We start from the raw sequence: 72089 nt of genomic DNA on the forward strand, positions 1-72089 counted from the left end.
GTGAAAACTCTGGTAAAAAAATTTACTAGAAAATTAAAAAAAGGCTAGTGATACATTAAAAATGTATAAAAACTTTTCCATTTATTTATTTTTTTTAAATAAAGAAGTTATAGTGCAAAGAAAAAAATGGCTCTTGAAAACTCTCTATATTTAGCCTTTCATTGTGTCAATCGTTCTGAAACATTGCCTGAATTGCAGCTTCCACAGTTCGTCAGCCTTCTCAAATACTAGAAATATTTTTTTTCTTCTTGATCAACTCCGGAACATACAGACATGGCTTGTCAACGAAAACTCTCTGGCTGAAAACCTGCCTGCCTGATTTTTTTCTAAAATCAGAAGCTCTCTAAGATTTTTGAAAAAGTCACCGGATCAACTCAACAAAAAAAAATCATTGAGCCGGTTAGGGTAGTATAGCCCGGATAAAATGTTAAGGTTATTAAAACAAAACCACTTACCCGTTTTTTCATAAGCTACAATGTATAACATTTTAAAATGTTCCAAATGTCTGCCATGAAATTCTTTCGAAAAATTGGGGATGACTTTCGTGGTCTTCAGAAAAAAAAAACTCAAATTCAAAGTGTCCCTTAAAATTGAAGGTTTTTTTTATCAAAAAAAACTTAGATATACCTATTGCAGAAGGAAAATTGAAAAAAAAAATTTGATTGAATTGATATATATGAATCCTAATACTTGTGAAGCTCATATCCAAACGATAAAAATGTTTTGTTCAACAGACCACAGCTGTTAATTTAAAACATTCCTAAATAGCTACAAACCACAAGATTTTGCCTCCAGTATTTTATTGGAAATTCAGAATTTAACGAAAACGAATAAATTATAACAATAGAAAAGCTATTCCATTACAAAAGTTTCAAAATTAAACAATCTGAATTAATAATACCAGCAGAAGCTACGACTGAATTATTAACCATCTTTCTGTGATAGTTGTATAAACAACAAACAACAATCTGATAATTTTTATGTTTACTTACGAAGAATGAAGTTCATACCTGTCTTGAAGAAATTTACGCCAGAAAGATTATGCACCAAAACTCAAAGAATATCTTAGAATAACTTTATAAAAATTAAATATTTTTAGAACGTATACCGGTAAAAATAAGAAAATAAAAGGACTAAAATGAATTATTTGATCTAAACTGAAACAACTTTGAAGCAAAACAAAAAAGCAATCTAGAAGAAAGTTAGAAATTAACGTCAGAGAACCCCCCTCGATGACGCAAAACGAAAACCAGTCCGAAGAGCTTACATTTTTGAAGAAATGAAGGGTCACGAAAGCGGAAACATCCACTATGGCAGATTCTTATGACATTCAGACATCCTAACTGTTTCGTGCCATTGAATTCCTGGAAGTTTTTAATATGCCAATAAATTTATCAGCCACCTACTTCTTGTGTATTAATTTTCAATTAAGTTTCGAATAGACCGAAATGGAAGTGGAAAAGAATTGTGTCAACAAATGTTATGGCATTCCCCCATCTCTCATCGGAGCTTTGACGTCACTCTCAAGTCAGGCGCCGCCAAATCAGCGTCACTTTGGAAGATTTCGGATCCCAATGATGTGATATGGCCCTATTTATGGCGGTCGTCGAACTCACTTAACGAAGAAGCAAAATTATCAGCCATTCAGAAACAAAACTAGTTCCGAGCGCAATTTGGAATCTTGGGGAGCCCTAAACACGACACAAGACAAGACACGCGTTGAACAGGGCCTATAAATTTGTTGATCTGGTTGTATGAATTTACGTCCAAATGAAGATGAAATGAAATCTCATAATCTTTATTAATTATCCATTATCAATCGGCTTTATGTTTTGTTCTTCTTGTTGTTCTGAAAAAATAGCTTCCGCTTACCAAACCTGTAACTGAACCAACGCAAATGTGTATTAATAAGGAAAACGTTGAACTGTATCAAATAATAATGGGAGCATTTTTTTAGATCGGTTACAAGGACGTGAAATTGAAATTTTTTTTAAGGGAACGTCCAAATTATTGAAGGCTCAAAGTCTGGTTCTGAGGTTAGACATGCAAATAATGTAGATTCGTCGGTTAACATAATAAAAAATGACCTCCAACCTGTTCGTTCATTTTGAGTTGCATAATTCGGGTTGGGTCAATGGGTCATAGCCTTAATGATGAAGACTACAGCATGAATTGTTGTATAGAGAAAATGGAATCGTTTCATGAAAGTACTCATATTTTCCCGAAATTTCAATAATATATTTGCATAAAAAGACAAGCTATTCAAATCAAGTGCCACTTAACGACATGTTGAGAGGCTCTCGTCCAGAAAGTCAATCATGCCGCGCCGAGCCTGAAAGATGTCTCTATTTTATGAATAAATAATTACCATCTCAAGGGTGTTTTCGATTGCTTTGACAACCGAAAATTGTGTGCCGTTATTTATGAATGATTCGTTTCAGCTTGAGCCAAAAGACTTGGAATTTATGTTTTGAGGAAGAGTCTTTTGAATGCTTGCAACCATATTGACTTATTTTACAACATGTCGCCGTTATGCCACTTCATTTGCGTTTTAAAGTTTTATGTCAATACAGTTCAAGAAAACTGGTTCTCAATGCATGCGTGTAATGAGAACAACGGTAACTTTTAAATTCTTTTTTTATCAATAGTAAGAGCAATTAAAGATGAAGAAACTATTTATTACACTGCTAAACTATTACAAGTTAAATAACACCGCTGAACTAGTTTAAAGACATTTGTAGTCTTGAAAAGGCCTACACTTTTCAAAATAAAAACAAAATTGAAACATGAAAGTCTACATAGACACAATGTCTGACTTAACGTGAATAGAACTCCGAAATTTGCCTTACTGAAAAATTTCAACACTGTCAAACAAAAAGGGATAACTTTACTCTATAGGAAGAGAGATCAGCTCAAACGATGGACTGAGCACTTCGAACAACTCTTCCGAGTCACGAATAGCGATGGCCAACAGAACCCGCAGCTTGAAGCGCCAACAGTAATTCACATAAATGGCGTAAACTCGGAAGCGCTGGAATCCAAAAGGTCATCGGAGAAGAGGCAGACCCAGAAACTTGTGGCGGCGAAGCCTAGCCGCTGAAGTCCGAACTGTCGACGAGAATCTTGACTAGGACCAGGTGAAGACGCTGGCTCCGGATCGTCAATAGTGGAGGTCTTTTACCACGGCCCTATGCACCGGAGGATCGGCGCGGGATCATTAAGTAAGTAAGTAAAATTACTCTATAGGACTTTGTTGATACTTACGGTTTAGGCGGATCCACATTGCTGCCGATTGCAGCAGAACCAAAATATTGTTTGTTTTGGTTCCTTTTGCTATTTCCAATTCGAAATCGAAAACAATAGATCAATAGAATGCTGATGACAGGTGATGATGATAAACGCGGTACAAATGTTTACATCATTAGACGGTTAGGCGAGAATTCTCGAATTGGGTTTGTGGTAACACAACAGTATTGCCAGATATTTTGGGTAAGAATATCCAAGTACTCATTTAGAAATGAGTACTTTCCCGGTGAGGGAATATAAGAAGTGGAAAGTGACAATTAGCTATCGCTAATGAATAAAGTTGTATTCTACTGACCTCACAGACGGAACATGAATAAAGATAACGTGGGATGAATCATCCACCAGGATGAAAATCCCTGAAAAAAAAAAAATAAAGATAACTCTATTCCACCACTGAAACCTGCGTTTTCAACAGGTTATGGGCCCAGATACATTTGGATACGAAAATTACGAGTTAGTTCGAGAGGGGTACTCTCAAGTGTTTAACTTGCGGATAGCAAGAGGAGCAGCCAGTAGCCAGAGGACCACCAAGAAGAGGGCCACCAGCCATAAGGACCAGCCTGCGCCGAGACGACCCAGTTCAGAGGGATCAGCCGGAGAACTATCAGGCAGCGAGATGTCCCAGACCAGCCAGGAGGTGCCGCCAGCGGTCGAGCCCGGGAAGGTTCGCGGATCGAGAGGGTTACTCTCGATGCCGTCACGAGCCCCGCTGCGGTTAGCATGCGTGAGCTCACGTCTGACGGCCGGAAGGAGTCTCTGGACCCGCAACCGGGCAGCGCGAAGGTCCGAAGGTACATCACGAGGAACACCCTGGAGGAGTTGGCTGGAGTTGCTAGCCGAGAGGATTACTCTCGTGCTCTGGTTGTGCATGACTGTTAGCATGATCGAGCATAGCTGGAAGCAGTTGATTGATTTTTGGCAGAGGTTGTGTGGGCTACGGTTAGTCGCCAGCGACTTACTTGACAATGCTGTCAAACCCAGCCAATGCTCGAAGTAATCGAGAAAAGGTGTTGTTGGCTAAAAGAGGTTTTCTTTCTGGGGTTACCAGAAAACAGCCTGCCAAAAATATTCACCACTCGCAAGCTGAGGCTATCAACCACCAGAAGCAACGTAAGGTTTGATTCGTTGTCGATTCTGGTGCCACGCACTACATGATTCGAGATTGTTGTTGTCAGAGCTCTGGCAGAGCCATACATCATCACCATCATCTATCCAGAAACTTGCTGAGAGCCCACCTGAACCTGAATTCACATTTGAGCGGTTAGCCAATGTGCAAGATCAATAATCAACATTCGAGCAGCTAGACGATGCTCATGCACCTGAAAACACATTCGAGTGGTCAGCCGATGTGCCAACAACAGAAAACACATCTGAGCGATTAGCCGATGTCCTGCTGATCCTGATCACACTGCGGTTAACAGTGTGGTTGTTGACGATCACGGCGAGAGCGACTACGATAGCACCGAGGAATTCCCGGACGACGACGATGGTAACCAAAATTCCGTCACCCCTGAACCAGCCCTGAGACGAAGTCAGCCAACAAGAGGAACTACACAGCGCTTCGTGGTTAACGTAGCCGCTGTTGTTGATGAAGAGCTATCTCAGAACATCACTGAGCTGAAGTGCCGGGACGATTGGGAATCCTGGAAGGTCGCCATCGACGAGGAGATGACAGCCCTGAAGGAGAACAAGACTTGGGAAGCGGTTAGGAATAGGAAACCTATCCTGTCCAAATGGGTGTTTACCGTGAAGGACGATGGTCGCTACAAGGCTCGATTGGTCGCGAAAGGATGTTCCAAAAGACCAGGATTGGACTACTGGGAAACCTATTCACCGGTTGCCAAGATGGAGAGCCCTGATTGCCGGAAAAGACGTTTAAGAGGTTATCTGGATCAAAACCGAGGTTGCCAGATGAAGGATCTCCTGTAAGTCAAGACATTCTTGGGGATGACCATCAAGCGAGACTTCCCGAATAGCATCATCGAGATTTCGCAATCAGGATACGTCGAGAAGGCTCTGCAACGATTCGGTATGGCCGATTGTAAACCCGTAAGCACACCGCTTGACACAAACGTTCGCTTGACGAAGCTGAACGATGGTGAGGTTATCACCGGACAACCATTCAAAGAATTGATAGGTTGTCTACAATATCTGGAGACATGTCCGAGGCCAGATATCTGTGCTGCGGTTAGCGCACTGAGCAAGTACCAGGTCAGCCCAGCGGATAGGTACTGGCAAGGCCAGAAGCGTATTCTGCGATACCTTCGAGGTACGACCGATACAGCGTTGGTATTCCGCAGAAACGCGAAATTGGAACCACTCATCGGATATGCTGATGCAGGTTTTGCCAACGACTCCGATGATCGAAGATCTGTATCAGGTTACGCTTACATGATCTTCGGGAATCTAGTTTTGTGGTCAACGAAACGTCAGCAGACGGTCAGTCTGTCGTCGACCGAAGCTGAGATAGGAGCCATGCAGTCAAGGAAGGTTTGTGGTTAACAAACTTCCTTGGTGAATTGGGTGTGGTTAGCACACCTTTCTCGTTAATGGAAGACAACATCTCTTACATTCAGTATCTGGAAGAGGCGCGAACTCATCAGCGGATGAAGCATATGAATGTGAAGTATGCTTTCATCATACTTAATACATCACACGGTTAGGCGAGAATACTCGAATTGGGTTTGTGGTGACACAACAGTGTTGTCAGATATTCTTGGTAAGAATATCAAAGTACTCATTGAGAAATGAGTACTTTCCTGGTTAGGCAATATAAGAAGTGGAAAGTGACAATTAGCTATCGCTAATTAATATAGTTGTATTCTACTGACCTCACAGACGAAACATGAATAAAGGTAAATCTATTCCACCACTGAAACCTGTGTCTTCAACAGACTTAATAAACCGTTCAAGTATTTAATTTATCGATTGGATCTAAGTTAGTATTTCTTCAATTTAAAAAAAAAATCATTCATTACTTCAAATTCTAGTGTCTATAAGTTTTACCAAATTTCTATGGACACATACAAAAACATCCATCATTTTTATGGGTATTCGGCATTTGTTTTGAAAGTAAATTGACAAAACACGAAGTGGTAACGAAATAGTTCATAATATATTCTTCTATTTTTTATCTGGTTTTAAAACCTTTTACTCGAAGGAAATAAGCTTAAAATATGTTGATGATATTTTCTTAGTTTTCGTTGAACTTGATTGATACACGGTGTACTCGGAGCACAAGTTTTATTGAAATATCGGTTTAAAAAAATAATCGTTACCTCGAGCTCATAACTATCGATGATTTAATAGATTTAAGTTTTCATAATTGCTTTTGCTATGTTTATGGCCTATTAAAGGATGTCCTCGTCTAACGACCGTGCAATGAACATTTCATTTTTGGTTTATTGTCAGTCTTTTTTTATGAATGATTGTTGTTCTGTGTTCCAGTCTCATCGCTTCAACTTTCGACCGTTAGCGTTTTCGGGCGCCCAGAACTGCTTGAGCATGTCGGCCAACTTCTCGCCGACCATAATTGCGACCGCATTGGTATGGGAAGCCGGAATCACGGGCAATATGGAAGCATCGGCCACCCGGAGACCTTGGATGCCATGCACCTGCAGCTGCGGGTTCACTACCGCAAAACGATCCGATCGTGGCCCCATCTTGCACGTTCCAGCCTGCAATAAACGGTGACAGAAAATAATCATAAAACTGTGGTCGAAATTGGAGAATGGTGGATAGTTTTTTTTTAATTATTGGCAGCTCTCGGATTTAATTGGAAATTTAGAAACTACAAATGAAAAAATGCATCCTAATTTCACCATCCAAATTATAAACTATTCCGTTAGGTGGGTAAAGATTGAGGGAATAATATTAGAATCGTTTGAATGTTTTTTTCGTGTCAATCCAAAGTATGTTTTGAATAAAAGAAACGTCAACTTAGAACGGAAGTAGACTAGTCGTAATCACGCCATCGGCAGAAACACGCTAATGGATGTTGTAGTTAGTACGAGGTATGGTACCAGCATTATTCAAGTGGTCACTATCTTCCTTTTACAATGCATCAGTGTAATTTACTAAGAAACACCTCCAGGTTACGGTGCGCCGCGGCGTGCCGGTAAACAATTTGAAAGAACTTAAGATTATATATTCACGTCAACAGATGACTCAAAAATAACTTCCTGATATCGTTGTTTCGAGAAATGTCGAGTTCATTCGAATCGCGCGGGGGGCTTCGACAAGGCGATGGACTATTTTGCATGATGTTCAACGTGGTGCTAGAAGGTGCTATTCGACGAGCGGTGGGCGAAATGCGGGGCACGATTTACAACAGATCCAGTCAACTTATCTGCTTTGCCGATGACGTTGATATAGTCGGCAGATCATCTGCGGCGGTGGAGGAGATCTATCGCAAACTGAAATGCGAAGCAGGAAGGATTGGGTTGAGTTTCCGTCCAATGGCATTTAATGCCCCTACCGAAACAAATGCATTAGGGCAACTCACGAACGCGATTAAAGAGTTGCGATCTGATATTCAACAGCTGGCCCCGAAACCCGTTCGCACCCCCTTGTGGAACAAATCGACACCCACATCTGAGCTCAGGCGTCCATTAAAGCGCACTCGGGTTCCCGATGCTGTTACAGCAGAGCCTTGCCAACTTGGCTCAAAGCTATCATCAGGGAATATTGCTTCAATTCCTCTATGCGACGATGAAAATCCCAAACTATATTGGATTTACTTATCTCGCATCAAACCTGACGTATCAGAAGATGCTGTTAAAGCAATGGTTCATGCCAACCTTGGAGTGGAAGACGTAAATGTGGTTAAGTTAGTCCCCAGAGGCAGTGACGTCACATCGTTTCGATTCATTTCCTTCAAAGTGGGCATTTCTCCAGATTTGAAAAAGAGAGCGTTGGATCCAGAATCTTGGCCAAAGGGTTTGTTCTTCCGAGAGTTCGTAGACTACAGCTCTCGTCAATTTCGTGGAATGCAATGATAATAAAAATTACCAGCATCGTCAACCTACCATCAATTACCACTGGATATCGGGACGCACTTCGCATGCCACTTTGGGAGCCCTTTTCTCTGACCACCAACGACCGCATGTTCCTGTTTCAAGTCGTCCCGTTTTCCGGTCAGGTGGTTCAGAGGAAGGCTCCCAATTGCCATGCTACGGCAAGTATTTATTCCATTCGAGCACTTCACCCAGTAACACAAACATGCTTTCTAGCTCCATTACATACACGTTGGATCAGTGGCATTCTCCTCTTACACACAACATAGCCGAAAAACCGTCGATTGGTCGCGCAGTTTCCAGCCAGCGTCAACAGTCGTCCCGGCCCTGTGTTCGAAGAAGGCAACGAGGCTCTCCAGCCTGTGTCGTCAGGCAAGTATCCTTCTTTTAATTTTGATTCGTCCAGTGACTGCCCTACCCCTTCCAGACCTCTCGTATTCGATTATCGCTTGCATGCAAGGAAGACTGTAAAAGGACCTCTCGATGAATTGGATGTTCGCTCAACTGAAAATTTTGCTGTTATTTCGCCGATTGGATTACCGGGATGCAACGAACCAAGCACAAGGGAGGCCCCAGAGCCCTTCGTCACAGTCGCGCAGTTTCCAGCCAGCGTCAACAGTCGTCCCGGCCCTGTGTTCGATGTAGGCAATGGGGCTCTCCAGCCTGTGCAGTCAGGCAAGTACCCTTCTTCAGCTTCCGTTGCGTTCAGTGACTGCCCCTCAACTTCCAGAACTCGTCCCAACGATCATCGGAACACATCACGACAAATAATTGACGCATCTAATTCATCTAATGGTCTGCGGCTGTACTACCAGAACGTGCGTGGTTTGAAATCCAAAATCGCTGAATGCTTCGTTGCTTCATCAGAGCTCGGTTTCGAAATCTACTCGTTCACCGAAACTTGGCTCGATTCATCCGTACCGTCAAGTCAGCTATTCAGTTCTGACTATAACGTATTTCGTTGTGACAGAAGTAGTGCCAATAGTCGTCGTAGTAGAGGTGGTGGGGTCCTCATAGCGGTTTCAAGCACGCTTAGCTCATCAATCGTAGCTTTTAATACTAATAGCATAGAAAGTTTGTGGGTGAGAGTGTCAAATGATCACGGCTCATTTTTGATCGGAACAGCTTATGTACCGCCGGAAAAAAGTTACGATTGCACAATTATCGATTTGCATGTTGATGCATTATCAGATGCTAGACTACAACACCCTGAATGTAATGTAATTCTTCTTGGTGACTTTAACCAATCGCAATTGTTCTGGATTCCGGGTCAGAGCAACAACATGGTGTTGGAATCTTCTTCCACGATAAATTCTGCTAGTGCTACACTATTGGATGGAACGACATTGAATGGAGTTAGTCAACGAAACGGGATACGAAACTCTCAAAACCGAACGCTGGATTTGGTTTTCTCAGATGATTCGATTTCGATCAGTCCCATTATCGAAGCCAGTGATTTCATTGTGCCGATAGACGTGTATCACCCTCCTTTGGAATTTGAAATTTTCTTCCCGAATCCTATCACTTTTGTTGAAGATTTCGATGTATCAGCCCGTGATTTTAATCGGGCGGATTTTTATACTATGAACCGTGTTCTATCTGAAGCTGACTGGTCTGAAATCCAAAGTTGTACTGACGTTGATGTGGCTGTTTGTATATTTAAAGCAATCCTGGATGACGCTATTGATAAATCCGTACCCCTGGTGCGGCCTCCTCTTCGAACTCCTTGGACTAATGCTCACTTGAAGCGGTTGAAACAGACACGATCGAAATTGCTACGGAAGTTTAGTAACTCCAGGTGCCCATTCGTGAAAATCAAATTGAACGCGGCTACTAAATGCTACCGGATATACAACCGACTTTGCTATCGTCGTTATGTGCATCGTACTCAGACTGAACTTCGTCGCAATCCAAAAAAGTTCTGGAAATTTGTAAACTCCAAACGAAAAGAGTCTGGGCTTCCAGCTGTACTCCAATTAAATGATCGTATTGCCATGACAGCTGACGAAAAATGCGACCTTTTTGCGACGCACTTCGCCAGTGTTTTCTCAGTCGAATCGCCAACCGCTAGTCAATTGAACGCCGCAGTAACACGATTGCCCATCGATGTGCTGGATCTGGATGTTTTTGCTGTAAGCGAGGAAATGGTGTTAGAGGCAATAATTAATCTGAAAAACTCCACGACAGCCGGACAGGATGGCATACCGGCGTGCGTACTGAAAAAGTGTTGCTCATTACTGGTGAAACCTCTGACAAGCATTTTCACCCAGTCTCTTGAACAGCAAAAATTTCCCACCATCTGGAAAAAATCGTTAATGAGCCCAGTGTACAAAAAAGGTGACAAAAAAGATGTTCTTAACTACCGTGGTGTCACATCGCTAGCTGCCTGCTCGAAAGTATTTGAGAGGATTGTCAACGATGTCATGTTTTCGGCTTGCCGGAACTGGATCTCTGAGAACCAGCATGGATTTTTTCCTAAACGCTCTGTAACTTCAAACCTGATGGTTTTTACATCCTTTTGCATATCAAACATGGATGCCGGCAAACAAATCGACGCGATATATACCGACATTTCCGCGGCATTTGATTCTGTAAACCACGATATTCTTCTGAAAAAATTGCATCGATTGGGATTTTCCGAACGATTGTGTGCGTGGATCAGAAGCTACCTAAGAGATCGTCGATTGGCTGTGAAAATTGGTTCAGCTGAATCTTCTGACTTCATTCCAAAGTCTGGGGTACCCCAAGGCAGCAATTTGGGTCCTTTGTTGTTTACGCTGTTTTGTAATGATATCAACTTGTTGCTCATTGGATGTGGAGTTCTCCTGTACGCGGACGACTTAAAAATATTTTTAGTTATAAACAGTAAAGCTGACTGTTATGAATTACAACGCTTCTTGGACACAGTTGTAAACTGGTGCGCCAATAATTTACTAGTTTTGAGCGTTACGAAGTGCTGTATTATCACGTTTGGGCGTAGGAAAAATCCATTCATTCATAATTACGATATTCTGGGCGAGCAGTTGCATCGTGTTGAGGAGATAAAGGATCTTGGCGTTTTGTTGGACAGTCAAATGACTTTTAAGCGGCATTACTCTGTGGTACTCGAGAAAGCTAACCGAATGCTTGGATTTATTATACGTTTGAGTAAAGAATTCACTGATCCTCTCTGCTTGCGAGCTCTGTATTGTTGCCTGGTGCGATCAACATTGGAATCTGCGAACCTAGTATGGTGGCCTTTTGAAGCTTCATGGACAGCGCGTTTTGAAGCAATTCAACGTCGGTTCGTTCGTTATGCTCTTCGTGAACTACCTTGGGAGAATCCTTTAAACCTACCACCATATGCTCATCGTTGTGCTCTCCTTGGACTTCATACGCTGTCGGATCGTCGTTCCATCGGTCAATCGCTGTTTGTGGCAAAGATTCTTCGGAACGAAATTGACTGCTCCTGGCTACTATCTCGCTGTAATATTTATGCTCCAGAAAGAACCCTACGTAATAGAAACTTGCTCTCCCTGGAACCTAGAAGCACGCGATATGGCAGTAACGACCCTCTCCGTTCCGCAAAAATATGCTTTCTACGTTATTATACTGTCTTCGACTTCAATGTTTCCATTTCAACTTTCAAACGCCGTATTGAATCTGACTTAAGAGACCAACTAAGAAATTAGGAAAAGTATCATGTAATGTACAAATAATATTAAGTAGATCATTAAGACACCCAAATATGTCAGATGATTTTGTATCAAATAAACAATAAACAACAACAATAAACAATACGTCCAAGACGAAGTACACGCTGGCCTGGGAATCTGAGACCAACCGAATAAGCTTGCCCAGCAATAACAAGGTCACAGTCGACGGCGACGAGTTGAAGATAGTCGAAGACTTTGTCTTCGCGATATGTCGGCTCACTGGTCAGCGGAAGTCACGCCTACTATGGACTCCACAAGCAACTGCGGTCGGGAAAACTTAGCCGTCGCACGAAGTGTAAGCTGTATATGACGCTCATTAGACCGGTTGTTCTCTACGGGCACGAGACATGGATATTGCTCCAGGAGGGCCTGAGTATACTCAGAGTATTTGAGCGACGAGTGTTAAGAACCATCTTTTTCGGCGTGCAGGAGAACGGAGTGTGGAGGCGAAGGATGAACCACGAGCTCGCGCAACTCTACGGCGCGCCCAGTATCAAAAAGGTGGTGAAGGTAAACTTTTCTACATCAGTCAACAGTGTTGTGGGTTTAATATACAGTGCAATAGAGATCTGTTCACATAGGAAAGGTTATATTTATTTGTACCCCCTGTCGTGCTGAACTCGATGGGCGAAGCATTCGTTGCTATATTGACGATTTTGCATTGAAAAAAGATAATCCCGCTTCAAATAGCGATTACTCCGGTAATATCCTCGATAAGCTAACGCTCCAGCTCGAGTTATCATCGAAAAAGGTCGATGATATAGCTTCAAACTTCAAAGTAAAATCCTCCAAAGACGATACACTCGTTTCTACCACTGAAAGGGACACCACAAGCGCATCCATCACCGAACTATGAGCGTTGCCGTGGCGATGACGGACTTTCAGTAGTGTCGTCTACAATGACTGGGACTAAGTACGCCGATCTTAGTGGTCCACCCCGACACCTCAGTACTGGCTTTATTACGGATGAGAATGTCAGCAAAATAGTTTCCCGCTGCCTGGATTAAACTTCCCGGTAGACGTCAAACGATTGCTCCCGAAAGGTGTGGATGACTCCACTAGAAATATCGTTTCATTTAAAATCGGATTAATTCATGAATCAGCCAAAAACCTTCAACCGACAACCATTGATTCCTACCCCATCGGTTCAAGTTATCCAGTCAGCTGCGGAAGCCTTCACGCCGAATATAACCAGCACTGTTCCGTCTACGACCACGAACCCAGAATCTTGGGAGTCAGTGGGATTCGACCAGCTCCAGCTTTGGAAGATGCATCCGAACTCTTTGCCAAATACTTTCACAGCATGTATCTTTTGAACAACGCAGAAATGAGATAAGAACGCCAATTACCAGTAGAAATCTTACCGAATTCACCATAGCGGCATCTGATGTACGACAAAAAATTCTAACGTTCGACGAATCGAAAAGTCTTGGCCCTGATAGGATACCAAACTCATTCTTAAAAAAAAATGTGTGAGTGGAATCGAAGAGCCCCTACAATTCATCTTGACTTCATCGATTCGTGCCAGTTTATTTCCGAAGTTTTGGAAAATCTCGCATGTTATACCGATACACCAGAACGATTCCAGGCTCACCGTAGAAAACTATCGTGGTGTTGCAATTTTCTCTGCAATACCCAAACTTTTTGAGAGTATTGTATACGATAAGATTTACCCGTGGATTGAAACGAAGACTTCGGGCGTTCAACATGGTTTTCTCAAGAAACGTGCAACCGTAACGAATCTAACAGAGTTAGTATCGAGAATCTCACAGTGGATGATGCAAGGTCCAAATCCTTTGACGTAATCAATATAAACGCTCTACTGTCGGTATTATGCAAGAATGGAATAACCGGATCCTGTCTTCAATGGATTCGCTCGTACCTGATCGAAAGAACGCAATATGTCAAACTGGGGAACGTGAGATCTAGTACTTCCTCGGTCAACAGTGGTATTTCTTAAGGCAGTCACTTGGGACCCCTTCATTTCATCGCTGTTATGAACGAATTTCCTGAAGTGCTGACTGATGTGTTCGCGCTGGTTTATGCCGATGATTTAAAAATGTTTTTGCCTAATCGTCAACCGAAGAATTGCGTGACTCTACCAAACGCCTTGCACAGGCTCACAGAATGTTGCAGTAGATTCGGTCTAAAGATCAATTCCTCGAAATGCAACGTGATGACATTTTCTCGGAAAATAAGCAGTATCACTTCCCGAATAGACTTGCACCATGAAAAAACCATGAAGTTTATAATCACAATACCATGAATGTGATGGTTTACACCATGACTTTTATGATCCGCAATACCGTGAAAATACATTGAAGTTCATAGTTTACGACCATAAATTTCATCGTTTTGACGAAAATAACCATGAAAAAGGGGTATTGTTATGCAGCGTGACCATGAAAAAATTGCGATTTCCCATACATTAGAAAGCTAAAAAATATAAAGTTCATGGTGATAACAGCTTCCATTTTTTCATGGTAAAACCATGAAAATCCGTTTATTTCCATTGTTTGCCCGGTGAAATAAAAATCTTTGCTCATGGCGGTATTTTTTTAAATTGTTTTTGGTTGTCATCATTTTTATAGTTTAATTTTATTAAAGTTAAAATGTTTCATTGGCTTTCCAATTATTTATTTTCTGAATTAAAAAACACTACACTGATGTACTAACTTAAACCTTTTTTTTAATTTGTTGTCCGTGACGGCGGTACTGCGGTCCTCATAATTCTCAGGGGAATGGCTACCTTCTAGCTCCAGGCACCGGTTGTACGAGTGCTCCTAGAAATCGGTTTGTGCTCCTAGAAATCGTCCCAGTCAGCCATAGTAAGAGGGTCACGTACAACGGCCAACGGCGAATATCTTCTCTCCTTAGGTTCTGAAAAGAATAAGGGATTTTCAATTAGATTATAAGTTTAATATGGTTACCAAAATTACTCACCATAGTCACCAGCGTTTTTGCCACCGTCTTCCGGTTCAATCAGGCCTAATTTCTATCCAGCACAAGTCAAAACTTGTCGGGATAAGCTGGATTGTCCGAAAATAAATGATTCAAGTCTGGTCAAAATGTCGACAATTTTCACATTGACAATAATAAACCATACACGCTTATCTTGAAGTCCCAGCTATCTAGGTAATACTTACAGTGAAATATTATGTTTTAACCATATATTTCATAGTGATCGCCATATTGACGGTAATTTCACAATAAAACACAAATTTTACTTTTTGAGGGGATTGAGATTTCACATTGTTTTTCATTGTTAAGGCGAAAACCATTGTGATTACAATGTAGAACCATGGTCTTGGTCTATTCGGGCTATGAATACCGCTTAGAAAACGATTTCATCATTGCTCTGCAAAGCTCAGTCAAAGACTTAGGAGTGGAGTTGGACGCGGAGTTAACTTTTTCAAAATACATCGAAAAAGTTGTAGCCAAGGCAAATTCTATATTCGGAATGGTTAGTAGAATCTGTCACGAGCTGGATTATCCCTACACGATTGTCCCACAGTTTTTCAAACAGAAGTCTATGCGATAAATTGTTGTGTGGAACTATGTTTGAAGATAATGTATAGACACGCTAATATCTGCATGTTCTCAGACAGTCAAGCAGCAATATGAGCTCTGAAAGCCCCAATGTGCAATTTAAACCTAGATTGTATTAATTCTTTGAATCAAGTATTAATCCAAAATCAAGTGAACCTATACTGGGTTCCAGGCCACTGTGGTATAAAAGGAAATGAAAAAGCAGATGAATTCGCTAGGAAAGGAACTGAAAGGCACATGACTGGCCCTGAACCTTTCTGTGGAGTATTTACTTGTGCTCTTACAAGTAAATTAAAAAAAATGGGAGAATTCAAAGATCAAATTCAAATGGCTTGTAGCCATCGGTGCTAGACAATCTAAAAGATTCATAAAGCCCGATTCCATGAAATCTTGTGAACTTCTAAGTCTATCGAAAAGGGATCTTATTTAAAACAATTACAGACCTTTTTGCAGGGCACTGTCTAGTTCATGCAACTGTCCATGAAGTAGAAACTGCAGAGCACTTAATGTGTGACTGTGGATATCTTATGACACATCGACTGAAAGTTCTTGGTGAGCGAATCTTAACGCCCGATGATATTTGGAAGAGTAGTAAGGGGGTGGGATTCATAAGAAACACCATCCCAAACTGGAATAATGTCTCGATTCCGACTACAACTGCCATCTCTATCAATGGTGACAGTATTACGTGATCAGACAAATAATAAATTGGGTTATTCCACAATAGATCACAAAAAGTTGGTCGGAGTGGATATTCTGATACAAAAAAAAGAAACAGAAAATGCCGGAGTATCGAGTCTTGTGCATGCTGGAAGGTTCGGACGCTAGAAACCCGAAGAAAATCAATCTACGCACATTTTGTAGAGAATTTAATCTGTGGAAGATATTATTCGCCGTATTTATTATCTTGTATATCTCCGTACGAAGGTCGCAGCAGTTTACGAAGCGTAATGCCGTTTCAACTAGCTAATCGCATCCAGAATTTTGCCGGAAACGAAACAATGAACCGAATGATGGCATTTTAAACGTCGATATTATTCAACTAAGCATGACCAGAGAGCAAATAAAAAGTAGAATTGTACTCTTTCACAAATTAAGATAAAGGGCTGAAGCCTAGGATCTAATCAATAAAACAAAAGTAAAACAAAATGACGACGAGACCATAGCTTTCTGCCGATTGTTTTACGACGGTTCATCGATTCCGTATAGTGCTTTTTGGGTTTCTCTACTGGGACGCAACGAATTTGGCACTTGGGAGGCCTAAAGCCCCTCGACTCAGTCGCGCCGTTACCAACCAGCGTCACCAGCCGTCCCAGCCCTGAGTTCAATTCTGGCTATTATGTCCTCCAGCCTACTTATCCAGGCACTCCTTCCTTTTCAAGAACTTTATCTCTGTGTGATAATATTTCACCCGTACACAAACGCTACGCGATCTATCATTCATGCCCGCCTGCTAGTTCCTAGTTCCTCCCCTGAGGCCTTCGACTCAGTCGCGCTGTTACCTGCCTGCGTCTTCAGCCGTCCTGGCCCTGAGTTCGTTGGTGGCGAGGGGATTCTCCAGCTTGCGCTTTCAGGCAAATAAGCTGTTATCGGCTGTTCTTCTCCACGTGATGGAATTTGCATTTCCAGGGATCTTCGTTCTTATTCTACACCCGGCACATCTGGGCCTATCTGGCGTTTACTACCAGAACGTCGTCGTGTCTGGTTGACTACTTCCTTGCCACGTCATGTTCCTGCTAAGAAATCATCGACTTTACAGAAACATGGCTAAACGACCGCACCTTATCCAGTCAAATTATCGGCCCAGACCATGTAGTGTTCCATTGCGATCGAAGCCCCCTGAATAGCAAAAAAATAACTGAAGGCGGAGTTTTACTTGCTGTCAAGTCCAGACTCACGACTCTACTGATCGAAGACCGTTTCTCGAACGATTTGGAACTTCTTTGGGCCCGCATTGACCTTGGTGACCGGAAACTGTACTTATGCGTGGTGTGCGTGCCTCCTGATCGCTCTAGTGACCTGGTTGTAGCTGAGTCTTTCTCATGCTGTCTCTCCAAAATAAGCTTAATCTGCTCTCCCGAAGATAATATACTTGTTATCGGTGATTTCAACATGCCTGGCTTGAATTGGTGCCCTTCCCACGGTGCCTTTTTGTTCCCAGATCTTATGCGCTCCTGTTTCTCGGCTCCTTCCAACATCTTCCTGGCCTCTTTGAGCACCGCGACTCTTCGCCAGATCAACAGCTTCAAAAACGAAAACGACCGTATGCTAGACCTTTGCTTCATAAACGAAGGCTTCAGGAATCCGACTATAGATTTTGCTTCCGATCCTCTCGTCAAAGTTGTTTCTCATCATCCAGCTTTAGTGGTCTCACACGATGTCACTAAAATTAACGCCCCCATAGAGGAAATTACGTCCTTCTACCAGGACTTCAAAAACGTCGATTGCGAAGCTATCTCCCTCGTCCTAGGTTCCATCGAATAGGAGCACGAGCTCGATCTTTCAAATCCCAATGCTGCCGCTGCGACTTAATCGAACTACTTAATCGATCATCATGTTCCGAAACGTAACTTACCTTTCAACCCACGAGCTCCCTGGGCCACTAATCAACTGCGACGATAGGCGATGGAATAACAAAATTTGACAGCGAGCTTGGGTGAGGCGAAATGTAAACAATGGCTGGTAAATGGTGGATAATGTGCAACACGAGACCCCATAGTGGTCATATCACCTCTTATTCACAACTCCTATCTCTACCTCCCCGTGGTACCGGCTGGGATGCGAGTAACATAAGCGGAGATCGGGTACCCAACCCCGGTGGATGCTTTTGTCGCAGGCAGACTGAGAAGGTGGCCGCACGCGTTTGTTCCCCAGGTCAGGGGCGGCGAGCAACAACAACCGAGCATCTGTTCTCCAGGTCAGGGGCGGCTCAAACAGCGTTTGTCTCGCAACGAGCGGCTGAATTTACGACATGCGGCTCCCGCCAGCTATGTCCAAGATGGCAGCCTCATCGCGGGATAGGGACTTTGGGCTAACAACCTACTGCTCCTTACTTAACTTAATGATCCCGCGCCGATCCTCCGGTGCATAGGGCCGTGGTAAAAGACCTCCACTGTTGACGATCCGGAGCCAGCGTCTTCACTTGGTCCCAGTCAAGATTCTCGTCGACAGTTCGGATTTCAGCGGCTAGGCTTCGCCGCCACGAGTTTCTGGGTCTGCCTCTTCTTCGATGACCTTCTGGATTCCAATCTAGCGCCTCTCTGCAAATCTCGTTTTCATCTCTTCGCAGCGTGTGCCCAATCCATCTCCACTTACGTTCCCGAATCTCGATTTCTAGCGCCCTCTGATGACACCGGCGATGCAGTTCCTCATTCGAGATCCAGTTGCCAGGCCACCAAGCGCGGATGATATTCCGCAGGCAGCGGTTTACAAATACTTGCAGTTTTCGCGTCGTTACCGCATATGTGCACCAAGTTTCGCACCCGTACAGCAATACGGATTTGACGTTTGAGTTGAAGATTCGGATTTTCGTTCGTAGAGAGATCTGGCGTGACCGCCAGATGTTTCGGAGACTCGCAAACGCAAATCGGGCCTTTCTGATCCGGGTTTCGATGTCTTTTCTGGTACCACCATCAGGCGTTATCTGGCTACCAAGATACTGGAAGCACTCCACTTTCTCAACTTGTTGCCCAGCTACCATGAAACTGGAGGGATTTCCTGTGTTGATCTCCATCGACTTGGTCTTTCCGACATTGACTTTGAGACCTGCTGCCTTGGAACTTTCGGTGAGGTCGTCGAGTTTGCTCTGCATACCGTGTTTCGGTGAGCAAAACTATATCGTCAGCCAGGTCAAGGTCGTTCAGTTGCTCCATTGTTGAAAGATTCCACGGCAATCCTCGGTTCGGTGCACAGCCGATCTATCCAGTCAGAATCTCATCCATTACGATTAGAAAAAGTAGCGGTAATAAGATACATCCTTGTCTAACTCCAGCAGTTACCGGGATCGGTTCGGACAAGACACCGTCGCGTCGTGCAAGACCTTGCACGAAAATGCCTCGTATTGTGCTTCGATGAGATGGACTAGTTTCTCTGGGACCCCTCGTCGCCTTAGAGCCGCCCAGATGTTTTCATGGTTAAGTCGGTCGAATGCTTTTTCGAAATCAACGAACACCAGCAGAAGAGAGTCCTGGAATTCGTTGATTTGTTCCAGTATGATTCGTAGCGTTGTGATGTGGTCCACACATGATCGTCCGGATCGGAATCCAGCTTGTTGCCGTCGGAGTGTAGCGTCGATTTTCTCCTGGATCCTGTTCAGGATCACTTTGCAGAGTACTTTGAGGGTTGTACAGATCAACGTTATGCCTCGCCAGTTACCGCACTCTGTCAGGTCTCCTTTTTTCGGGACCTTTACGAGGATACCCTGCATCCAGTCGGCCGGGAATGTTGCAGTATCCCAGATGTCAGCGAAAAGACGGTGCAACATTTGTGCTGATAGGGCAGGGTCGGCTTTCAGCATTTCAGCAGAGATGCAATCGATCCCAGGTGCTTTGTTGGATTTCATGTTTTTGATTGCCGCTTCTATTTCAGCCAGCGAGGGCGCTTCCGAGTTGACGCCATTAATGCGACTTACTGTTGGCGCTTCAAGCTGCGGGTTCTGTTGGCCATCGCTATTCGTGACTCGGAAGAGTTGTTCGAAGTGCTCAGTCCATCGTTTGAGCTGATCTGTTCGATCGGTCAATAACTGACCTGCTCGGTCTTTCAGCGGCATTCTTGCATTAGTCCTTGCACCACTGAGGCGGCGAGAAATGTCATAAAGTAATCGGATATCTCCATTGGCGGCGGCTCTTTCCCCCTCTTCGGCTAGGGAGTTTGTCCAGGCTCTCTTGTCTCGTCTACAAGCTCGTTTAACTGCCTTTTCCAGCTCCGCATATCGTAAGCGGGCGGCTGCTTTGGCTGACCCGGTACATGCCTGCTCAATTCCGACTTTCGCCTTTCTCCGATCATCGACCATCCTCCAAGTTTCATCCGACATCCATTCACTTCTTCTTCCACAAACTTTACCGAGAGTACCATGGCTCGTCGTGATAAAGGCATTCTTGATTCCACACCACTGTTCTTCGACTGTTCCGTCTGTCGGCAGCTCCGAGGCTCGGGATTCTAGCTGTTCAACGTATGCCCTTTTCACCTCTGGATTCTCCAACCGGCGGACGTCGTATCGACACCCGACTTTCTCCTCGCGCCGTTGGACACGCGCAACTCTCAGTCGTATCTCGCCAAGGACGAGGTGATGGTCAGATGCAATGTCTGCGCTTCGCTTGTTGCGGACATCAAGAAGGCTCCTTCTCCATTTTCGGCTGATGCAGATGTGGTCAATTTGATTTTCTGTTCGGCCATCTCGGGATACCCAAGTGACCTTATGTGCTGGTCGATGGGGGAAGAGCGATCCACCGATCACCATGTTGTTGTTGCCACAAAATTCTACAAACAGCTCTCCGTTCTCGCTCATCTGTCCTAGGCCATGGCGCCCCATGATGCGCTCAAGGTCTTGATTGTCGGAGCCAATCTTTGCGTTGAAGTCGCCCAAATGGATTTGAATGTCACCCTTCGGAATTTTCTCTACCACACTGTTCAGTTGACTGTAAAACTGCTCTTTCTCCTGCAAGTCGGCAACGTCAGTTGGCTGGTCAGTTGGCTGGTCAGTTGGCTGGTAAACGGTGGATAATGTGCAACACGAGACCCCATAGTGGTCATATCACCTCTTATTCACAACTCCTATCTCTACCTCCCCGCGGTGCCGGCTGGGGTGCGAGTAACCTAAGCGGAGATCGGGTAACCAACCCCGGTGGATGCTTTGGTCGCATGCAGACTGAGAAGGTGGCCGCACGCGTCTGTTCCCCAGGTCAGGGGCGGCGTGCAACAACAACCGAGCGTCTGTTCTCCAGGTCAGGGGCGGCTCAAACAGCGTCTGTCTTGCAGCAAGCGGCTGAATTTATGAAATGCGGCTCCCGCCAGCTAAGTCCAAGATGGCAGCCCCATCGCGGGATAGGGACTTTAGGCTAACAACCTACTGCTCCCGATTTGAAATTGTTACGGAATCCGAAAGAAATGATCGACCTGGAACTTTGGCGACGACTTTTAGCATGAAAACACGGACACGAATTGGAACTTGGAACGTTTTAACCCTTGCCCAACAAGGCAAACTGGAACAACTGGCTAGAGAGGCTAGCCGCCTCAAACTTGAAATTCTGGGACTGAGCGAAGTCCGTTGGCCTAATACTGGAGAACACAAGACACAATCCGGGCAAGTCCTGCTTTACTCTGGCATACGAGGAGAACATGCTACTCGGGAACGAGGAGTTGGTTTCCTGTTAAGCCCGCAGGCCTACGCGGCCCTTATTAGATGGGAACCGATAAACGAAAGAATAATCGTAGCCAGATTTAGAACACGGGTTAGAAACCTTACAATGGTCCAGTGTTAACCTACTGCTCCCGATTCATAAAATTCTTACGGATTCCGAATGAAATGACCGATCTGGAACTTTGACGACGACTTCTAGTATGAAAACACGGACACGAATTGGAACTTGGAACGTTTTAACCCTTGCCCAACAAGGCAAGCTGGCTCAACTTGCTAGAGAAGCTAGCCGCATCAAGCTTGAAATTCTAGGACTGAGCGAAGTCCGTTGGCCTAATACTGGAGAACACAAGACACAATCCAGAAAGTCCTGCTTTACTCTGGCATACGAGGAAAACATGCTACTCGGGTACGAGGAGTTGGTTTCCTGTTAAGCCCGCATTAGATGGGAACCGATAAATGAAAGAATAATCGTAGCCAGATTTAGAACACGGGTTAGAAAACTTACAATGGTCCAGTGTTATGCGCCAACTGACGTTGCCGATTTGCCGGAGAAAGAGCAGTTTTACAGTCAACTGAACAGCGTGGTTGAGAAATTTCCGAAAGGTGACATTCAAAACCATTTGGGCGACTTCAACGTAAAGATTGGCTCCGACAATCAAGACCTTGAGCGCATCATGGGGCGCCATGGCCTAAGACAGATGAGCGAAAACGGAGAGCTTTTTGTAGAATTTTGTGGCATCAACAATATGGTGACCCCCATCGACCAGCACATAAGGTCACTTGGGTATCCCGAGATGGCCGAACAGAAAATCAAATTGACCACATCTGCATCAGTCGAAAATGGAGAAGGAGCCTTATTGATGTCTGCAACAAACGAAGCGCATACATTGCATCTGACCACCACCTCGTCCTTGGCGAGATACGACTGAGAGTTGCGCGTGTCCAACGGCGCGAGGAGAAAGTTGAGTGTCGATACGACGTCCGCCGGTTGGAGAATCCAGAGGTGAAAAGGGCATACGTTGAACAGCTTGAATCCCGAGCCTTGGAATTGCCCACAGACAGAACAGTCGAAGAACAGTAGTGTGGAATTAAGAATGCCCTTATCACGACGAGCCATGGTACTCTCGGTAAAATTTGTGGAAGTTGAAGTGAATCATCCATTCAGATGAAACTTGGAGGATGGTTGATGATCGGAGAAAGGCGAAAGTCGGAATTGAGCAGGCATGTACCGGGTCAGCCAAAGCAGCCGCCCGCTTACGATATGCGGAGCTGGAAAAGGCAGTTGAACGAGCTTGTAGACGAGACAAGAGAGCCTGGACAAACTCCCTAGCCGGAGAGGAAGAAAGAGCCGCCTCCAATGGAGATATCCGATTACTTTATGACATTTCTAGCTGCCTCAGTGGTGCAAGGACTAATGCAAGAATGCCGCTGAAAGACCGAGCATGTCAGTTATTGACCGATCGAACAGATCAGCTCAAACGATGGACTGAGCACTTCGAACAACTCTTCCGAGCCACGAATAGCGATAACCAACAGAACACGCAGCTCGAAGCGCCAAAAGTAAGTCGCATAAATGGCGTCAACTCGGAAACGCCCTCGCTGGCTGAAATAGAAGCGGCAATCAAAAACATGAAATCCAACAAAGCACCCGGGATCGATTGCATCCCTGCTGAAATGCTGAAAGCCAACCCTGCCCAGTCAGCACAAATGTTTCACCGTCTTTTCGCTGACATCTGGGATACTGTAACATTCCCGGCCAACTGGATGCAGGGTATCCTCGTAAAGGTCCCGAAGAATGGAGACCTGACAGAGTGCGGTAACTGGCGAGGCATAACGTTGATCTGTACAACCCTCAAAGTACTCTGCAAAGTGATTCTGAACAGGATCCAGGAGAAAATCGACGCTACAATCTGACGGCAACAAGCTGGATTCCGATCCGGACGATCAAGTGTGGACCACATCACAACGCTACGAATAATTCGGAACAAATCAACGAATTCCAGGACTCTCTTCTGCTGGTATTCGTTGATTTCGAAAAAGCATTCGACCGACTTAACCATGAAAACATCTGGGCGGCTCTAAGGCGACGAGGGGTCCCAGAGAAACTAGTCCATCTCATCGAAGCACAATACGAGGCATTTTCGTGCAAGGTCTTGCACGACGCGACGGTGTCTTGTCCGAACCGATCCCGGTAACTGCTGGAGTTAGACAAGGATGTATCTTATTACCGCTACTTTTTCTAATCGTAATGGATGAGATTCTGACTGGATAGATCGGCTGTGCACCGAACCGAGGATTGCCGTGGAATCTTTCAACAATGGAGCAACTGAACGACCTTGACCTGGCTGACGATATAGTTTTGCTCACCGAAACACGGTATGCAGAGCAAACTCGACGACCTCACCGAAAGTTCCAAGTCGATGGAGATCAACACAGGAAATCCCTCCAGTTTCATGGTAGCTGGGCAACAAGTTGAGAAAGTGGAGTGCTTTCAGTATCTTGGTAGCCAGATAATGCTTAATGGTGGAAAGACATCGAGACCCGGATCAGAAAGGCCCGATTTACGATTGCAAGTCTCCGAAACATCTGGCGGTCACGCCAGATCTCTCTACGAACGAAAATCCGAATCTTCAACTGAAACGTCAAATCCGTATTGCTGTACGGGTGCGAAACTTTGTGCACATATGCGGTAACGACGCGAAAACTGCAAGTATTTGTAAACCGCTGCCTGCGGAATATCATCCGCGCTTGGTGGCCTGGCAACTGGATCTCGAATGAGGAACTACATCGCCGGTGTCATCAAAGGGCGCTGGGAATCGAGATTCGGGAACGTAAGTGGAAATGGATTGGGCACACGCTGCGGAAAGATGAAAACGAGATTTGCAGAGAGGTGCTAGATTGGAATCCAGAAGGATATCGAAGAAGAGGCAGACCCAGAAACTCGTGGCGGCGAAGCCTAGCCGCTGATATCCGAACTGTTGACGAGAATCTTTTCTGGGACCAGGTGAAGACGCTGGCTCCGGGTCGTCAACAGTGGAGGTCTTTTACCACGGCCCTATGCACCGGAGGATCGGCGCGGGATCATTAAGTAAGTAAGAAATGTAAACAAAGCTGTTCGAAATTAGTGAGATTTTAAAAGACGTTTTGGACAATGTTGGTTTATAGGTCTAGGTTTATGTATGCGTTAAGCACAAACTTGTGTTAAAAATGGTATCAATAGTATTATTTATCGTTTTTTTATTTTTAACAAAACTTAATTATTTTTAAGCCACCTCAAAGCGTTTTTAATGGAATGTCTGCTGGCAAAAACTAACTTTAACGAAGTAAAACCATCATGAGACTGAACATCAAGTATAATCGGTTAGTTAAGATCGTGGGTTACGAAGGGTCTAAACAAGATTACTCTTTTTGAGCTTTTAAAACAGAAAAAAACCAAAGTTTTTGTTTTGAAAATTGTTGTTTTTTCCACAAGAGCCGAATCATAGCAAATCATTATTTTTTTTTTCAAAAAAAAAACAGCAAATACATACTTTATTATGCTAGGGACCTTGCCACGAGCAGACATGTTATAGGATTCAAACGCTGGAATTTGTTTAAAATAGGGGCTTTCAAAAGTTTGGTCGTCCATCAGAAATCATCTGTCTCATAGCCTCGGTACCGACTATGCAGCTTAATTTGTTATTTGAGGTTAAGTTTGAATGACTCATAACTAGGCAACACTTTCAGATTGTCGGAGAAAAAATTGTTGGACATTTCAGCGCTCTACAGTTAGTTTTTCGTTTATAAAAAAATTAAAAATTTTGACATGAGACTGGACTTCTATGATAACCCGTAACCGTAGTTGCCGATCATGTGCTTCACTCCAATGCTTGATTTAATCTTTATGGACATTTTAATCAATCGTAATCAACGTAATTAACGTTTTTATCAACTATCAATTTGAAAATTATGGATTTTGAAAGAAACTGTGCAAAATATTTTTTTTCTTTTTCTCATGCATCGTTAATATCTCAAAACCGCGTAAATTTTACATTTTTTTTTAAACTTAGGTCGGATAGTACTTTTTACAGGCACCAAAATGTTGTTAAAATTTTGAATGTCCGATTACTAGTAAATGATGATGATGATGATGGTTCCACTTCATTCCCCTGCACAGACTTGTACTGGTCGAGTTATCTTTAAGATAATTTGAATTTCAAACGTATGCAGACTTTGCCTTTAATGAGCTATCGACAAAAGAAAGTGTCCCATTTCTAAATGAACTAAGATTTAAAACAATTTACACATATTCAAGTCGCATTATTCATGAATTACAAATAAAGAAACTCAAATTTATGAATAGGTACTATAAATAATTTCTCACCTGATGCTGTAGGCTGCTTCCCATTTGCCGAATGCAACACTCCCAATACTCGTCGCTTCGAAATTCTAGATGTTCACAGCCAAAGAAAGGTTGATGGTGTAACTTTGCTCCAAACTGTCGAAAACTCTTCGATTCTCCAATGGCCGCAGCCAACTTCAAACCTTCGCGCAGAACAACGATGTCATCATAATCATCGCAGAAGTTTCCCTGCATCCTTGGCCACTCGAATGGATTTACACTTTTAAGCATTATTCGTCCACGGCTTTTCGGACGCATCAACACCGGAGAAATGCTGAAAGCATGTACTCCAGCTATTGAGCCGTAGGTGAAGTTATGAAACTCCTTAGGAATTCCTCCAATAGTTTCCAACGATGCTGCATCCACGTTGTTTAGGGCTCCAGCTCCCAGTACCAGCTCTATATCTGGAACATCTTTGGCTGTAGACGAAAAAATATATCAAATGTTGTTCAACAACACCTGAATTGTCTGACTTACGCAAGAAACTGATGGGTGTTTTGATAAAGCCCAATCCCAGTGCTCCGCCAGGTATCGTATAAGGACCTTTGCCATTGAGAAAATAATTTAACGCTGGTAAAGGAGAACTGAGATCCTTGTCCCGAATAGTTATTGATTGATTAACTGTGAAGACCAATCCGGTAACTGTAACATGATCCTGTAGGTTGAACCCAACTCGGAGATCTTGTATAACTGGAATTCCCATCTCTCGTAGATGTTCTTTGGGGCCTACACCTGAAAGCATCAACAGCTGGGGCGATGCTATCGTCCCAGCCGAAAGAATAACTTCCTTTTTTGCTCTGATAGCATATCTTCGCTTATTTTTAAAGAATTCAACTCCGTATGCTACCTTAGTCGAAGGATCTATGAGTATCCTTACAACTCTTGACTTCATAGAGATGCTTAAATTTGATCTTCGGGATGCTGGTCTGAGGAAAGCTTTTGCGGTACTACATCTTCTTCCGTTTCTCAAGGTGGCCTGCACCCTCGAAAAACCTAGCTGTACATCACCATTGGGATCATTTTCATCGTACCCCAATCGTTGTCCCGCATCAATGAAGGACCTTAGCAACGGGGATTCATATGCTGAATATTCTACGTCCAAACTTCCATTGGTAGAATGATAAGGAGAACTCTTCAGCCAATCAATGCTTACACGTTCAGACTTTTTAAAATATTTTAAAACCTCCCGGTAGCTCCAGCCATAGTTCCCAGCTCGGGCCCAGTCGTCGTAATCCCTTTGGTTGCCTCGAGTGTACACCATGAAGTTGATGAGACTTGTTCCGCCAAGACCGCGTCCCTTGGGCCAAATGCAACGTCTGTCGATTAAACCTCGGCAGGCATTTCTCATTGGCTCCGGCCGGTAGCCCCAATTGTAACCTGGTAGATATCATCGAAGATTTAGTCAAAGGCTTATTATTCCTGTAGTTTCAACATACCTGCAACGGAACAGAAATTTAGAAAAAAAAATTAAGTTGGACATAAACAAAACATTGAACTCCTTTGAAGGGATCCCTACTTAGGTATCACTCTAAAATTAGATGGTTTAAACTTCACTAAAACAAAGATACCATCACTACAAGATTGTGGACTAAGAATTTTCACGTTCAATCATTCTTCTACAAGGACTTGAAAAAATCGATACACATATAAGTTTTGTTTTGGGCGTAGTTTTCTCATTTTTAAGCCTCTTTATGATGAAGAATAAGATTTAAGGTTGATTAATTGACTTTCTATATGGTTTTTTTTCATAAAGTTACTGTACATAATGCAAATGAAGCATTTGGCATTCAAGTTCGAGTAATGGCGCCCCATGGTAGATGACCTGGAATTATGGTTAAAAGAATCCAAAATCGAACAGGGCATAATTTTTAAGGAAATTTTTCCTGAATTATTGTATTGATGAAATCCGAATTTCTATGTAGAAAAACTTCATTACCATTCATGGAAGGAAGAATCGCAAAATCGAACATCAAGGAGCATAGAAATATCTTAGCGCCTATGCTCCCAACGAATGAATATCATATTATTTAACAAGGAAACGTAGGTTACTGTTGTCCACGTTTATTCTTTCCCTTTGTTTCAGTTGTCTCTGCGTCCAATACTGCACAGTGGACCCGGCCGTGTCGAAATATGTAGTAAATGTACTTTTGCTACTCACCGAGGTGCTGACAAGATATGGCTGTGTATGTATCACAAGCACAAAGCATAATACAAATGAAGCGTTTGGTATGGATCTTCACACTTTATTCTTCCTCTTGGTCCTGTATCTTTTGCAGTATCTACCACATGGTTGGCCTGGCCGTAGTAATATCTTCAATGCATTGTAACATGTATAAAATAATAAGTTGCAAAAAAATTAAACGGCGCAAGACTGTAGTTATCGAGGATGCATACCAGTATTGGCTATATTGGTAAAATGAAAAGAAGAAAAAGGGGCATCTGCGTTCTAAAAGCGGGCGGTATCACTCGTAGCAATGAATCATATTTTCATATCAAAATATACATATTAGCGGAATTAATTTTTCAAGGTAGCTTAAAGCTCATTTTACAACTGGGAGAGGTAATTCTGTATAATGAATCATATTGTAGAATCAAAACATGCTTTTGAACCATTTTTTATCATAAAAACCTGAAATATTTTTTTTAGGATAGCGTCCAATGAAGAAAGTTTTCGACTTTAATATTTGGGCAACACGTGCGCTAATGCATACTATCAATCATCCTTTTTTCAAATCAACAATATTTTCGATTACGTTTTCTGTTTCCTGAAGCTTGACCTTCAAAATTACTCAATATTTTGAATTTGGTCGAAGTTATAACAAATTCAGCCGATTGTCTTCCATCGGCTCAAAATCAACATATTTGACTTTTGATCACTCCACCACAGTTTTTGCATAATGGCACGATTCCAGACCCAACTAAAAACACAGTGTAAACTCTGTGGAACCTATTGAAGTACATTGTAGAGAAAACGATCGCATTTTAAGGTAGTCTTCTTTGTATTTTTAGTCATTCATTGTGTCAATCGTTATGAAATAAAGAGTGATTTGTAGTTCCATAGATCGTAAGCGTTCTCAAGTTCTAGACATTAAATGTTTCATGGTGGCCGCTAAAGATTTCGTTTTGCTGTCTATTGCGATTTTTTTCTAAATATCTCCCCTCTAGCAATTCAAATATTCTGCGCACGATTTGACCACCGTATTTTGTTTATTTTACCGATGGGCAGCTGTTTTACCTTGTAAAAATGAAGTCAGGTCAGTTTATCAGTCACCTGGACATACCAGTCAGAAAAATTTATCTTTTCTATAACTTCCTCTATTGATATTTTCGGATTATGACCCCTCTCTACTGCACACGAAATTATAGATATATGGTATTCTCTACTCACATATTTTTTAGCTTAATTAGTTTAATTTAGTTTGAGTTTAATTAGAAATAATAAAACCAAAAAAACATATCGAATATATAAAGATGAGTTGGGCTTTATATGTTTGTATATATACATATATGCACCTTATACAAATCCACACCGCTTAACCGATCAGCTTGAAATTTGGTACAGTGATGTAAACGGACATGAGAAAGGTCGAGGTAATAGTTTTGAGCCCCTCCCACCTAAGAAAAGGGACCCTCCCATACAACAAACGTTTTTATTCACACGAACCAAAAGTCATGGCACCCATTTGTCAACCGATTTTCGTTTCTTTTGGCGAGATTGTTATTGACCATCACCATGGGCCAGACATTAGAAACGACCCTCCAAAGTTCACGTGTGAAAGCACATCAAAGCTTGCTGAGCATAAATAAATTGAAAGGAGAAATTTTGGCGGGTGTTTGTTTCTTTCTACTGTTCAAAGCACGTGGTATCGGTGCGAGGCGTTTGATTGCAATAATGAGCCTTCATTTAGGGTAAAAAAAAACTACTCGCATGTTAGAAATATATTGAGAAGAACAGTGGTTGAGAATCTACTAGAATATGCAGTGTGTTAAGTATGGATACATTAATTCATGTTCATTATGAATTGACTTCTTCAGTTGAATAACTATTTGGACTGAAAACTAATGTTCCAGCTTTTAGGAACCAACCATTGTCATATTTTCGGAACTTCTCATAGGGAAACAATTCATAAAACTGAAGGTTGTGTTGTAAGTTCAAGGCTGCGATCTCAACACTTTGATTGCCGTGTAGGAATTTAGTTTACAATAGGAATTAGACAATTAAACGTTCATTTTATGCAACCAAATCCAGCGCACGAGACTTTTAGTAATTTAATCTGAAGTTTTTAGTTTTGTACAATTCAATTTCATTTGTAATTTTTTTTTTTTATTTTAAGTTATTATTGATCATCGATGTGTTCAATTCTACCATCCAATTATAAGAAAACTTAAAAAGCACATTGAAAACATACAGAGGAAGTCTTCCGGGCATATCCGGGCAAACTTAATCAAAACCACGGAATTATTCAGTAAAAATAACGAAAAATATACTTGCAATATTTTTTTTCAACAAACCACATCCGAAGATTTTAAATTGTATATCAAGCTTCCAAACACGAGTCATGATTATTTCTAAAAATTGCCATTTAAAACTGCTTTTTGAACGTAAAAATGAAAACATCTCAAATTTATGTTACGTTTTAAAAATGATGTGAATAAATCCGGGCAAATCCTGGCTTTTTGCAACGATATCCGGGAGTTCCGGCCAGACCGGACTTACCTCAAATTTCGATTCAAATGTTCTAGCAAATCCGGATAAATCCGGGCAACCTGGCAACCTTAGATTGAAAGATTTTTCGTGATAGAATGGATAAGCATTCAAGGGAAATTATTTCAAATTTCTATTAGGAAACCTTAAAACTATTAGTTATTTAATAATATGAAAACGATAAATTTTGCTAATAATCCCAATTTAAACTTTAAGAAGACTAACAAAACTTACAAAGCACACATGGCCAAACATGGTCCAATTTGTCATGATGATGAACAAAAAGCTTTCAAAGTTTCAAAAAGTCAAACGACTCATTTCGATTTATATTTTATGTGAACCCGAGCAAGGCCGGTTAAAATCAGCTAGTTCACCAATATAATTGAACCAATCTAATAAATAATGCTTATGAATAAATAGAACATTCCATGTTTTCTCGTGGAATCCATGTTTAAACAATCTTTAGAAAAAAAAAATTCAGGCTACCCATATACCACGGTAGAACAATAATTATTCTTACTGATTATGACCTATATTTTTCAAGATAGATAGTGTAATTTTTCGAAAATTTAGCAAAATTTTATTGTGTTCGAGAATTCCCGGGATTTTTCCATCGTTTCCTGAGATTTGGGAATTCCCGAAATTGTTTGATTCCTAGTCGGGAATTCTTAGTCGGGAAATCCCGGGGTGGACACTCTAGTATGCAATGATGTCACAAAAATACGCTTCCCTATTTCAACTGAGGCCCTTGGAGCCAAAGGGGTATAAGCACAGAGAACAGAGTTCGAGCTGGAGCTCAACACGTGTGTTTGAATACCAACCTAAGTTTCAAACCAAATTCGTAAGTGGACTAACATCCATAAGATGTCGCTACCGGTACACCTATTTTTATTTTCATTTTTTCGACACGCTTAGAAATTAATACACATAGCTTATCTCAAATGAGGCCAGTGCAATGTATGAAAGTAACACAAATTTTGGTGTAATAATTTTTTTCAATCACACTTGAACGCTGTCATATGCACCAATCATACAATTTTGGCGCTGAATTGAAAGTTGAATTCCAAGTGTTAAAGTATGTGTTGGAATTTTACTATCAGTTAACAGTTTACTAGAACAAAAAATGTGAACATAAATGTTGTAATTGTAAATTATGGCTCGATATTCTGGTTGATGTTACCTGAGATCGATACATAAGGACTTGTAACTCAGGGTTGGTAATCAGTAGAAATGAATAAATAATAACTGAGTTACACATGAGTTACAAGATAACATCAACCGGAATACCGACCCATAATTAACAATTATAACATTTATGTTCACATTCTCTGTTCTAGAAAACTATTTACCAATGTTCCGAAAATCAATCAAAATAAACACTCAGGATACGATTCTTATTTGAAACATTCTGACTGTATAATAGGAATGCGCCTCTCGCAACTGCTTCGCCCGACTGGTATGCAATCTCAATCAGCGCTTCACTCAGCAATGCCAACCGACTCGCATCTTTCAGAATCATTGGTTTTGCAACTATCAAATATCGGAGATGAGTGAGATACAAACTGATCCATTCTGAATGTCTCTCACTCAGTATCCGCCTGGTTTGTTCGAAATTGAAAACACGGCGGAAGTGAACATCTTTCCCTCACAAACACAAGTACAATTTGATTTTATTCTTACTGGTGTAAAAAAACGCTGTAAAATCAAATAAATTTATTCATTGACTATGTTTAAAATCAAACAACATTTCCTTCTGATCGGTTGCATGTATCACTCACTCAATGACTGATATATTCACTCCTAGGATCAGGACATGATTCGCCGTATGCATCGCTCATTGGTGAGATTCCAATTTGATGATGGAGCTGCACTGTTCTGACAACAAGCATCGTGCGAAGTGATCTGTATTTTAGCGATGAATAGAACGAACGATGATCGAATAGGTCCAGTAGCAATCAATAACAAAACCCGATCGCTGTACGTTCAGTCACGAAGTGCAATCAGGAACATTCATTGAAAATGAGTGATATTCGGAACACTGCTATTTACTGACAGACATACTTTAAAACTTGGAATTCAACTTACAATTCATCGTCATTATTGATTGAACAATATGGGGCATATGCTGGGACATATGACAGCGATTAAAGTGTGATTGAAATATGATTTGCATTTTTTTAAAATCAAGATATTCTTAAAATTTATTACACAAAAAGTTGTGTTACTCTCATATATTGCAATGGCCTCATTTGAAATAAGCTATGAATATTAATTTCTAAGCGTGTCGAAAAAATGGAAAAATAATAGTACTGGTAGCGACATCTTTTGGATGTTAGTCCACTTACGAATTTGGTTTGAAACTTAGGTTGGTATTCTCAAACACGTTTTCAACACATTTTTGTTCGGGGCTCGATGTCTGTTCTCTGTGGTATAAGTGACAAAATGGAAAACATCGAGTAAACCATCTAGAACGAATCCTTGACTGTCAAACATCATATGCTATTTTAATCATAATTTTATTTCACGATTTTCTTATGTTTAGATCTCGTTGAAAAAATCCTACTAACTGAACCTTACATTTTGTTTGGAGCCAAAGGGGTATAAGTGTAGCACTTGTAGGGTAAATGTACCCGAACTTGGCCCCTAAGGCATGGTTGACTATATTTCCCATGATTGTAGTCTTCCTGTAATATGTACCTTCAAAAGTCCTTCGACAAATATGATTGCTTACTAGCCTGAAATGTAGTAAAAATATGTCCTTGCTTTAAAGCGATGGATAATTTGATATAAACCTGATCAAACTATTGATTGAAATGCTCCTTATTGTGGCCCCCGTTCCGAATTGTGGCCCTTTATGAGTTCCTTAAATTGGCCGCCTCTAGAAGAAATTTGCCTCACTAATACAACAACAGCCCCCACGAATTCGTTGATAATATCCTGGAAGGAAGCACAACAATGTCCTGTGTTGTTTTCAAAAAGTCGAAAGTACGAAATGTCAACCAATTTTTAGAATCGATATTTGCGTGCAGAATTATAATCTTACGTAAAAAAGTTTCATTTGTTTGTTTCAGTTTTTGTTGTGTTTAAAATTTCTATTATCAGAATGACAATCTAGAACAAATAGGTTCGAAAATATTGCATTGGTTAACATAAATATGTTTATTAACCGAGCAAACAAATCGTTTGTTCAGTTTTTTAAAATGAAATCATGATAGATCTGTTTCCATTGAAGTTAACATACGATAGTGAATGTTCATATTTTTTTATTCCACTCCCATAAAAGGAGGAGAGACATTTTAAAAACCATTATGACCGAGGCAAGAAGCAAGCTAAAGCTAAAACTCAAGTAAGCGAACAATTCTTTGAATCATACCTACATATTTAAAATGTCGCCCTTAGGAATTTTCTAGCAATCGTTTGCGTACACCCGGATAGCAAAACAAGACAAAGTATCGCTCACTTCAGCCAGCCTGATAGAAATAGATTGCATCTCACTCGTTCGTTTGGGGACTATAGCCAATGGAAGCGAACAACAAATTTACAAGCTGGGTGAAATTCAAGCTGCATCCCACTCGCACTCATGCAAAATCATCATTCAAACTCGGCAGCGCTTCCTTCGCATATTCCTTTCCTACGGAAAACAAACGTCGTCACCTCTGCTGATGCACAGTGATCCATAATATAAAACAAACTTGGTCAAAATATTATTTTTGATTTCACATGAAATTGAATATATTAAAATTTAGCTCTTAATAACATAATTTTTCAGCATTGTAATGCAACTTCTTTTTTTTTTAATAAACATAATATTTAGAATGTCATATTTTTAACTTTGTACCCATTCCTTTCAAAGCAACACATAAACCGCAAATGTTCATCTTCAGCACAAATAAAATGAAATCAAAATACGTTGGACCTTATTTCCATTTGTAGATTTCTTTTTTGAGTATGGATAAAGTTACTTCAACGTTGTGATCCAAGATATCGATTCGGATCCGAATCCTGTTGATTTCGTGCTCAGAAGTTGAGAGGAAAAGTTCTAGAAATGTACCAAAACAAAAAGGCAGCTAAACTTTTAGTATTATAATTCCAACTAAGATGCCAAATACGCTTGAGCGATAAATAAATTGATTATAGTCCAAAATACATTTATGGTATTTTCAAGTTATTTTAATTCAATCATTCTTTTTACTTTCGACCGGTTTTAAATTTCCAGACCACTGTGCACTAACGGCCGACGATTCGGCTGCCGGCTGCCGGCTACCGTCTGCCTGCTAATTTCGTTCTCACACATACATACAAACCTCAATTAGTGGAATTTCATGCCAAGATTAGGCGAAAAAAATGGTTATATTTTCTTCAATTTTAGATCAAATTTGTACGTTGTTTGGAGTAGGTTATAATTTTATATTTTTTGCCACGTTTTGCTGTAACCAACGGTATTATTTTTTAGTGATTTTTTCATAGGGAAGTGTGTTTTTTAAATCGATCCGAAGGTGGCAGATGCACTAGCAAGGTAGGTTCATTTCAGATTTTTTCCGAAAATCGTAATTTTACTTCCAGTTCGTCATGCGAAAAAAAATTATTACTCAGTTATTTGGATTCAATTGCGGACAAATGCTATGCAGAATGTAGACAAATGCGATTTTCTTTTATGTTTGATTTATTTTATACTAGCTGATTTTACCCGGCCTTGCTCGGGTTCACAAAAATGTAAATTAAAATTAGTCGTTTGACTTTTCGGAATTTTGAAAGCTTTATATTCATTATTGTAAGGAATTTGGCCCATGTTAGTTTTGTTATTTTTTTTAAAGTTGTTATTGAGGCTATTCATTGTATATCATGATCATATTAGGCCGGAACAAATTTAAAATCCTTATTTTGTCACTCGGAAGGGTAGGATATTAAAAGATAATACAAAAAAAAAACAAATGAATTTGAATAAATTGCACGAAAGCTTGTTTGCAACAAAATAACATTCTTTATCATTGGACAAAACTTATATATCGTATAAGTTTTTATCAAAAAAAACTAATAAAATCAAGCATAAAAAAGGTCACAAAGATCCCATCTTACACCATTTGTTTATTTACAAATATTTACATTCGGTTAAATGATAAACTTTTCGAAATTTCCATTAAATACTTCAAATTTTTCTATTCCCCTTTTAGGGTTTTTTTAAACTTCGAAGGAGAAGGGAGGTTTGACAAAAGAAGAAATTGATATGTGTTTCAGCCTTATCGAAGAACTTATAGTTATAAGGATATTTCCATAGAACGATATAATTTCCCTTGTATCAAGACGTGGCACCCTTCCAAATAAATAAATTTCAAATACCATCACGAAAAACAGTTTTACCCACCATTTTTTAGAAAGCTTTATTATTTATTTTTTATCTTCAAATGGGAAAACTGTTATTGTATCTTTCTCATCCTCCATCTAATGAAATCTCTTCCAGAGATTACCCCATTTTTTCAAGATAGATGATCTCCTCGTAAAATGGTATATTCAAGTTTTATTTACTTAGAAATTTCTAAAAATAAACTTCCAAACCTTGTTGAACTTTATTGAAGAATCACTTTCCATGTGTTCAATTGTATATGTCCGTTTTTCGCTGTTTCATTTCACATTGTTTCATGATTAGTTTTTCTTAAATGTCGAAATTTTTTCTTATAGTTTTTGAAGTTATCGAAAACAAATCCTGTCGGAAACGAAATTGACTATTTCAAAATTTAATGATTTTATGATAAAGGTTTCATTTGAGTTCTATTCCAATTTTTCTTTTTTTTTTACACAATTATCTCCTTAATTATTGTGACCAGTGATTAATGTGAAGATTTTAAGAATTGGATGGTAGAATTGAACACATTGATGGCCAATATTAACTCAAAAGTTATAAATTGGTTAATGAAATTGAATTGCATAAACTATACACCTCAAATATAATTCTCCAATTTTCTAATTCCTCGTTTGATTTCCCCGACCGCTATCAAAGCATTGAAATCGCAGCTTAACAATTCTGAATCTGAATAGGTTATTTTTCTTTCTATATTGGAATTCCAAGAATATGAAAATGGTTGGTCCTTGAAAGCGAGAATTTATGAAAATCGGTTTATTAGTTCTCAGAACTCAGTCCAAATAGTTAAGACAATTCGCTGTTCGGTTACCTGTAAATTGTTGAAGACTCTCAAAAGCACTACAATTCTAGTCAATATAATTCAAATAAGCTAGTTGTATTTTTTAATCTGAAATGTAGGTTCACTATTGCATCCAAATATCTCGTACCAGTACCACGTGCTTTCAGCAGTAGAAGGAACAAAAAACACCCGCCAAAATTTCCCCTTTCAAATCTTTAACGCTCAGCAAGCTTTGATTTGCTATCCTGTACACGTGAACTCTGGATAGCCGTTTCTTACGCCAGGCCCATGGTGATGGCGGAAACAACCCGCCAAAGGAAAAGAAAATCGACTGCCAAATGGGTGCCATGACTTTTAATTTGTGAGAATAAAAACAAAAGTTGTATGGGAGGGTCCCTTTTCTTAGGTGGGAGGGGCTCAAAACTATCACTAAAACCTGACCCTGGTCCAAATACATCTCTGTACCAAATCTCAGGCTGATCGGTTAAGCGGTGTCGATTTGTATAAGGTGCATACAAACATATATAGTCCAACTCATCTTTATATATTAGATTTTTAGGCATATGTTTGACATACAAATTACCAAAATGCATTTTGGCATGCCAAGATAAGGAGCATGCCAAGTTAAGGCTCACTTACCCTACCCCTTTGCCACCAAGAAATTTACTTATACCCGTAATTTACTTATACGTTGCCACCAACCCAAATGTAATTTCCAGTAAGAAGTGTACTTTTCATCGGGACGAAAAATTAATTAAAAGTGGAATTTAATTTGCATTTGAAAAGTAAATCATCTTTGAAAATTTACCATCAACAGTTTATCATTTCATTGCATTTTGTGATAATTCTAGTGAGCAAAATAATGTCTAATTTTGTATTTTTTCTATTCTAGCCTCAATGAATGAATTCCAAATTCCTGATCTTTCTTCATAATTATATGGAGTATGCCATAAATTTCGGGCTAGGCTCAATATTTATTTGTCTGAGATGATTGGGTTAACGTTGCAGCGCTAGTCATAAATGTACTGTAAAATATCAACTCATAATGAGTGGCAATCCATTTTCAATGTCCAATTTATCATAAAAAGGCGCAGGAAACATGCAATGATTGAAAATTCATAGAGAAATACCAATCACGAATTATTCTTATAATTATCCTGATGAGAAATTGTTGTTTGGAGAGATGTACTCCAACTTACAAGACAAGGTTGATTTTTAGACATGAACACCCTCGATTCACTGTACCAGGGTACATCTCCCATCATTACAGTAAAAAAGAATAGGTGTATAGTAATAAATTAATCGACTTTCACCTGATTAAATCCCTATGTTGTCTGAATCATATCAACAAGAAAAAATCACTTGAAACTGGAAATTTGTTTGTGGCAAAGGGGTATAAGTGAATTTATTTGGTGGCAAAGGGGTATAAGTGCATGTGTTTGGAGCCAAAGGGATATAAGTTCAAAAATCAAAAATCATGTGTCATCTCAATTAACGTCAAATACACGTCGTTTTTCTCAAAAATGATGTCAAATGATTTGTATTTATTTCAGAAGATCGAACTCATTGAAAAATTTCATAAAAAAATATCTATGGAATTTATTGGAACACAACGAACTTAAAATGCTTTTTTCTCAAAATAAGCTTTTATGCACTTATACCCCTTTGGCTCCAAGGGCCTCAACTGTGTAAGTTGTAATTTCAGGGACTAGTTAGGATGAAAATTGATGTTGAAAAACATTTAAAAAAAATCGCCTTATCTCCCGGTAGGACTTGAACCCACATCTTGCGCATCTCCGGGGTCCATGTATTAACATTCTACTACAGCAGACAACCTGGTTCCGCTACAACTTTTATAAATTTATAACTGTAAAATATAACCACGTTTCCTTAATAATTTTATCGAATTTTATATTTTAGAATCAATTTGAAGGATGAGCGTTTTAATTTAAAAATTTAGAAAAAGTCATTTTCCACCAAAGGTTTATCATAATACATTTAGGACCAGTTTTTTCATGAAATTTTCACAAAATCTAGTTCAACTATCCAACTAACACTCCACATAATTTGAAGACTGTGCTATAACTAGAAAAAAAGATTCAGCTGTTCTCGTGAGAAAGAGAAATTTAAGATTGCTGCACAAAATTCGCAGTATTTTTGACAATTTGGATTGGAAATACTTGAAATTTGGTCAAAAGATAAAACAATGTTTGATCTAGTAACTGGGCGAGTTTCATCAAAATCGATCAATGCAATCAAAAATTGCACCGGTTTGAAAATGAGATTAATTTTCGCCCACCAGGCGATTTCATTCTTTTTCGGACGGATGTTTGTAAGGAGGATATCGTAATTAATGATTTTTGAGATTTTTCCTTCAGCTTTTACAAAACCAAAAATTTACACCAAAAGTGTTGGTAATTTATAAAAACTTAATACCTGATTTGTTTGGAAATAGAATTTTTTTTAACAGAGCGCAAAACAAGAAGAACAGGGATTCAGAAACGACCTGCCAAAAAAAATTGATAAAAAAAACTGAAGGCAATTTAGTGGATACAGCTGTTTCGAAACAAAATTTGAAGATTTTTGAGCCACCCTAAAGCGTTTTAATTGGAATTTCTGCTGGTAAAACCAGACAATTATGAGATTAAACGATCGTGTGAATAATATTAAAGTAGAATCGGTTAGTATTAGGATATATTGACAGTTCTTCACGAACACCACCTCATCAGGAGGCCTCAGCCCTAACCTCAAACCATGGGAGAACAGAATCGATTTGTTTTGATTTTTTTGGGTGTTCTGGGGTGCCAAGTGCATTGATGTTTGGAAAATGATTATAGTTTTTAAATTGCATTGTTATTGAAAAACCTTTTCATGAGTACTGAGAATTTGCAACTTCCCGTAGATTTCGATTCGAATGTGAAATTAAACACATCATTTATCTGAACGAAATAACAACTGTCTGTATCGCACACTTAAACGATGTAGCGAATTATGTGGATATTTTTCAAGTAAGCATGGCATGTAGGCAATATTTTCAAAGTCAACATAGGCGGGGCTTTCATTAATTTACTTGTTTGTAACAGTGAATGATTTTGCATTCATTTAAAAGTTAGAAACAACTAACAAGCAGTACATGAATATATGTTTCAGATGTTTTGAATTAACCTTGAAAATTCATGAACAAAAGATGGCTTATCTTCATCCATTTTTGAACGCCTCGTAATGATTTCAAACGTTTAGCTGTTGATAGTTAAAAATTTAATCAATTCAGATTCAGATAATTAGTTTAAAACAAACAAATAGTGATTTTAGAAACGCCCCTAGCATCACTGGTGGGGCCGCCAGCAAATCAAAATTCGAGGTTATGGCTGAGGCCAATTTTTCGCCAATACTATCGACCGTATATACCTTTATAGATCGTAGGATTTCAAAAACAGCAATAACCAAAATTTTTGTTTTGAAATTGTTTGTTTTTTTTTCACAGGGGCAGAGTTTTGGCAAATCATTATATTTTAAACCAAACAACCAGCAAATACATACCTTAATATGCTAGGGAGCTTACCATGAGCAGACGTAATATAGGAGTCAATCGCTGTAATTTGTTTAAAATAGGGTTTTTCATAAGTTTTGTCGTCCATAAAAAAATATCTGTCTCATAGCCTCGTTACCGGCTATACAGCTTATTTGTTGTTTGATGTTAGGCTTGAGTAATTCATAACGAGGCAACACTTCCAGCTTATCGGGGAGAAAATTTGCTGGACATTTTAGCGATCTACACTTAGTTTTTTGCTTTTCGAAAAGTATGATAAATTACTTTCCTGATGACCCATAACCGTAGTTGTCGATCATGTGCTTCATTCCAATGCTTGATTTGAACTTGGTGGACATTTTTGACAGTGTTTGAATACTTTTCCACCACTCACACAAGGTAGTTCTTTGAATAATCAACGATTTTGTCAGCTATCAATTTGATAATGATGGTTTTTGAAGGAAACTTTGCAAAATTTTTTTTTCTTTTTCTCTTGCATCGTAAATATCTCAAATTTTAAATTTTGAGAAAAATAGGTCGGTTAGTAATTTTCACGGGCAACAAAATGCTGACAAAATTTTGAATATCCGATTACTAGTAAATGAGCTATCAGCAAAAGCAAGTGTCCCATTTCTAAAAGAACTAAGCTTTATGTAGCAGTGAGTAAGAATCTGAATGTTCAAGCTATCCGTCCTTTTATAACGCAGTTTTTACTGTCTCTAATGTTTCAGATAGAACTTTTAGCACTGACCACACTGACATGACACTAAGAACAAAAATTCAACCATTTTCTGTCTAATTTTTTGTCGTCAGATTTTGCAGGTTCGCAATACCGACGGCAGGTGGCGACCCTGAAAAATTTGACAAAAATGCCCTTTAGGAAAAATGGTCCTGTTTAGCCCGATTCTATCGTAGGAATTGCGTACTTTATTTTTAAAGTTGGGTGGCATTTCCTAACTGGGATAGCATTTCTTCAAATCGATCGATGCGCACTCTGGAATCGACATTGCGTACTGTTGGAAAAATTTTCCAGAAAACGAAATCGAGTGTCCAGTCAGTATGGTCAGTGCTTTTAGTATCATCTGGAAAACTTACCTGTAATAGCCGTTGATGCAGCAGCTAATGGAATATCGGTAAAAATGTTTTCATCTTTCCCAGCTTCCAGTAGCAACACACTCCAGCCTTTAATCTCTGATAGTCGGCTAGCAATAACTGCCCCAGCCGATCCTGCCCCAATCACAATGAAATCGTAGCTTTTCCGGAAGCTAACCGTATCCGGAATCCGTTTGTGGGAATCATTTCTCACAAAAATACTCAACTCATCAAACACTGTTTCTATTGGATTCCAACTTGTTGCACATTTGAAGAGAATTGCAACAATTAATAATATGGTAATCTGTAACACGTTGCACATGTCTCACAATCTTATTTCGGTTGACATCCAACGAGAAATTTCACAGGAAATTTTCAGCACATTTTAGTTTAAGAAAATCTTCTGAGGATCACAAATGACTAGAAACCAGTTTACGGCACAGCCAATTGTAACTAGACCGTTTCCGACGCGAGCAAGTTCTAACCATTAACTGAACCATCAAGAACTAAAATTGGCGCCCTTTTACCATCAAGAAGAACCACATAAGAACGAATCGCCCTTTTACGTCTTAAACGACGTACCACATATCGATGCAATTAGAGGGAGTCAGCAGCCGGTAGCAAAAAGATTTTGCAACGATTATTTCCGATGCGTTTCTGCACTACATAGCAGCACACGGTGGGTGGTAACTAACTGCTTGACGTGTTTTGGGTTAATCGTCAAAGTTTTTCTTTTCATTCAGCAATTCACTGGCACCTCAGGCGATTGGTTACTCATTTGTATTGATCGCTAACTATTATTTAACTCTGAGCATCAATCATTTTATGTTTCGATCAACGACACCCCATGCCAATAAACTATGGCTAACGATTTTTAAGGTCATGTATGCTGGTGGGTTTGAAGTTATTCCGACTGTTAATTTCTTATTGAGTAAATTTCTTCACTTTAAACTCATGGACCACTTAGAATGCAAAGATTGTTCCAGAAGAAAAAAAAAACTTAAATTTCCTTTGTTTATTTGAAATTCCCTGAAGATTTGTTAACTAATATTTTTTGCTAAGACATATGAGAATTTCAACTTTCATTTGGCAAAGATCAAAACAAAACTGCACTTTTTGACTGCATAAATCAAACTGATCTCAGAAGTTGCCATGCTAAAGATTAATATACGAAAACCAAAACCACAATTCTTGAGTGTCTCCAACTAGTTTGTTAGATTGCATTCGTAACTTATCAATCGTGAACCTAGCATTTGTCTTTCCGCAGTTCTGTTTCACTCTGACTTTTTTCAATTTGTTCCATCAAAAGCCACCATATAATTATTAATCAACCTGCGAAAAAAAATAAACAGGAACCAAGAACTTTGACGGGGCAGTGAGAAACCCGAACGCCACCCGTCTGGTCAAAAACATGCGAATTGCATCTGTCTGACAATCGAATGGGAATTCCTAAGAATGATAAAACCATCACTGCCAAAAACTTTGAGGTCGTCATTCGGAAATGTGCCAAAATTTAAGACCCGTATCACTGTTTTTTAATGCAAGGGGATTTCCGAGACAATTATAGGATTTCAAATGTCAATGATAGTATGGAATTAGACAGAACCGAAAACATTCTAATTCCGACTAAGGTTTAACGATGAAAAAGAATCTTGACCCAATTATATTATTTATTGGACTTGATCGAAAAACATTGAAGCTATTCCTAAACATTTTTATTCAATTTAATTCTCCCCAGTAGAATCGGAATCTTAGAATTAAGAATAAGTGGTACTGATTTGATGAACTTAGAAAAAAGTCAACCTTTTCTTCATCCATTTGAAAAAGTTTTATGCTTTCAATAACTTATCTTTATTGAAACTGTACATAAGCAAGGTACGTCTCTATTTGACCATGGCAAAATGTAGGCACTCTTTTTAGAATCAAACGGCGATATAACACAGTTATGAACATCCGCAAATGAACAAAGAATAAAAACGCTTTACTCATGCTTATTTGTCAAAGATCATTTGGTTGTTCTTAAAAGGGATTCATTTGACAGCATCTCGTATGGTGAATAAAATGGAAGTGATCAATCAAATTCAGTTCAATAGCCAAATAGAGTTGTAAATGAAAACATCGATGCTGCGCTATTCAACAATACACCTTGAGAAGGGCTCTGAAGCGTAAATCGTAAACTTGAGGGAATTAATGTCACTGCTAAATACTGCGACCCTCGGCGTTAAACATTGATCTTTGACAGCATTACAGCTAACAAATGATGATGAAAAAATTTTCTGATTTCTCCCAAATTTATTAATCAAAGTTAGAAAATTTCGGCAATTTTTTTACGGAGTTAAAAAAAATCAATACAGTTAACAAGGGCCGTTAACTTTAACCACAGATGGACAGATGTACAAGCTAAGCCTTGGAATGTTTGTAAAGTTCAAACAACCTTTTTGAATCCATTGTTTACTTTTTGGTTGATGACCAGATGTCTCCAAGGACACTTAAAAAAAGTGCAATGTTATCATAAAATAAATTACCACAAACTACTCAGTTTTGAAAAGGTCGCATTAAAGCATGGATCATCTTAAATCTAGACGCATTAATAAGGGTCTACCTCGAAGCTCAGTAAACAAAATAAAAATGTTTTGTACTTAAAATGTTGGGTTTTATTGCACTTTGAAGGAAAAATAATTAAAAAATTATTCCGATGTTATTTTGATGAAATTTCGAACTTTTCGTCAAGTTCCACTTATCATAGTTTGAAAACCTTATTCGCTGACTTCAGCGGCCATTTCGTTCCACCATCTCTTCATCTCTATTACATTCCGGGTCGTCCTACCATTCTTCTTCATCTTCTGCTTGACAATTACCCAACATTTTAAGATAGGACGGAATTGAGGGCAGTTGGGTAGGTTGATGTCCTTTTCGACAAAATCCACCCGTTGTCCCGATACCACTGTAGTACCTCTTTGCTGTAGTGGCAGCTTACCAAATCTGGCGAAAACTGTACTGGTCCTTAGTGAGATCTTATGTACGAAAAAAAAGTTTTTTAGGCACTCCTCCTTGTACATTTCGGAGTCCATGGTCTTGTTTTTCACAAAAAACTGGGGTTTTTCGTCGCAGCTGCAAATACCTTGCCAGATCAAACACTTTCTTGCATAGTTATCGGCAAAAGTTAATTTGAACTTGGCGGGAAATCACCCCGACCAGTGGCTTTGTAAAATTTTTGGCCAGGAAGGCGCCCAAAATCCATCTTCACGTACGTTTCCTCATCTATCATAGATGATCTATGAGGATGCATCCGTCGTACTTCGTAAGAACCTTGTTGTATAACTTCCGGGCCCGTCCTTTGGCTTCTACATTCTTCTTCAATGTCCGGTTTGGTTGCTTACTGGCCCAATTAGATCGTATTCCTTCGCGCAGACGAATCCTTCTGACGGTCCACTAGTCGGCATTGAATTTCTTGGCGATGTCATAGTCCGACTGCCCTGGGTTTACCTTGAACGTTCACAACACCTTCAGGCTTCAAATGCAGTTTCCGATACTTAGGTCCACTATAACGTTGGGTATGAACCTGCCGATCAAGAGTATGCATCTCACAGAAACATTTGAGAACGTGTCAACCGGCTGAGCAAGCTCAGCTGCATGATAAAAGAAATTTGATAACAAAAAGAACGACCGGTGGAAAGAATGCAACCTTTTCCCAGACAGCCGCTAGGTTCGCGGCTCAGAGCAAAAAAAATAACTAATCGATAATCTAATCACGAGAATACCCCAGAACATAAAGAACCGCTTCAACGTCACAAGAGATTGAGGTTAGTTTTAGTGGCATGATTTTATTAATTTTCCTCCCCAGTTAGAACTTAAAATACGGTTTTAGTACTTATCTATGGTGTAGTGTGTCTGTAGTCTGCATTGGTGTATCCCTTCGGCGTTCAGGTTCGGTGGTACCACCCGAAATAAGAACTGCCCAGTCTGCGACTGGGTGATCCTGAAGGCATCATCCGAACACATCCAATGACTTGCCACGTTTCAGGCTATCATTATATTGTAGGTAAATTATACAGGCCTATCGCATGGACAAAGAAGCCAGCATTAGATACAATCATGTTGGGGTTCGATCTTTAGATCCGTCTTACCGATCTTTTTAAATTCCCTCTGTACTACTACTCCATCATGCACGTGCTTAATCCCGGTGATAATGTATCAATTCAAGTGATCTTGGAATGAAAGAACTGATATAGAAAAAACGTGGCATGCATACTAATGATGTTGCAGATTTACCTCAACTAAATCAGTGGGTAATACTAATCTCTGCACTGATTCAGAACTCTTCATGCAACGGACAGAGTTTGAGAAAACACATAAGCTCAGTTGATTTCACTGTAGGAAAAAGAATTGTGATAAATCACTGCACAACTTATATCGCTATATGTGTCCTCACGTTGCTGGGTGAAGCGGCACGCACTAAATTCACAAAATCAACGCTTCCTTAACGATTAACTCGCAACTGTTGGCGGGATCAGCTTGTGCAACCAGTTTTTATATTTCGAATTTTGTCAATCATATTCACCACGTATTGTTTGCTTTCTTGTGAGCATGAGTGTCGATTAGTATATAATTGTGGAGTAGTTGAGTAGCGGAGTAGTAAAGTAGTGGATGCGATGTTTTTCTAGTCTCGCCAATTCTACCTAAAATTCAATTCCGATTACCACTCAGTGTATTTCGGGAGAACACTGTATAAGATCATGACCAAGGGATTGAGGGATTGTTAGATATCGAATCTACTTTCTGAGGTGGATCTCATTATGCACCCAACACGTTCTTTAAAACATCATCAGTTGTCTAATTGGCTACAACTGCTGATAAGCGACGATGGGTTCTGTTGTTAACTGTTGTGAGTGTTCTGCTACATCTTTATCGCTATTGGAGCTATTCGTTAGTTCTGGGGGGATAATACCCTCTCCAAGGTCCGGATCAAAACCAGTAGCATGCTACCTTGGGAGCAGGTTACAAACGCTCCACACGGTCGATTTGACCATTTTTACAGATCTTGCGATTTTTTAAAAGGACCATGTCGGGTTTTTGACGTGGATGTCCAAAATTAATTTTCGTCTCGCGGCTTCCATCACGTGTAACTTTTGTAACAAATCGTAATGAAATTTTCAGCACTGATAGAGGAGCTATGGTATAATAAACAGTGCGCCCAGAGTCAAGAATGCTATACTATAGACTTCGCAAGCAACTGCGGTCAAGAAGACGTAGCCCTCGCACGAAGTGTACCCTGTATATGACGCTAATTAAACCGGTTGTCCAAGTACTAGGGTAATGGACTTATTTTGGCCCAGGGGACCTATTTTGGACCACCTTGTCTAGCTCTCTTATAAACCAACAAATAATGAAAAAAAATTGGTGCATTACATTATGTGTCCGGGATTCAACAATAATTGCTGAAAAAATTCATGAATAATTGTTTTTCAAGAGAGCAAGACAAGGTGGTCCAAAATAGGTCCCCTGGTCCAAAATAAGTCCGTTACCCTAGAGTGTGTCATCAGCATACGCCAAAACTAGCTCTTGTGGGTTGTTAGGGGAGAGGCGGGCTATATGCGCATATTAAGGAAAGCACTCATTTTCTCCCATATTCCAATAGATAGGAGTCTGAAAACTATATACACATGAGTGGACATCTGTTTTATATACGTTAGAGCAATTTTTTTGTGAAAATCTCTTACAGTTTTTGTGAAAATAATTTTATAATAAAAGAAGTCAAAATAGCTGATTTCCGAAACTGGCGGGCTAAATGCGCATATTTATGTTTTTAACTATATTTCATTAACAGTTGCAATATTTTGATATTCTTTAATTGAAAATGGTAGAAACGGATGTTTAGCATACGTCAAGGCTGAAATTTTGGTGAAACTTTTTACATCACTAGTTCTTTTGCATAAAACATAATTAGGTATGCCAAATGGCCATATTTCATGGTAATATTTTGATCATATCGTATTTTTATCGGATCAGTATGAAGTTCTTCTTTTTTCACTGTAAGATCGTGATTTGAGTGTAGATTTAATGTTTCAATGATAAAAAGTAAAAAATTTATAAGACTAATCTATTTTTATTGATATAGGCATTTAACCTGCCTTGATATGGGCATTCAGAACCTGTCTCTTATTCCAATATCTGATCATTTACAAGCTTGCCAAAAGCTTCAATTTGTTGAATTCCCGATTTCCAGATGAATAAGAAAGAAAACCCATTAAAATTTTTGTTCACAGAAACTGTACGCACGATAACTAAAGTTCAATATATTATAACAAAACTGATTAAAATCTTGTTTGAATTTTTAAATTTTTTTGGCTTTATATAACAATCAAATTTCTTCATGCCATGTTTCAATAGCGTATTACCCTCAAACTGCACTGATTAGATACGTTGAATCTCCAGCCATATCGCCAATCGGCTGTATGCGCATATTACCTAACATGCGCATTTAGGAACACTTCCCCCTACATATGAATAGGAATTTTTCTAGGAGAGGGTGGAAATAAAGGACAAAAAGGTGCATGCTGAGAGGATCACCTTGTCTAACGGAGTGTTGGATAGGAAAGGAGGGGGACAGATTTCCGTTGATCATTATTTTCGAGGTCGATTTCAACATGATGTTACCCAACAAGGAAATAATATCAGGATGAAATTACAAACCTCTCAAAACACATAACAGATAGCTTTGATTCTTAAAAATAACGAAGATAATCGAATAACACATTTGATAGCAGTAGTGAGAATGCCAAACTGCTATCGAAACGTATTTTTACCCCACTTCCTATGGGGCAAATCTTCGAACTATGTTGGGTCAAAGTACGAGCGATAAAAATTTTACATTTCGGAATTAGGTAAAGTAAAAAAATATTTTATATTGATCTTTGTATTAAGTAGTAGCTTCTGTCTCACAGCGTTAATTGATGAAGGTTTCAGGAAATATTATAGATTTTTTTCCTGAAACCTTGTAAATTGTAAAAACATTAAAAAAAATTGGGACATATTTATTGATAACCAGCAACACTTTGAAAATGTTTTTTAAGACTATCTGACCTGATGTGCTTTGCCATCGCTTCCAAAAAATTATTTTTTTAAATTATTTTGATTGAAAGAAACTTACTATTAAAATTTAAACATTATTCGAAATATGTTTTGTTGATAATATGTTTGTAACATTTATTGATTTTGAGAGTCTTCAATTTCAATTCATTAAAATGTGAAGGGTCTATCAATAGGGGAGAGTGAGGATACTTGATTCCTTCGCTATACCGCCAAATGTATTACAAATATCAAATGTTCTAGAAAAATGTTCCAAAAGAACAAAACAGCAATGCTGTTGTCTCATGTTTCTCGCATGAAAAAATTATAAAAATAATATTTATTCCAATACATATGTCATTCGTTCAACAATTCTTGTGTCAAGAGCATCATCAGGATGGATAACCAGATGGTTCCTCCACCATCTAAGAAGACGGTTCCTCCATCCAAGAAGCAGACCCTCCATCCAAGAAGACGGCAAACCCGGGATCCTCAACGGAAGATCCCGACAGTGTGTGGCCGCGATTACGTAGGAATAAAGAAAGTTTTCAATGAAATAGTATCTAAAAGTTTGCGAAGAAAAAACCGAAGTTTTGGAGTTGTAGAATTCTGGACTCTCAACCGTGTATCAACATGTTTCCTGAGGAGAAATGGTGAGAAGAAGCTGAATTTGGTGAAAAATTTCCGATCAAATCTTTTTGTCTATTTCGATGATCGCTTTAATGCAGTCAAAGTCTTTATTTGGCATGGAACATTAGACTGAGTTGATTCGACGACGTTTTTAAATTTATCAATCCCTTGGGTCTAAATAGCTTCGTTTTGGTTCAAAACTCATTCATGTTTTTTTGTAGAATTTCAGCAACGTTTACATGAGTAAATTGGGACTTTTAGGTTTGTATGGAAAAATTGAATATTTTGTACTGATAAATCATCACAATTTTTGTTTCTTCTGTGCCCTTTAATAAATTCTCTGTGAGAAATTTTCCGCTGAACAACTTTGTCGAAGACCGTAATTTCGTATCTTATTAGGCAAAAAAGTGGTTAGCTGTTTAACAGGGGTATGTCTTTTTGCATTGAAAAACAATAAATTCAATTGACACCATTTCTTGTGCCCCGTGTAGTATTGCATGAAAAGAAGTCATGCAATATCTCGCTATAGGTACCCAGTGGTGACAATGAATTTATTGTTTATCAATGCCAAAAGACATACCCCTGTTAAACAGCTAATAACTTTTTTGTCTAACAGGATACAAAGTTACGATTTTCGACAAAGTTGTTCAGCGATAAATTTCCTTTGAAGAATTTATAAATTGGCAAAAAAACTATAAGCAGACTCGGTTCAATAGAAGAAACAAAAATGATGTTTATTTTTCAGTACATAATATTCAATTTTCCCATAAAGACCTAAAAGTTTAAATTTACTCATGTAAACGTCGCTTAAAAATTCTGCAAAAAATCATTGATTAGTTTTGAACCCAAGCAAAGCTTTTTAGACCACGTGTCCGGGAAGTTCATTTAGTTCATTTTAAGAGTTGAAGTTTTTGATGGCTTCTGAACCATTTCAATATTTAGTTTATCAAAATCTGTTTTAAAACAAAAGTCGGAGAAAATCCTGTATACTTTTTAATTTTTCAATATTTGACACATGGACAGTAGGGTGTCCCAAAATTGCATAACTTTTGGGAATCTGGGGGCTCACCCTCCAAATGGTAGATTATGATGTGCAGAACAAACTTTTGTATGGGGCCGACTAAAAAAAATCAAGTTTAGAGGTTCCGCAAGCGCGATCTTTAAAAAAAGTCCACTTTCAAAAGATTTGATTTTAAATAAATTCTGGGTCCAAAAATTTTCATAAAATTTATATATTTTATATTTTTTTAATTTTGTTTGAGTTGAAAATTACACGTAAAAAATACAAAATAAACCGAATTTGTACCAAAATGTAAAACTAGCAAGCTATTTTCAAGAAAAAAAAATTTTTTGGTCCAAAGTTTTTGAATTCAACTGACCAAAATGTGTACCAAGCGTAGAATATTTTTAATACCAATGCCATCAAAAGATGCGGATTTTTGTGCACTTAAACTTTGCTGAACAAAACATGTGGTTTGTATCAACATGTGAACAGCTATTCACGATTTAATGCTTAACAAAAATCCCAATTTAGGATATTTTTTATTTAATTTATCAAATTTGTCTTAATAAATACCTACTTTAAAATCAAAATACTTGCAAAAAAAGACTTTGATGGTTTAAAGGAGTCATCAGAAGGCCATATGCCGAATTTGAGCAGAATCGGACAACAGGAAGGGGTTGCACTGAATCTCAAGTGTGAAAGGGATTCTGAGACATAGTGTTCTAAAGAAGCATAAAAAACTGGTTTTTCATCATACATTTTTGTTTTTACCAATCGATTGCTAGATTATATGTTTTATTAAAATTTCAATTAAGACTAACATTTCACCTGAAGACTGCAACTCGATTGGACTTAAAACAAAAAAGTTATGTCTGTTCAAAAATTGTATTTTGGTTACAAATTGTCCTGTAGAACGCAATGAGTAAAAAGTACTCATTGTGTGTTAAACGACAACTTGCCACAAAAATACAATCTTGGAACAGCCATAACTTTTTTGTTTTAAGTCCAATCGAGTTGCAGTCTTCAAGTGAAATGTTAGTCTTCATTTAAATTTTAATAAAACCTTCATAATCAAGCAATGGATTGGTAAAGACAAAAATGTATGATGAAAAACCAGTTTTTTATGCTTCTTTAGAACACTATGTCTCAGAATCCCTTTCACACTTGAGATTCAGTGCAGTCCCTTCCTGTTGTCCGATGCTGCTCAAATTCGGCATATGGCCTTCTGATGACTCCTTTAAACCATCAAAGTCTTTTTTTGCAAGTATTTCGATTTTAAAGTAGGTATTTATTAAAACAAATTTGATAAATTAAATAAAAAATATCCTAAATTGGGATTTTTGTTAAGCATTAAATCGTGAATAGCTGTTCACACATTGATACAAACCACATGTTTTGTTCAGCCAAGTTTAAGTGCACAAAAATCCGCATCTTTTGATGGCGTTGGTATCAAAAATATTTTACGCTTGGTACACATTTTGGTCAGTTGAATTCAAAAATTTTGGACCAAAAAATTTTTTTTTCTTGAAAATAGCTTGCTAGTTTTATATTTTGGTACAAATTCGGTTCATTTTGTATTTTTTACGTGTAGTTCTTAACTCAAACAAAATTAAAAAAATATAAAATATATAAATTTTATGAAAATTTTTGGACCCAGAATTTATTTAAAATCAAATCTTTTGAAAGTGGACTTTTTTTAAAGATCGCGCTTGCGGAACCTCTAAACTTGATTTTTTTTAGTCGGCCCCATACAAAAGTTTGTTCTGCACATCATAATCTACCATTTGGAGGGTGAGCCCCCAGATTCCCAGAAGTTATGCAATTTTGGGACACCCTAATGGACAGTACTTTGAATAACAGATGTGTATTGCGATGAATTTCCCTTATTTAGTTACCTCATACCATCATTCGAAAAGCGATGAGAGCTCCTTAATTGGGTCATGTCACTAGTTTGAATTTTGACTGGTTTTTAAAGGCTTCATGAAGAGAATTATATAATATTCTGAAGAAAAAAATCTTATGTAAAATTTAGCATGAAATTATAGCAAATTTAAAAGCATATTTATTTACGAACTGAACAATTTATTTGTCAAAGTTTTGTATTTTGGGCAGTTTAGAGCGAAGAACTTGCTTCATTTTTTAGCTTCCATTGAAACTGATAAAACTTTTACTGTAAATATCACGGGAAAATAGATACATTATATGACAGTTTACGCAGGGTGTTTTCAGATTAGCACCATATTTTAAAATATGCTTATTTTTGCAGACGGTACTATTTAACAGTTTTTGTAGCTTATTTATGATTTTTCACATAGATTTACACTTAACAACTATAAAAAAATCGTTTGAAAAACTATTTACATTTAATGCGTTTTGATGCCGAAAAATCCCAAAGTTATGTGGACTTCAAATATAGTCCTGTTGGCGTAAAAATCTTATATCAAATCTTAAAATTTTTAAAATATGTTTGGATAGTGTCAAATTTGGAAGGGAAAATTTTTTTTGATGTTCCTATGGCCGGCGGTCACTGTTTGAAAAATTGATTTTATAGTACGCTTTCTTTTGAAACCGCATTTTGAATGGTTGAAGTTAGTTCAGTTTTGAAACTATCAATGATGGGGCATTCGTGAAGCAATGCGCACATGTTAGAAGTGAGTTGACTTTATTTAAGAACGCTCACAGTCGATACATTTCATCAAATCATTTTGTTTGTTCTTTTTTAAGAAAAAGTTTAACAACTCAACAGGATACAGAAGTCAAAAATCAGAATATTTCTATTTTGAAAAATTGTTTGACCATGAAAAAAAATGTACTTTGGAATTCTCACACTTTTAGACATTTCTGCAAAAATTGACCCAACAGAAGTTTATTGTATCATCATTGATAACACTAGTTTACAGCATTTTTGAACTCAGTAAACTGAAGGTCATTTCCAATGTGAAATCGGGCGCTGAATCCGAAAATGAAATTCAACAAAATCTCAGTAGAACCGTTTTTGAGTTATGCTCCAAATATGAAATTACGAAAAAATTAAAAAAGTTCTTGTACTTAGATAAAAATATCTCGGACGGCATAACAGTAATTTGAAATCCCTCTTTTGCATATTGAAGGTGAATAAGTTTTCTATCGATCATTTGAACACTGTTTTTGCGATTGACCAACAGTATTGCTGATATGAGTGACTTTATGAGAAAAAAAATTATAAAAAACGCATTTATTTAGAGAAAATTTTGTTTCAAAGAAAGTTTTAGACTCGATGGTAGCATTTAAAAGATCTGATTTTCTTTTGCGCTTGGATGTCAATTTAAAACAAAGATTTCAAGCGATTATTTATCAAAATCGGTTGAAAATTGAAGAAGTTATGGCTACTTTACCATAACTGAAATTTTTGGAGCTTTCAATAATTTAACGAGCCGCAGTACACTTATCATAGTATAGGAAGAATGAAACATGATAAATCTCACTCGCTCCAAGTCAAAATTATTTATTAGCTTACCAAAAGGTCACATCCCAAGTTTCAGGAAGATCTGACCATAGGAAGGGGTTGCTTAAGTCTCAAACGTGAATAAAATTTTGAGGTATTTTGCCCGAAAGGAACGAAAAATACTGGTTTTTCATCAATAACTTTTTTCATCACAAGCTGATTGTTATTTATGGTTGATTTTCTTACAGCCTAAGTTGAGACAAATATTTCACCCGAAGATTGTAACTCGATTGGATTTGAAACAGAAAAGTTATTGCGGTTCAAAAATTGTGTTTTGGTCGAAAATTCTCGTATAAAACGCAATGCGTAAAAAGTACTCATTGCGTGTTGGACAAAATTAGCGGCCTTTGAACCGCAATAACTTTTCTGTTTCAAATCCAATCGAGTTACAGTCTTCGGGTGAAATATTTGTCTCAACTTAGGCTGTAAGAAAATCAACCATAAATAACATTCAGCTTGTGATGAAAAAAGTTATTGATGAAAAACCAGTATTTTTCGTTCCTTCCGGGCAAAATACCTCAAAATTTTATTCACGTTTGAGACTTAAGCAACCCCTCCCTGTGGTCAGATCTTCCAGAAACTTGGCATGTGACCTTCTGGTAAGCTAATAAATAATTTTGACTTGGAGCGAGTGAGATTTATCATGTTTCATTCTTCCTATACTACAGTGTTCGGCATCGCTAATTGAAAAATTAGCGGCGCTAATTAAATCGCTAACTCATTCAAATTTAGCGATCGCTAATTAAAACCGCTAAATCAGCTGAAAAAGTTATCGCTTCAAGTTTAAAGCGCTAATCGCTAATCGCTAACTGTTGACTAACAATAACGTAAACAGCATGGCCAGAGGATGGATTATTGTTGCATCTCAATTCGTTTGCTCAAAAACCTTACAAATATGGTGGATTATTTATTGTGCCCAGTCTAATGAAATTTTTTTTCACCAGGTTTCACTTTTTATCAAACTTTCAAAATAGGAATGCAAAATTCTTATGATATGAGCATTGCCAAACGTGGATCTATAAAAACTAAATGAAATGAAAATCCAAATTCATTCTATGACGATTTTATCTTATCTTTATTTTACCTGATTTGAAATACCAGTGAAAAACTGTATTGTGAAAAGTAAATATCTCATCCACTTCAAACAAGTTGTAGAAAGTGGTTTTTACAGCACGATTCGTACATGAATTAAACGAGGCACAGAAGCAAAACCTTTGTAAAATCATGATATTTTACACAAACCCACAAACCTATAAAAAGCAATTGGATTCTAGTTGGAAGTTGGAACCTTTTCATGAGTAGGCATCTCGAAGAATTTGATCTCTTAAATCCGGTTTTAACATACATTTCTTCGTCCATCAGGACACATCTGTCACAATGCGTAAAAACCGGTTGCACAGATTGCGATCTAAAGAACTGCTTACTATTAGTTATTTACTTGGTGTCTGCTAGTCAGACAACAATTTTTGACTGCCGGGAACGGATTAATTACATTATTTAAGGGGTCTGCATTCAGTTATCCCCAATAACAAAAATTTTTTTTTACCAAATTTAAGATAAAGGGTTCCATTCCGATGCTTAATTTGAACTTCGTGTCGATCCTAGAGAGGCTCCTTATACTTCTTAACCATTTGGTCCAAAAAAGAATCGGAAAAAATCAACAGTTTATGAGTTTCCAAGTTTATTAATCGTTTTGAAAATTATTCAGATTCTTGTGTGTTATTTATGTAAGGATTTCAGTGCTTAATGAATAAAAACTTGTTTGAAACTGTTTGCTGTTGCTAGATCAATAAAATTGCAGATTCATTAATCGATTTTTATCTTAAAGGTCGTTGCTTTAAAATAGTTTCAAGCTGACATTAGACACGCTTCAGAACGCAAAACGGCTGAACCAAGAATCTTCAAAACACCATTCGTTCTAGAAGTCATACGTAAACAAAAAAGGTATTTAGAGGAGGAAGCAAACCACCATTCAGAGATAAATATCATCTTCACAAGCAATACACTTGAATGGAGGTTTTTCGTTGCTGTTGTAGATCGGATAATTTTAATAAGACGTGAACGAGATAATTCATCAATGCAGCTCAGCTCGTTGAGCAGATCGTTACGAAGCTCTCTAGCTAGACACGTTCAATCCGGTTGCAGCATAATCATTGCGAAGTGGCGTACCTACCTCTCTTCAGGCTTGATTTGAGCGTCGAGCATGCTGGTACCTTACCCTTTTGAAATCACCACAACAAATCATTAGTAGGAAGGAGATCAGTTGTTGGACACCTGCCCGGGTGTTGATTGAATCTCAGAATTTGCTTAGGTCATGATTTTGTTCTTTTTTTTTATCTCTACTACACCTTCGAAGGCAAAACTAAATGAACAAGTTTGGAGTTTAATTATGCGATCGAGATGGGTTTAAGTTTTTTTATCGATAAATTTCAAAACATTGGTCTTAGAGACAATGTTTTTGGTTATTCAAATCTAGAAACCTTTCGCTAACCATGAAGGTTGAAAAAAATGTGATGACGAAAAAGTTCTCAGGGTGTATCTAGCCGTGGTTTTATTGACCAATTTTGTTTAAACTCAAATTTCGACAACAAATTCTTTATCAACATTTTATCAAACTTGTTCAAGGAGTGTTCTCGAAATTACATTTTAGAACCAATTTGAAGCAGTTCTCAACCGTTTAAAGATATACAGTGATATAATGATCATTCTTTAGACTGCCATTCTTTATCTGAATTTGATACATCTTCGCTAGTTCAGTACAAATTAGACCCATTGACATTTAAAAGATCAGTTCTTCCGGGTCGTATGAAAGTGAGGCAAGGTTATGAGTTAATTTTCAAAATCTTAAAAATCTGAATATTAAAACATCAGACTGACTCATGCACAATGTTTAACTAAGTTTCTCCATTAAACACAATTTTTAAAATAAACTTATTACATAAGAAATATCTTCTTTACAATAATTATATTCTGCTCAATTTTGTTTACAAACTGCATTTGGTTAAAAATTTGAACTTTGCATTTGAATAATCATCCAAAATGATAAGTCTGCGCTTTCTTGCAATTTGAATTCTTCAACGAAATACTAATCTCATTTATGAGTTGAGTCTGAATCTGAGTTATGAATATTATTAATTCAGAAATCAAAATTTATATTCTTGATTTGTTTTCGAATTTCAATTAAATGTACAAAAAAAGAATTCTTGAATCAGGTTTCAGCTCAAAATTTCAAATATTAGCCAAAATTTGAACTTTGGATCAGAGCTCTCAATCAAGAACCTATAATTGTAGTTCTGATGTTTTGTGTTTCAATTTTTTCTTATTAATTATTTCTTTTTTATCCGACTTACAAAACTGAGTTGAACTTCGAATCTCTTAAAAACTTTTTCAAAGCCTTCGGAATAGTAGAAGTAGCCTATAGGTTATGTTCGGTATTTGGGTCAAGATTTTACAACACTTATTTATGTGTTCTTCATCCAACGTTTTGAATTAACATTTATTCTACTTCAAGGAACTAAAAAAAACATAAGGCATAAAACATATTTCTTGTGAAACGAAAAAATGTTCACTTACTCGAACATTCGAGCTATAGTCCGAAACAGATGCGCTCCTAAAGCGTTCATCAATCGTCGGTTTCTGACTATAAAATTTGAATTTAAAATGGTTCAGCTCAGCCCCCACCCATGAGGGCCCAAAAATGCAAAGATTAATATTCTTCTCAAAATTAAAAATTCTAAACACCAACTAAAATTTTGATGAACGAATAAAATCCTTCAAAAGTAACAATCTCTACTCAGAACTAAAGCGAAAACTCCTAAATCTTATCCCAGGTCAATACTACAACAATTTAAAAAAAAAATTACCTGGTTGATGGAAATTTAGTCCCGAATATCGAATTCCAATAAGATAAACTTTCTAAATCGCCCATATTTTGCCCGAATTTTTCACTTTATTTGTGAAATCAAAATTTTAATTGAATCATTTTAATTATGTTTTGCGTCTTAATTTTACGAGTATATTTTATGACCATTAAAGTGAACAGTTTTTTTAGAGCTTAAAATATGATTGAAAATTGTCTGATTGAAATTTCATCTATTTCAATAAACAAAAGTCAAGTGCTTTTCTTCATATTTTTCATTAAATTATTTTAATATTAACGGATATTGGATAAAAATAAGAATCTCCACGGCCCGGATATTTGGAGAAAAATATATGGAAAGCTTAGGCTAGAATAATCTCAGATTTTGTGGTTCCAATATTGCTAAACAACATTAAAATTCAAAGTCTATGATAAGAATACGAATTCTGTATTCAGTTTATTATTACAGAACTTCAGTTTGGATTATCATTAGGGAAAAATTCTTATTCGAATCTCGGTTCTGCTTTTCAGACATTCATGTTCGGAACTCATCTTTTCGGAATATGGAAAGAAACTATATTTAAGATTTGAAATTTGAACTTCAATGTAAGTTTCATGATGATGATCCAGAATTGAAAAATCTAAAACAGTTTCATCATTTGCAATTTTCTCTCAGATTCACAAGTTGAATTTCGACTAAATAACTGAAGAACAAATTCACATTGTAAGCCAACAATCCAGAATTCAAATTAGAGATTTTTGGTTGAGAATTCTGATCCAAATTCCGCTTTTTGGCTTATAATAAGTAAGAGTTATTAACTGCAACTTAGACTCAAAACCTCGTTTTCACATTCGGAATTTAGATTTAGATCTCAGGTTTAAATGGCAGTACTCAGATTCAGAATTAAAACTTATAATTCAGATTCAGCTTGAAGTGACTTTAAAAATTATTACAAAAAGACGAACCAGCCCGAGGCTGAAAGTCTCTATAATAAAGAAAAAAAAAAAAAGCTCGAAGTGAGGTTATTAAAGATTAAAATATCAGTGTAAGAATTTTCATTAGATATTCAAATTACAGGCGATCGCAAATTTATAATTTCGATTCTGGAATCAAAATTGATAATTTTTATTCAATCAAAGTCAGATCCGGAACACAAACTAGAAAGAAATCAGAAATATAAAATAAAATTTTGATTATTGGGAAACCTAGATTTTTTTTTAAATTTTACTATAAACATATTTTACTGGTTTTTTGTTTAACATTATTTTTAATGCAGATTTTTCTCAACAAAAGTTCATTCTAAATTCTTTAATTTCAAACGAGTTTACAAGAATAGAAAATAAATCTGGTTTGAACCGCAAACTGAAACTTTAATTCCAAAAAATATTTGAAAAATGTTTACCAATGCCTTAAATGATCATAACTTGTGGTTAAAAAATATTATCTAGCTACTTTCTTATTTATATAAATAGAAAAAGTTTTTCTTTAAAATGAAATCTTCTTATCTCTATTTTTTATTTAAAACTCATTGAAAAAAATTGACAACTTCTAGGACTTATTTTAAAAAGTTATAATTATTTATAAAATAAATACTGTCAATGTAAATAACTCAAATCTGCATAATTATACCTTCAATTTTATTAACTTCTAGCAGATCCCGTACGAACTTCTATAAAAATGTGATAAAATTAGATGATGTTTTTCAAACAAAGTGAAACAATTTCTACACTGAATAAAAGATACCTTTTCAGTGATAGTATTCTTATCGAAAAGTTGGAAAACCTTCCTCATTAACCTGTTTTTTTTAAACACGTTCGTCAATTCGTACTTTTACCCGAATAATTACCACCAATGTCTTTAAAACTGTTGTTGATTCATGAGAATGACGCTTTTTCGTTGCATGATTATCCGAAACTGAATACCCAAAATTCTCAATAAATAACTTACCAAAAATTTTCCTCATCGATCCTATACATGAACATGATCGAATCGTCTTACCACAGAAAAACCCCCGAGCACAAATTTTTACATCCATATAATCGCCCGTATCTTAAAACCCCAAGGACGACATCAAATTTGATACATGAAATGAAACCGATGATTTTTTTTTTTTTTATTTTTTTTTATTTTTTTTTTTAAATATGTCTTTATTTGTATCAAATCATGATTACACTTATATTACATTATTGCATTAAACTAGGTGTTCAGCTCAATAATGAACTGTTCATAGCCCTATAAGTAACTAGATTATAAAAATTTATGTATAAGATTTAAATTTGCTGAGCGCAATCAAGTTTTTAATGTAGGAGAACATCCTGTAATAGCAAAAATATTTTATACTTAAAACTAAACACTATCTTAAAATTAAACTAAACATAAAGAGAACGAATCTCTGCGATGGAAGACTGCATCGATTTGCCTCTGAAGTTGGAGATGATTTTGTTGGCCATCTCTTCGATAGATTCAATGCCTGCAATCCGATGAAGATCTTCGGTGCTGTGCCAAGGTGGAAGCCGCAAAATCATTTTCAGAACTTTGTTCTGAATCCTCTGGATGACTTTCTTCCTCGTCGCGCAGCAGCTAGACCAAATCGGAACTGCATACATGATCGCTGGTCGGAAAACTTGTTTGTAGATGAGCATCTTATTTCGCAGACACAACCGGGATTTCCTGTTGATGAGAGAATAAAGAGATTTAGTGTATTTATTACATTTAGATTGAATATCTTCAATGTGATTTTTAAAAGTAAGATTCCGATCAAGTGTAAGTCCCAAGTACTTCACGTGATCAGACCATTCTAATGAAACCCCATTAAAAGTTATGGAATGATTTTCATTAGGTTTTAAAAAATTTGCTCTTGGCTTATGGGGAAATAAAATAAGTTGAGTTTTGGAAGCGTTAGGAGAAATTTTCCACATTTTCAAGTAATTCAAAAAGGAATTTAAATTTTGTTGCAATCTACTGCGTACCACCCGTAAATTTCGACCTTTTGCTGAAAGCAAAGTATCATCAGCAAATAATCTTCTACCTTTTCCTTCTGGTACATCAGGAAGATCAGAAGTAAAAATATTGTATAAAATTGGCCCAAGTATACTGCCTTGAGGGACACCAGCTCTAATGGGTGTCCTTTCAGAGCATGAATTTTGATAGCTTACTTGTAAGGTTCGGCTAGTCAAATAATTTTGAATAATTTTGGTGAGATATACAGGAAAATCAAATCGAGCTAATTTAGCTACTAAACCTTTGTGCCAAACACTGTCAAAAGCTTTTTCAATATCAAGAAGAGCAACACCAGTTGAATAACCTTCAGATTTGCTAGCGTTAATCATATTAGTTACACTCAAAAGTTGATGTGTAGTAGAATGTCCATGACGAAAACCAAATTGTTCATCAGGGAAAATGGAATTCTGATTAATGTGAATCATCATTCTATTCAAAATAACTCTCTCAAATAGTTTACTTAAAGATGGAAGCAAACTAATTGGTCGATAACTTGAAGGCTCTGAAGCACTTTTTCCAGGTTTCAAAATTGGAGTTACTTTGGCATTTTTCCATTTATTGGGAAAATAGGCAAAGTGAAAACATTTGTTGAAAATTTTAACTAAAAAATTTAAAGTGCTTTCAGGCAACTTTTTAAGAAGAATATAGAAAATCCCATCTTCCCCTGGAGCTTTCATATTTTTAAATTTTTTGAAAATCAATTTAAGTTCATCAATATTTGTCTCACAAGAACTTTCAAACACATTTTGCTTAGAAAGAATATCATCAAATTCTAGGGAAATTTGAGCATCAATTGGACTTACAACGTTTAAATTAAAATCATGAGCAGACTCAAATTGTTGGGCTAATTTTTGAGCCTTTTCTGAATTAGTTAAAAGAAGTTTATCCCCATCTTTCAATGTAGGAATTGGCTTCTGGGGCTTTTTCAAAATTTTAGTTAATTTCCAAAATGGCTTTGAGTAGGGTTTTATGTCCTCTAGTGCTTTAGCAAAATTTTCATTACGAATGAAATTTAAACGACGTTTGATCTCTTTTTGAAGGTCGCAATAAATTAATTTCAAATAAGGATCTCTAGTACGTTGATATTGGCGTCGACGAATGTTTTTCAGTCGTATCAAAAACTGAAGATCATCATCAATTAAAGGTTGATTGAATTTATGTTTAACTTTAGGTATTGAAGCGGCTTTAGCATTGACTATTGCAGTTGTCAAATTTTCTACAGCCAAATCAATATCTTCTATTGAATTCAGTGGAACGTTTACATCTAAATTACGTTCAATAAAATTCATATATCGCTCCCAGTTAGCCTTTTGAAAGTTAAAAGTTGATTTTAAAGGGTTTTCAATGGGACTTTGGGATAAAGAAAATGTTACTGGAAGGTGGTCTGAATCGAGGTCCGCATGAGTAACTAATTGACTACAATGCTCGCCTAAATCCGTTAGAACCAAATCAATTGTGGAAGGATTTCTAATTGAAGAAAAACAAGTATGCCCATTAGGATATTCAACAGTATAATAACCTGCAGAGCAATCATTAAACAAAATATTCCCATTAGAATTTGATGAAATATTATTCCAAGATCGGTGTTTTGCATTAAAGTCACCAATAATAAAAAATTTAGATTTATTTCTGGTGAGTTTTTGTAAATCTCCCTTCAAAAAATTTTTCTGTTCACCGCTACATTGAAAAGGCAAATATGCGGCAACAATTATAATTTTCCCCATAGAAGTATCTATTTCAATTCCAATTGTTTCTAAGACTTTTGTATTGAAAGAAGGAAGAAGTCTAAATTTGAGACGACTATTGATGACAATAGCTACACCCCCACCTTGTCGATCAAGTCGATCATTTCGTAAAATTTTAAAGAAAGCATTGCTTTTCAAGTTATTGTCTGGCTTTAAAAAAGTTTCAGTGATGGCAGCAATATGTATGTTTTGAGTTTTCAAAAATAAAAAGAACTCGTCTTGGTTAGCCAGCAAAGATCTAGCGTTCCAATTCATAATATTTAAACATCTATTTGGATCCATGAGGGAATCGTAAAGTCATAATAATTTTGTTAGCATAATTAAAAGAAGTTTGGAAAGCTTCAAACATTGAATTTGCTTTCAACATAAGTTGCATCATTTCCATTAAATTTTGTTGCAAAAATTTTAATTTTTCCTCAGTAATCTCACCCAAATCAACAAAATTGTTAGAATCAGAAGAGGAAGGAGAAGAACAAGTATTTGAATTTCGGGGATTTTCCCAAGCCTTCGCATGAACGTTGAGACTTGGTTTTTTCCCATTTTTATTAGTTAAACCTGAAGAGGGCAACCCATTTTCAACCACCTCTGAGAACGATAAACAACGAGTCTGTGGCGCAGAATCAGCCCAGGTAACATTAAAATCACTTCGGGTATTACCCAGCCGTGATTCCAATGTAGACCGAGGCTGAATGCGAACAGACAGGTTGTTTGCCGGCCCGACGTGTGAAGACGAAAAAGAGGAAGGAGGAGAAGAAACTTTTCTGGAAACTTTGGGATTTTTCCTAGAAGCAATAATTTTTGCCCTGATGGGACAGTCTAGCGAATTCGAGGAATGATTACCTGCGCAATTTGCACACTTAAAAAATTCTGTTTTTGGCTTATCACCACCAAAAAGGCATTTAGATTTTTCATGATCGAATGAGCCGCAAAACATGCATCTGGCATTCATTCTACAATTTTTAGTGCCATGACAAAAAGCTTGACAACGACGACATTGCGTAATATTTTGAAGAAAATTGGTAGAAGATTTACGAAAAGGTTCGAATTTGACTCGACAATGAAACATAAGACGAGCCTTTTCAAGAATTTGCAAATTATTAACCTGATCCTTTTTAAAATGGATCAAATAAAGTTCAGGAGCAAAACCAACACTACTGATATTATTCGTGTTGGTTCTTTTCCTCATTTGAATTACTTGAATTGGAGAAAAACCTAACAAAGAATTTAATTCAGCTGTGATCTCATCCGGTGTCTGATCGCCAGTGAGACCACGAAGTACAACTTTAAATGGACGATCACTTCTAGTGTCGTACGTAAAAAATTGGTGTTTTTTATTATTCAAATAATTTAAAACCTTTTGAAAATCATTAAAAGATTCCGCCAATATACGAGCGGTTCCCCTTCGACCGATCTGAAAAGAAATCTTCACATCCTTGACGGAAGTGATGATTTCTTTTCGAAAGGCATTGAAGTCAGGAATCGTGACCGTTATTGGTGGAATCTTTTCGTTTTTAAGAGTATAAGAAGAAGAAGAAGGTTTCTTAGTACTCTTATCAGAATTAAATATGAATATTTCCTCATCACCGATGTTATGAAGGACATCGAATGAATTGGAAATTTCAACTTTTTTGGCAGATGGCCCTGGATTAGGTTCAGCAATCCGTTTTCTTCCGGCCCTTGAGCCGGCCGAAGACTTCCCCATGCTGGAAAGAAAAGAGAAAATATGAATAAAAGAAAATGAAAATAATTTTAGCACTGAAAAGTGCTGATTGAAATACAGGTAAGGAAAAAATAAATAATGTAAAATGTTCCTGCAGGTACACAGCAACGATACGATGCTCCGGCGTACGTGTTGACGGCTCAACGGTACAGATGGAAGTCTGAAACCGATGATCCGTCCCTGAAAACTTTCGCGTGTAAGTTTTCATCTTAATTCAACTTTTAATAACGTCATTACCGCTAAAACAGTGAACAGGTGATATGGACGACCCCCTTTCTACGACTCCTTACACCAATTTTTATACCTGAATTCGATTATCCGTCCCTGAAAACTTTCGTGTGCCAATTTTCATCTGAATCCAATGTATAATAACGTCAATATCGTAAAAACAGTGAACAGTAGACTGATTCGATTTGGGGTCATTTTGGAATTTCTCAAACCCTAGGGTCTAAAATGCTTCGTCTTGGTCCAAAACTCATCCATGATTTTTTGCAAAATTTTTATGTAACGTTTACATGAGTAAATTTGAACTTTTAGGTTTGTATGGGAAAATTGAATATTTTGTACTGAAAAATCAACATCATTTTTGTTTCGTCTGTGGAACTGAACCAGCTTATGATTTTTATGCCAATTTATAAAATTCCTTAAGGAAATTTTTCGCTGAACAACTTTGTCGAAGACCGTAACTTCGTATTTTATTAGGCAAAAAAAGTTATTAGCTGTTTAACAGAGGTATGTCTTTTCGCATTGATTAACAATAAATTCCCTCAAAACTCTCGTGTACCAATTTTTATCTGAATCCAATGCATAATATCGTCAATATCGCAAAAACAGCGAATATTAAATATGGACGACCCCTTTGGCTGACCCCTGACTCTGCTTTTTAAACCTGGAGTTTATTGTTCGTCACTCAAAACTCCTATGTGCAAATTTTCATCTCAATCCGATGTATGATAACGCCAATATCGCAAAAATATTGAACAGTTGATATGGACGACTCCTTTTGCCGACCCCTAACCCAGAATTGAATACCAGAAATCAATTTTTTCTTCTTTTAAAACCCTCATGTGCAAATTTTCATCACAATCCGACGAAAAATAACGTCAATAGCGCAAAAACAATATTCGTCTTGTACGGACGACCCCCTTCCGAAGGGGTCATCCGAAAATCTGAAAACATTTTTCATCATTCTGGTCCTAATGAGCATCCATGCCAAATTTCAGCTCTCTAGCACTTAAGACGGTGAGTCTATAGCGGACAAACAAACAAACAAACAAACAAACAAACAAACAAACAAACATACAGAAATTGCTTTTTATATAGATTCTTTATGTATAATGGATGCCATGTTCAAGCAAAAATGTTATAGGAAAAATTTAAACTAAACCCCAATCCCCCCCCCCCCCCCCCCCCTTTACCCGGTCCTTCCTATGGCCTTGTCTTGTAGTCATTGTAGTCATAATAATACGATTATCAGCTTTGAATTTTGAGCTCAAATATTAAAAATTCCAGGTTTCAATCTTGGTTTTTTTTTTCTTAACATATCATGGAAGATTTGTACGCCCTAAATTCGAATGTTCTGTTAGATTTGTCAATCGATCCTAGCTTTGGTTTGAAAGTTTTTTGATTTATCAGTTCAGTTTTGAACAAAAAATATACAGTTGCATTCAAAACAGAACGAAATCGCGTGAAGCTGCGCTCCCACTTCCAACTTTTACAAGCTGCCATTTCTCTCCCGGTTGATATTTTTTCATGAAATTTTCATACAATATAGTTCAACTATCCAACTAACGCTCTACAAAATTTGAAGTCTTTACAATGACTTGCAACAAAGATACAACTTACCCCGGAAAAAAGGGAAATTTGGAATTGCTTCACTAACTTGGCTGTATCTTTGACAATTTTCGTTGAAAAATCTTGAAATTTTGTCCAAAGATGTAAAAATGTATGATCTAGTACCTCGCCAAGAAACCAAGAAAACATTGATTACGATGTTTTTCATACAAACATCCGTCCAAAAAAGAATGAAATCATAAGTTTGGCGATAATGAACCTCATTTTCTAACCGGCACCATTTTTGATCGCGTTCATCGATTTTGACGATACTTGGCGAAGTACTGGATTATACATTTTTACATCTTTGAACAAAATTTCAAGGTCTTTCAACGAAAATTGTCAAAGGTACAGCCAATTTAGTGAAGCAATTTCAAATTTCCCTTTTTTCCGGGGTAAGCTGTATCTTTGTTGCAAGTCATTGTAAAGACTTAAAATTTTGTAGAGCGTCAGTTGAATAATTGAACTAGATTGTGTGAAAATTTCATGAAAAAATATCAACCGGTAGAGAAATGGCAGCTTGTCAAAGTTGGAAGTGGATGCGCAGCTTCACGCGATCTCATTCTTTTTTGAACGCAACTGTATATGAAAAACACAAACAGAATAAGAATTCATTATCTATAGTCTATATAACTATATCGTCAAACGAGGCATCATGTAACATGTGGGTTGGATGCACAACACTTATTTAATTTTTATTTTTAAATATTGTCTTTAAGTTATCATTTACTGATAACAAAATGATGATGACATAGTTTACCACATCGTTGGATAGTTTTATGAAGTTTTTGATTCTGGTAGAAAAATCAAAAAATTCGAGCAATAGATGTACAATGTTCTACATTTTTTGATACCGTTGAAAACTTCACCCAGTATAACGGATTGGCTTAATGATATCACCTACAAACTTTACATTGCTTTTTTTTTATTCTTTACAAACACTTTTGGTGTAAAAATATTTTTCAAACAATCACCAAATTTTTTAAATAAATATTTATATCATTCAGTTACCAGTCTGGGCTAAAATGCATCAAAATGCAAATCAATTATTCACCTTTTAAATCTTGGTTCCATGCAGCATCTTTAGGCTTTTTCTTCAAACAAATTGTTGACAAAAAACAAATGTTAAATTTAATGCGAAAAAATGCAAAAATTTCTGCAATTGGTGCTTTATGTGTAATGACCTCACAGATATATCAAAAACTATAAATTTTCAAACGTTTCCATTTGATTTTTCAATAAAAACAAAGTTTTTTGCTCCTCTTGCAACCCTTTTTCTTAGTATGCTGAAAATCGCATGTTTTTGTAAAATAACTGGTGAAACCAATAATTTTCTGACTACGTCAAATTGAATTCCTATCAACCTTAAAACTTTGAATGTACAAGCGGTATGACTATCTTTATGATTAAGTTTCTAGAAGCGATTGAAATTACATGTGTCGCATGGTGCCCCAAGTGAGTTAATTTTGCTATTCAACCAAGAAACTATATTTTACCAAGCTCTTCTTGTTTCAAAGTTACATTTATTTCAAAAATTTAATGTGCTCCTTATTTTTTTTAATTTATCGTTCAAAATTATCACTAGAATTTCTGACATTATTGAAGAACGATTTTCTGTTTTCAATATTAAAAATTTTGTTTTATTTCAGACATTTTTCGAGATTGCAAAATGTCTTGACTTATAAAAGTATTTTAGGTTTCAGTTTGCTTAAAACCTTTTTTTTTACTTCCGCCAAAATCTTCTTACTTTGCAGAACAGCAAAATATAAAGTTCTGTCGCAAGTTTCCTAAAAAAATATACCTTATTTCCAACGTTGACCGTTAAATCGGACTTTTAACCAGAAAAATAAACTAAAGGCATGGTTGTATTCAGTTCCTCCAAACGAGTCAAAATCAGCTCATAAATTCTTTGCACAACGGGAAAATATTGATTTTGTTTTCTCATGATTTAAAGAAGTATTGAACAGCCCGTCAATAGAAGTTTAAATTTTTTGTTGATTTGGTGAATATTTTGGTTCTTAAAAGACTGATTTTATCCAAGTTATTGTTTCAACCTTGAATCTAAATTAAAGTCCTGGGGGGAGCTTTCAAATTTTATTTCAAGCATGAAATTGATTTACGGATTTTTCTTTAGTTTTGGGCTTGAAACAAGACTTCTGGTTTAAAATTCTTGCAAAAAATCGTGGAGATAGTGAAGATAATAATAAAAATTTCAATTTCCACCCAAATTTGACTGAAGGCCGAAATTTTGTATTCATTAATTAAAATAAATAAAGGAGAATGGGGATACTTGATCCCCTTTTCTTATTCTCATCATATCTTTTTGGGAAAATTTAGCATCTCGCCGTCTTTTGCATTTTCTGACAGCGTGTCATTTCAATATTATATGCTCCAAAAGTTAGAACGATACATAAACTCGTAGATGAACTAGAAGCATTTTCGTGGGACTAAAAAAATTGTGATATTTTATAAGTTACAGGAGACTCGATTCTTTACTAAAGGAGACTTGATAGTTAATTCAGGGTGCCCTGACCCTAGGCAAAAATCTAGTAAAGTTCTAAGTTCCGTTGACTATTTTTTGCTCTATAAGTTCTTATTTTCTAAATTCTAAATTTTAAAAGTTTGTATACCACCTTATAGTCATTGCATACTTCAAGGCGTAATTTTTCAGTTTTTAGATAAATACAGTTTTTTCAGTATTTTTTAACAGATAAATACTGGATAAACATTAGTCATCGGACAGATATTAGTAATTTCATGATAACCAACTATCACGATCCATTCAGAAGAAAAATACACCTTTTTCGACTCTAGGGATCAATTATATCCATAACATACATTTATGAAAACTTCTTTAAAAAAAAAAAATAGAGAGTCTACTATTCCTTTGAAAATATTGCAATATGAAGTTCATATTAAAGTGTATCGGAATTAGTACAGGAATACTAATTTTTATTATAATATTTGCATGTAAGAAATATTTTATAGTGACAAAAAAAGTTCAATAACTAAATTTTTTTTTTAATTTGTTAAGATAACAGCATTGTTGTTTGGTTCTGTTTGGCACATTTTTCTAGAACATTTGATATTTGTAAGACACTCTTGTTTCGAGATATAATGAAGGAATCAAGTATCCCCAGGGATCAAGTATCCTCATTCTCCCCTACTGATTATTGAGTCTTGATTTTAATGTTAACTCTCGAATGTGATTCAATTATTGATATATAAAGTTTATTATAAAAATCGACTTTGTACGATAGAAGTAAGTTATCAGGTGTATTTTAACTCTAGGTATTACTGTTGTACACATTAATATATTTTTTTTTCTGAAAACGCCATCAATAGATCATTGATCAGCATAAATTCATGTCTGAGATTAAATTTGTTCAAGGTTTGAGTTGATCGATAACGGTGCTAGTTGTTTTTTTTTTTTGCTTTGTCTCAATTTGTTAGATGGAAGAGCGATCCTACGCTTAGAAATGTCTATTCAAGGTTTGCAACTAATGGATCTGGTCTGTAGCTGTTCATGAATATTTGTGGATTCGTTAAAATACACATATGATAGTCGGCTTTGCAGAATTAGCGGCACTATGAGGAGGATACTTCCTAAGCCTTATTGATGAGCTCATCTCTGATTGGACAATGCTCTTAAGTGGCAACATCTAATAAATCAGAATCCAATTCAGGAATTGAAACTTTTAACTTGTGTGTTTGCGGAATTTTTATTATAACTGTGCGCAGAACTGTAAGTTCTGTAGAACATTAACCTTATTCATGGGCTTTATAAAATCGAAACTTTATTTTGGAGAAAGGCACATGTCTGACAATGTTGCTAGCTGCCAGACATTCTCCGAAGCAGAAGACAGGTTTTGCGAAGATTAACTGTTTTACTCCTCTAGACAGAATGAATATCAATGTCACCAACCAGTTCTCGGCGACACAGAATTCGCACAACCGATGCATATGGTCAGTTTTGTTTGTCTCTTTTTTGCCGCCTTGCTTGCATAATCTTAAATTTTAATTTATAATCAGTTATCGACTCTCGTCTCGTGCAGAAACGCAAATCGGGAGATCCGTCGTAGAACTTAGTTACCGCCAACCGGTTGCACAAGTCGCGTGCGCCAGGGTCGCCTTCTTGAGACAAACAGTAACAGGGTAGGTTCCAAGAGACAGCTGACTTGGGACAAACCGGTGCGGTGGCGCGGTTTTTGCTTCGGGTTCTGCTAGAATTTTGTGAATGCATCGCATGTATGTCGCATGCTCCCAGCAAGGGTACCAACGGCCAGGGGCGGTCCTAGAGCTGGCTCTTGGGGGGGGTGATTTTCCAATTTTCAAAAATCAGTCAATTTGAAGGAACGTTAATATCTGTTGAAAAAACAATCATTTGAGTGAGTGAAAGGAGGGGGACGGGTAGTGGGGAGGGGGGGGGGGTCAGTTGCAAATGAATCTACAATATAAGCTGCACACTGCTCCTCCTTCCCCCATGATTCGCACTGAACAACAGAACAACAGGTGTTTAAAAAAGTATGAAACAAGAGATGAATAATGAAAACTTTATCAAAATTTCTCTGTATATCTACTCATTTCAATATCCGTCTACACAACTTACACATCCTTTTATAAATTAACCAGCGAATCTATAATATCCACTGCGAAAAAATGTTGTTAATTTTTTTTTTAATTTGTAGGTATATCTGGTATTTTAATATTGTCACTTTAAGAGCCCTTTAAAGAATTTCTCGTTATAAATGTAATTTTTTCAATGAAAATAATACATACGTTGTTGAGAGATGAAAATGTAGAAGAAAATTTCCAAGCTATCTTGATTTTTTTCCTGAGCTTCCAAATAGAGCTCTGATATTTTAAAATTTATCGAAAGTATTTTACTCTTCACCGATAAGGTCGATAATCTAATCAATAAACAAAATATTGATTTATTTTACTAAATCGTGATTTCAAAATTTAGTATTATTATTTTTAAGAAAAAAAAAACGATTATTAAAATCAGTTTCTGAATATGAAGCTTCTGGAACCTAATTTTATTTGATTTGCTCTTTAATTTAAAATTAACATTCTAAATTTTCAATTTTAATTGTACAGCAACAAATAAATTATAAAAAAGTGAATATTTCTTTTTTATAGTTCATATGGGTACCTTCACAGAATTCCTAATTTTTTAAATAATTTCGAATTATAAAAACGAACTATAAAATAAACGGCTAATTCTGAATGTTAATATCTACTTTTCTTTAGTGTAGAGTCTAAATCATTTGCAAGTGAAATTGCCAAGCTTTTAGATTCAGAATATCAAACCTTAAGCATAACTTTAACTTATACCGTATTCGTTTTCACCACCCGAAAGTTTTGCACCATCCACGCTGAAAACGAGCATGAATCGAGTTTTGCACTCACCTTTGTAGGTGTGCGTGAAATCGGCAGTGTCAACAAAAAACATCAAGCTGTCAAAAATCCATTACAGCTGGTATTTTGTTTTCGTTTTACTTCGAAAATTGAAATGAAATTTACTTTAGTTGATCATTGTCTTTTAAACAATATGAAAATTTTAGCATGAATTTATGTATTATGTTGAATTGTTAAGATTTCAGATTTATTTTGCTTAGTAGATTCGCCTCTGGCTCTGATGAACTGCAATACCGGCTGATTCTGGGCGGTCTATGTTTGCTGCTGCTAGACTGCAGTTACCCCAGCTTGAAGGTTCCGGTATTTTGAACGTTTATTTCTCGCAAATCCTTCGTTCGAGTACCTATTTCCATTTAAGATTACAAAAAAAAAATCTTGGAACTCGGATCGCGGAAGTCGGGGAAGAAAATTTTGCTAACAGACCGAAACTAACGAAATTTAAGCTCCCAATGCGGGTGTAGTATCGAACTACCGCTTTTGAAGGGCAACGGGTGGGAATCCGGGACTTGGCGCAACCGAGCATCGTCACCCTAAGGCACAGCTCGAAGCTGGCTGGTA

At 37.6% G+C, this 72089-nt stretch overlaps 1 protein-coding gene across 1 annotated transcript; it reads right to left on the minus strand.

Annotated features, from left to right (window-relative positions):
* Positions 1-6755: 6755 nt before the first annotated feature.
* LOC129753089 (glucose dehydrogenase [FAD, quinone]-like) lies at positions 6756-42089 on the minus strand. Its single transcript, XM_055748890.1, has 4 exons — positions 41771-42089; positions 26782-27681; positions 26287-26723; positions 6756-6983 (listed from the first exon to the last, which is right to left on the minus strand). The coding sequence occupies exons 1-4, from the start codon at positions 42087-42089 to the stop codon at positions 6756-6758; spliced, it is 1884 nt and encodes a 627-aa protein (XP_055604865.1).
* Between the last annotated feature and the right edge of the window lie 30000 nt (positions 42090-72089).

This window comes from Uranotaenia lowii, chromosome 3, assembly GCF_029784155.1.
Source record: "Uranotaenia lowii strain MFRU-FL chromosome 3, ASM2978415v1, whole genome shotgun sequence".
Classification (NCBI taxonomy): domain Eukaryota; kingdom Metazoa; phylum Arthropoda; class Insecta; order Diptera; family Culicidae; genus Uranotaenia; species Uranotaenia lowii.

Excerpts from the sequence above, each read along its gene's own strand:
- LOC129753089 (XM_055748890.1), bottom strand. The coding sequence starts at position 42,089 with ATGTGCAACGTGTTACAGATTACCATATTATTAATTGTTGCAATTCTC. Across the intron at positions 27,682-41,770 it reads TGCATCAACGGCTATTACAG|GTTACAATTGGGGCTACCGG; the intron begins GTAAGTTTTCCA and ends GATATCTACCAG. Across the intron at positions 6,984-26,286 it reads GAAGCAGCCTACAGCATCAG|GCTGGAACGTGCAAGATGGG; the intron begins GTGAGAAATTAT and ends CGTTTATTGCAG.